The 69,012-nt window shown below is 60.1% G+C and overlaps 1 protein-coding gene across 5 annotated transcripts; it reads left to right on the top strand.

The window, feature by feature from the left end:
• Positions 1–26,252: 26,252 nt before the first annotated feature.
• Positions 26,253–60,116, top strand: EXOC3L2 (exocyst complex component 3 like 2). 5 transcript variants are annotated; one of them, XM_073322233.2, is made up of 12 exons: positions 26,253–26,323; positions 42,207–42,895; positions 45,878–46,511; positions 47,053–47,167; positions 47,576–47,686; positions 49,172–49,272; positions 50,546–50,656; positions 51,118–51,253; positions 52,393–52,515; positions 53,048–53,203; positions 53,851–53,972; positions 59,015–60,116. In XM_073322233.2, the coding sequence occupies exons 2-12, from the start codon at positions 42,226–42,228 to the stop codon at positions 59,316–59,318; spliced, it is 2,583 nt and encodes an 860-aa protein (XP_073178334.1). In that variant the 5' UTR covers positions 26,253–26,323; positions 42,207–42,225; the 3' UTR covers positions 59,319–60,116. The 5 variants fall into 5 exon arrangements, with proteins under 5 accessions (XP_073178334.1, XP_078706251.1, XP_073178333.1 ...); XM_078850125.1 differs by lacking the exon at positions 26,253–26,323 and adding an exon at positions 32,007–32,111 and having other exon boundaries at positions 53,854–53,972; XM_073322232.2 differs by lacking the exon at positions 26,253–26,323 and adding an exon at positions 32,007–32,111.
• The last annotated feature ends 8,896 nt before the right edge of the window (positions 60,117–69,012 follow it).

Below are 69,012 nucleotides of genomic sequence, written 5' to 3'. Positions count from 1 at the left end.
CACTCTATCCTGGGGACGCTTCGATGCTGAAAAAAGCTTGGGGCCCATGGTGGATAATTAACTGAACATGAACTCCCCCTGTAATGCTGTGGCCAAAGGGGCTAAAGCGATCCTGGGCTGCACAAACAGGGTGTGTCAAGTCGGAGCAGAGAGGTTATTTTACCTCTGTATTTGGCACTGGTGCAACCACTGCTGGGATCCTGGATCCAGCTCTGGTGCCCCCTATTCAAGAAGGATGTTGATACATTGGAGAGGGGTCAGGGAAGAGCCAGAAGAATGACTGAACAATCAGAAAACCTGCCTTATAGTGACAGACTGAAGGAACTCAATTTATCTTCTTAACAAAGAGCAGGTTTTGGGGAGATTTGATCACAGCCTATAGGGGGAACAAATGTTTGATAATGGGCTCTTCAGTCTAGCAGGCAACAGCCTAACTTGATCCGGTGGCTGGAAATTGAAGCCAGACGAATTCAGGTTGGAAATAACGTCTATGTTTTCATCAGGGAGGGGAATTAACCAAGGGGCACAATGGATTCTCTTTCCCTGACAAGTTTTAAATTGAGAGGGGTTATTCTCTAGTTCAAACAGGGATTCCTTCAGGGCAGGCCAATGGCCTGTGTCACGCAGGAGGGCGAATGATCAGATCATGGTGATCGCTTCTGACCTTAGACTCTGGATCTGTCCTTGTTTGCCTGCTAGAGGCTTCCCCTCAAAGAGAGAAGATGCTGGAGCTGGGGCTGTGCCATGGGCCTGGCAGCTGGACTGCATTCTGGGGCATGCCCTGGGGATTGTGGGGAAAAGAAAGTGATCTCAAGAGCGGCCTGCCAGCTGCTGCCATGTATGAGGGCTTGGAGCAAGCCCTGTGTGTAACTAGGGCTGGCCTGGCTTGCCCTCCCTCTTGGTGGCATGTTTGGGGGGCCAGGGCCTGAGTTCCAGTCCAGCTGGGAAACGAACTGGAGAAGGTGGGGGAGCACTCTCCTTATCTCCCTTCCCGGCAGGATGGAGCCCCACTGACCACACAGCGTGGGAGTGCAGTTTGCTGGATGGGACCAGGCCCGTTGGCCTGTCCTTAGTTCCCTGCGCTGGTTCAGGGGCAGTGACATCCACACAGCTGGCAGCATGATGCTGTGCTCCAGCCAGACGATTCTTCCTGATGCCTGAGCTCCAGCCTCCCTGCTCAACCGGCCATGGCCAGCTTGGCTATCAGAGCCTGTTGCCAGCTTCCTCGGTGCCATGGGCATAGGGTGAATGGGGAGGGCTCTGCTCCATGAGGTCTGGTTGCTGGCTAGCCTCCACCATGGTGCTGCCCTACATGTCCGTGTCCCATGCTGCGTGTCCCCCCTCCCTGCCCCATGACCTTGAGGATTCCAAGGAGGTAAGGGTGTGGTATAAATGCAGGGGGTGAGGGGCGCAGTGACAGGCGGCGGGGTATACAGGGAAACCAACTGAGAGAGGGAAGACGGGGGCCTTTTGGGGTCTGCTTTGCTCAGGCTGGGACCCTGAGGGTTGTCTCAGGGAGAGCAGTTTATATTGTTCTTTGCTCTTGGCTGAGCAAAACAGAGTGGGGACTTGTGCCTCTGTTGCAGGGGACAAGGCCATGCCTGCGTTGGGGGGGGGTGGTGCCTATGCAGGGCTGCTGGTGGGGAGGCGGTTGACTGCAGGGCTCCAGCCTGGGGGGAAGGGGCCATGCCTGTGTGGGGAAGGCAGCGGGGGGCGGGGGAGCGGCAGAGAACTGCTTGGCTGTGACGGGAGATCAGGCTGGAGAGTCACCTCTCTCTCAGGAAACGGGGGACCCAGGCCGGAGTGAGCTGGGTGGCTGGGTCCTGCTCTTTGGAACACTCCAAGGGCTGTGGTCCCCTCTCCCCCCAGCAGGGAGCAGGGTGGTATCAGACCCTGGGGGCGGGCAATGGGGCCTGCACTCCCCAGGCTGCACCCACCTGTGGTGGGGCTGCTCAGAGCGGGTCAGTGAGACCCTGCCCCATGTGGGGGGGCAGGGCATGGAGGAAGCCTGGGGCTGGAGCTCCCTCCAGGGGTAGGGAGCAGGGGGCCTGGCCTGAGGGACACAGATGAGGAGCTGGGGTGGGGGGCAGTGAGCTGGGGGCACAGAAGCATGCTGGGTGTGGGGGCTGCCGCCAGGGGTGAGGGACAGGGGCGGAGCTGGGAGCTAGGGGCGGGGCTCCTGTCCTGGTGGGCGGGGCTTGGGACGGGGCTCCCGCTGGGGGCGGGGCTCCCTGCAAGGGTGTGGGGCGGAGCTGGCGGCGGCAGTCCAGCGCGGCGGCGATTGGCTGTGGCGAAGCATAGAGACAAGGCCGGTCCATCAGCTCCGGGGCGGGGCTGTTCGCTCGCCATTGGCTGGCGCAGCGGCCAATCGCCAGCGCCGAGCCCATGGACCCGCAGGGCGTTAACCCTTCGCTGCCCGGGGCCCAGGGAGCAGCTCCTCTCCCGGCCGGCGAGGGGCCGCTCGGGGATAGGGCAGCGAGGGCTGAGAGCCCGGGGCCTTCTCGGGCTGCACCCGGCTGGCCGCGGGAGAACGGGGTCCTCTGCAGGCGTGTGGAGAGTCCTGCAGGCCGCGCCCTGCACACGCGTGCCCACACCCGCGTGTGACTGGCCGTGCGGCACGGGCACATGCGTGTAACTGGCCACACGGCGTAGGCACACGTGTGGGCAGAAGACACCGGCCCCACAGCGCTCTTTGACCCAGTCGAGGCAGGACAAGGGCCCAGGGCCAGGTGCTGCAGCCAGACACATTCCCACGGGGAATAAGGCCCATATGTTCACCAGGGAGGGGGATTAGCCCAGTGGAGGCTCCATCTCCAGATGCTGCCAGGTCACTTTGGCTCCTTTGGGGAAGACGCTTCAGCCAAGCCCCAGTGATCGAGCCCAACACAGAGGGGCCAGGTGAGATGTAATGCCGTGCGTTACGCAGGAGGCCAGGCTAGATGGTCTCATGGGCCCATCTAGCTTTAAATTCTGTGCAAACGTAACCCAGCAAACCCATGCTCCTCTGATACAAATGCACAATCACATGCAGACGTGCCCTCCCCCCAGGTGGACGGACTCACGCTCACGCACATGCTGACCCAAGCACAGCCATGCGCACGCACAGAGCGGTCCGTGCAAAGGAAATGCAACGTTTGCAAACCCCAGCAATTGGCACCGTGCTGATGAGAGGCCTGCTGCCCCTCCACTTGCTGAGTCGTGCTGGGGCTGGGGGATTCCTGGCATGTCTCTGTGTGGGAGGGGGGTACCCTGGGTTGCACACACACACCCTGAGCTGAGCAGAGCGGGGTGGGGTGGTGGGGGGACTGGGTGAGGCAAAACCTGCCTTCTCTTGGGAGTGTGTGTACATGTGTTGGCGGGTGTTGCGTCCCTCTAGCGGCTGGCTTGCAGTGACTGGTTCTGAGCGGGTTGGTGAGCGGAAGTGGCTGCAGGGGCGGTGTTTGTTTACGGGGTTCGGGTCTGCTCCCTGGGAGGTGCGTGGTACATGTCGTGGCAGACAGTGCATGTAGCAGACGTTGCAGTGGGGCCTCAGCAGGGACCAGCCAGGGCAGCTCTCTGCCTGCTAAACAGCCTCCTCCGCCCCGGGCTGCTCCGCGGCACCACAGGGGTCTCTCAGGAGAGACCACTGGGACTCCCCAGGCCAGAGCAACCCCCAGCGATCCTGCCTCCAGCGCCAGGGCTTGTGGTTGAGCTGCAGTCAGTCTCAGCCGGCCTGACTGCCTAGACAGAGCGTGTGGCCTTGTGATGGGGCATCTGCCCCACACTGGCCCATAAGGGGTTAATAGGCAGCCAATTAGAGATGGGCTGCAAGGAGCTGCCAATCATGGCCCGCAGGCTCATATAAGAAGGGCTGGGCAGAGCAGAAGTCAGTAGCTGATTGGAGTGCAAGGGGGAGGAGACTTGGCTCCTAGCAGCAGGAAGGAGTCTCAGGACCCTGGACAGAGCATGCTGCCAGCAGGGACCAGGGAAGCTAGAGTGAGCTCCTGGCTGACTGTTAAGACCAGCAGGCTGAAGCCCAGAGGTAAGGGCAAAGAAGGTGCTGGGGCCCATGAGGAAGTGGCCCAGGGAAAGGTGTGGAGAGGTTGGAGGGGAGACAGCACGTGGCTGCCATCTACAGGGTTCCTGGGCTGGGACCTGGAGTAGTGGGTGGGCCCAGGTCCTCCCCCCTCCCTGCCATTGAGGAAGTAGCCAGACAACTGGCTGTGGTTGCTGTCACAGAGTGTGGGGGAGTCAGGGCCCTACACCCCTCCCTGCTACCACTTCCTGTGATTCAATGTGATTCTCAGCTAGCCAGTAAAACAGAAGGTTTATTAGCTGACAGGAACACCGTCTAAAACAGCTTGTAGGTACAGAAAACAGGACTCTTCAGCCAGCTCCAAACTGAAACCCCTTCCAGTAGCCACACCCCTGGTCCCTCCTCTGGCCATTGTCCAGTTTCCTGGGCAGAAGGTGTCACCTGGCCCCAACCCTCTCCTGGGCTCAGGTTACGAAGGGCAGCCGCCATCCTTTATGTGCTGGCCGTCAAGTATCATCCCTCAGTGAAGTCACACCCTTATTTCCTATCATCATCTAGTATTGGGGCGGTACCCCAGGGAGACAGGCACGCCCTGTGTTAGCAGAAGATAGAAAAGTAGTAAAACTCCCATGCAACATTACTAGGTTAATACTCCCTACTCCGTCACAGTTGCCACTGAAGGAAGTGGCTGGACAGTGGACTGCAGTTCCCCTGGAACGGGGAGAACCAAGGGTGACACAGCTGAAGGGCTGCGTGCTGAAGAGCATGCTGCAGTCCTTGGGGTGACACAGTCCAGGAGCAGAGGTGATGGCAGGCGAGGCACCACCAGAAGAGGGCACAGAGCTAATTCCCAAGGTAGCCAGTAGGAGGTGCCGCAATGGGGAGTCCCACCCCATCACAGGACTCCCTTGCCAGGATGCCAGCTCCAGTCAGACCCCATTCTGATGGGCATGGATCCCCCAGGCCTCTGAAGGACCTACTAGGCCAGAGGGGCAGCTGTGTTGTGGGAGCTAGGATCCTCCAAGAGAGGTTTGGAGAGGACCGAGTCTGGTCTGCCAGCAACACCCTGGGAAGGAGGTTTTTGAGCTTAGTGGGCTCCATAATCCCACAGAGCCAGATCCCATGGCTGGAGCTGACATGAGAAAAGCTCAGGAGAGAAGCAAGGTGCAAATATTTTGCAGGGAGGGCAAGTGACCCTGAGAACAAGGTACCCAGGGCCGTGGGATTTGACATCACTTGGAGTCTGTACACTGAGGTGTTTGTAATGATCACAACAATAGCATACAGCTGAGTGGGGACCATGCTTGTTACTCTATGGCGTCTGTGCAGGTAACCCAGGTTTAGGAAAAAAGGTGTGAAAAAGGCTTGGGTTGTTTGCCATTGATTTCAGGGAGGGAGGTAAGTGCTTCATGGGAGGCTAATGCCATGTTCCCATAACCACCCAGGGAAATGTTTTGGTCCCATGAGGCATTGCAAGCCCAACCCAACATTCCACTCGGCTCCATGAACTGGGAGATAGCGACCCACAGTGCAGGGCTCCATGGGTCGATGCAAGCCCTGCTAGTGAGGATGCACTCCGCCGATACAATGTGTGCAGTGGGGACATGCAGAACCGACTTGCTTAAAGCGGGGGCTCAATGTTGACTTAAGTAAAACTGACCTAATTTTGCAGTGTAGACATCATCACCAAGTTTTGCTGTGATGAGGTTCCCTAACTGCGGTGGGGCGATAGACAGAACACACATCCCTATCTTGGCACCAGACCACCTTGCCAAAGAGTACATACATCGAAAAGGGGTACTTCTCAGTGGTATTGCAAGCACTAGTGGATCACAGGGTCTGGTTCACTGACATCAACATGGGATGGTCGGGAAAGGTGCATGATGCACGCATCTTTAGGAACTCTGGTCTGTTCAGAAAGCTGCAAGCAGAGACTTTCTTTCCAGACTGCAGAATAACTGTTGGTGATGTTGAAATGCCAATCATGATCCTGGGAGACCCAGCCTACCCCTTGTTTCCATGGCTCATGAAGCTGTACACAGGCAGCCTGGACAGCAGTAAAGAGTGGCTCAACCATAGGCTGAGCAAGTGCAGAATGGTGGTGAAATGTGCCTTTAGATATTTAAAAGCCTGCTGGCGTAGTTTGCTTACGAGGTTAGACCTCAGTGAAAGCAATATCTCCGTTGTTGCTGTGAGCTCCATAATATCTGTGAAACAAAGGGAGAAAAGTTTCCAGCGGGGGCGGGGTAAAGGCAGATCGCCTGGCAGCCAATTTCAAGCAGTCAGACACCAGGGCAATAAGAAGAGTATATCGAAGTGCGCGGCATCTCTGTGAGGCTTTGAAAACTAGTTTAATCAATGACTCACAGTAATGTGACACTTGTGTATTGTTCCTTACCTGGCTGCCTCCTTCATTGCATATACTCCCCTGTAAACTATACCCCCACTAACCACTGTGTGCTGAATGAATAAAGAGCCTTTTCTCCACAATCCATTACTTTTCTTTGCTGTCTGTCAGTGTTTGTGAGCATAATAAAAATTAAGATAACACTGCGGGAGGAGAAACAAGGACAGCATGCTTACAATTGCACTGCACTAACAATCAAAGGTGGGGGAACAGGCGCCTTCTGGTCCTTGTACCTGTCCCAGGAGTTGAGTGCAAGGGATACCAGACTCTTTCCCCATCCCGCCCCCTGCATCCTAGTACGTCTGGGAGAGGAGGATGTGGAACTTGGTGACAAGGGCCGCAGGTTCGGCATAGGCTGCAGCAGGACTCTAGAGTCCAGCTGCCTTTCTTGAGCCTCAGCCAGATGCCTCAACATGTCTGTTTGCTCCCTCATAATCCACAGCATCTCGTCCTGCAGGTCATGCTTGTGTTCATAGAATCATAGAATATCAGGGTTGGAAGGGACCCCAGAAGGTCATCTAGTCCAGCCCCCTGCTCAAAGCAGGACCAATTCCCAGTTAAATCATCCCAGCCAGGGCTTTGTCAAGCCTGACCTTAAAAACCTCTAAGGAAGGAGATTCTACCACCTCCCTAGGTAACGCATTCCAGTGTTTCACCACCCTCTTAGTGAAAAAGTTTTTCCTAATATCCAATCTAAACCTTCCCCACTGCAACTTGAAACTTGTTCCCTGTATTCTCTTCTGTGCTCACGGTCATTGTGCAGGCTCTCCGACAGCGCAGTCCTCCATGCGCTGAGCTCCATCTTGTCACCCTCGGAGGCACGCACTAACTCATTGAATGTGTCCTCCCACATCTTCTTTTCCTGCTTTCTAAACTGGGAAAGTCTCTGTCCTGGTGTGGAGGATGCGCCTATGGACAAGGTTTCAGCTGCAGAGAATACTAAGCACAAGGGTACCTGTGAGCTGTAGCTCACGAAAGCTTATGCTCAAATAAATTTGTTAGTTTCTAAGGTGCCACAAGTACTCCTTTTCTTAGTGCATACAATGTGTCTGGTGCAAGGTTAAATCTTGTTATAAAAGAAACTCCCCTCAATGCACTTCCGTGCAAGCTACAACTTAAGCAGAACCGCTGGCTACTGCAAGAATCGGTTTCCTGCTCCAGCCACAGTGAGTAAGGCCATGAGGCCGGGGTTGGGGGGGGAGGTCTTGTGCTGCAGACATCCTTGGGATCAATGGTTGCAACATCAGTACAACCCCCTTTCCCATAGCAACCGGGATGGTGCTTGAGGACAGGCACCAGTGTAAAGTCCCACAAATAGGTGGATTGTTACAAAAGTGGCACCATGTTGGGGTGGAAGGGAGATGAACAGGAAGTGTCGTCGCCCCTCCCCCCCCCTTTTAAATGCTGGCTGCAATACATGGTGATCCCTTTCAACCACAATCAGGGCATGCTCGGGAAAAGCATGGTTGTGTGACCCAGAATTCACCAAACAGGGGTGGATTATTTATTAAATTGCTTGCGGTTTAAGGGCTAGCATTTAAAGCTTCCCCTAGGTGACCCAATGCCAGGGGTGGGCAAACTACGGCCCGCGGGCCGGATGCAGCTCCTCAGGGCTTTGGCCCTGCACTGCTCTCAGAAGTGGCCAGCACCACGTCCCTGGGGTCCCGGGGGCAGAGGGCTCCGTGCATTGCCCTTGCCTCCAGGCACCGCCCCCCCCCCAAAAGCTCCCACTGGCTGTGAACGGAGAACCACAGCCAATGGGAGCTTTGGGGGAGGTACCTGGAGGCGTGGTAAGGGCAGCGCACAGAGCCCTGTGCCCCACCCCTCCCCAAGGGGCTGCACAGGGATGTGGTGCCAGCCGCTTCCCGGAGTGGTGCTGTGTGGGGGACAGGGCAGGCATGCAGGGAGCCTGCCCTGGCCCTAGTGCTTGCCGGCTGCCACCGGAGCCACTTTAGGTAAGCAGTGGCAGGCCGGAGCCCGAGCCCCTCCTGCACCCCACCCCTCAACTCCCTGCCCTAAGCCCCCTGCCTGCACCTCACACCCCTCCTGCACCTCAACTCCCTGCCCTGAGCCCCCTGTCACACCCTGCACCCCTCCTGCACCCCAATCCCCTTCCCTGAGCCCCATCCTATACCCCGCACCCCTCCCCTTCCCCAATCCCTTGCCCTGAGCCCGTTCCTGCACACCGCACCCCATCCCGCACCCCAACCCCCTGTCCCGGCCATGCATACAATTTCCCCATCCAGCTGTGGCCCTTGGCCCAAAAAGTTTGTCCACCCCTGCCCTATGCGATATCACTCTCCTGAGGGTAACAGAGGCGGAAAGGGAGCAGATGCTGGTGGTGTCTGGGCACAGACCTGGTCCTCATGCTGCAATGATGCCAGAAGAGTTCATACGGGAGCGGCGCAGGAAAGTGCCCTACCGTGGGGGATGAAATAAGGCAGCCCTTCCCAGAAACCTGCCGCAGAGACTGCACAGTACTCCATGAAAGCTGCTTAGAGAGTCCAAGGGAGGATTCCCGGGTCCATAGGCGCCGACTTCCCTTCTTTTCTGTGGGTCCTCGACTCCATCCCTTCTGTGAGGCCCCGCATAGATGCCAGCGTTTCTTCTGCTGGTTCGGAGCTCTGCCCGTACAGGATCTTCTCCCCACCCAGCGATAAGATCCAGCACCTCCTCTGCGCTCCATGCTGGGGCGCGTTTGCGGCCTTGAGCATCCATGGGCCGCTGTGCAGACGAGCTGCTCCCCCGGCCCCATCAAACAGGAATTTAAAGTCAGGGCTTTAACAGGGGGGTGGCTGTTTCCTGTGTACCTGGCTGAAGTGCAGTGGAATTGAAAGCGCTCTCCAGAGCGGACGCAGCAGAGCACTGTGGGACACCAATTCATTCGAATTGTACGACGCGGTGGCTACAGGCTCTACGCTAGCCCCATGTTGGCCCGTGGATGTCGACGGAAGTGCTACGCTGCTCGCGGAGGTGGAGTACGGAAGTCGACTTTACAAGCTCTTTAGGTTGGCGGAAGGGACGCGGTAGCGTAGACACAGATGTTATTAACTCAGCCTAACGCGGCATATGTCGACCTAACTTTGTAGTGTAGACCAGGCCTGAGGCATGACGGGGCAGTGGCTGAAGAGAGCGGAGTGGATTTGCAACGAGGGGCAGGCTGTATGGTGCAGGACACAGTGACTACAGGACCTGGAGCTGCGGGTCCCAGCTGCCTGGGTGCCGTCCCTGCGGGATTCCTCCCCCCAGCAGTGCCCGTCCCTGCAGGATCCCCCTGGCAGCGCCCATCCCTGCAGGATGTCCCTGGCACTGCCAAGGGGTGGCTTCGTTCCCCAGGGCCATGTCTCCCCCATCTCAGGCTGACACAAGTCCAGCTGTCTGGGAGCCAGGGCAGAGGACCAGGGAGCTGTTCTGGCCTCAGGCTGGCTATGCCCCACTGACTGGTGCCCTTGTTTGGGGCTGGCGAGCCAACAGCTGGGGCTATTGTCTGCCAAGTGCCTGAGCAGTAAATAAAGTCCCTCTGGCTAGTTTCCTCCTGCTGAGCAGCCTCGCGGAGATAATGGGCATCCATGACACACAGGCCCATTGTGTGCCCTGGTGCTTCCTTGGGCTGACACCCGCCACTGGCTGACTAACCTCAGGGCCGGCCAGCGGACCGAACAGAGCCAGCCTGGGTCCCACGCACCTGTGACGATGTGACTCAGCAGGGAGGGGGGAGTGTTGACCTGGGAATGTGCCCTGGGGATGGGAGACCGGAGAACCTGTCACCTGAGCCGGGAGGGGGAGGTGACACCTCTGCCCAGGAATGTGAACAGGGGCTGCAGCAGGGAACCTGCTGGGTGAGTTTAGTTTCAGTTTGGGGCTGGGTGGAGGAACACAGGGAACCCCAGGGCTGGGGTCTAAGCTCCCTGCTCCCCCAGAAGGACGTGATTGAGGGGTCCTGGTTGTACCCACAAGCTCTGTTTTTGGACTGTGTTCCTGTTGTCCAATAAACCTTCTGTTTTACTGGCTGGCTGAGAGTCTCAGTGGATCCCAGGAAGAGGGGTGCAGGGCCTGGACTCCCCCACACTCCGTGACAACTGGTGGCAGCGGTGGGATCTACTGCACCCCGTGAACGGCGCTTCCTGCAGTAAGTGACTGGGGAGCAGTAAAACGAAGGGGAATTGACGGGGACCAGGCATGCTGAAGATTCAGAGAGAGACGGTTTCGGGGGGCGGTTAACCCCTGGGAATGTGTGACCAGAGAGAAAGACTTTTGCAGTAACAGGGTCCCCCGGGGGATTGCAGCGAGCGGTCCCAGGGGCGGAGGAATCTGCAGCTCGACCCTGGCAAAGAGGTGGTGACCTCGAGAAGGACTGGCACACGAGGGGCTTTTCCTGGAAACCGTGGGAAGCTGCCCGGCCTGCGAGGGGCCAGCAGGGAGATGTACGCTAAACGCCTGAAGAGCGACCTGGTGGAGCTGTGCAGGCAGAGGGGGCTGCGCATCGGGAGGTCCACCAAGGAACAGCTGATTGCCCAGCTGGAGGAGAGGGATCGCTTGGATGACCCGATCCCTGTCCCTGAGGGAAGCCGCCCGGCAGACGCAGCGTGGGCCCTGGGGCCTGACCGGGCTGGGAGGGGTCAGACTGCTGCTGAGGACATCCCGAGACCCTTCCTACCTATGTCCGGGGGAGGGGTTGGGGGAAGCCCGGCGAATACCGAGGGCACCCTGACCCCGGCACCCAGCAGGGGATCCTCCCGGCGGAGCTCCCCATCCCTGGAGCGGATGCGGCTGGAATGGGAGAGGGAGATGAAAATGAGGGAGCTGGAGGATCATGAAAAACAACGTCAACATGAGCAGGAGGAGAAGGAGAAACAACGTCAACATGAGCGTCAGGAGAAGGAGAAACAAAGACAGCATGAACTGGAGCTGGCCAGGCTGAGGAGCAGTGGGGCCCCGGCTGCGGCTGCGGTGAGTGCGGGGGGACCCAAGACTGCAAGGAACTTTGATAAGTGCTTCCTGGCCCAGCGGAAGGAGGGGGAGGACATCGATAGCTTCCTGACGGCCTTTGAGAATGCCTGTGAGCTGCACAGGGTTGACCCTGCAGACAGGCTCCAGTTCCTCACCCCCTTACTGGACCCCAAAGCCGTGGAGGTGTACAGCCGAATGACAGGGGCGGAGGCAGGGGACTATGAACTGTTCAAACAGGCCCTGCTCCGTGAGTTTGGGCTGACCCCCGAGATGTACCGGAGAAGGTTCCGGAGTCAGCGTAAAACGCCTGAGGTCACCTACCTACAACTGGCCAACCGGATGCAGGGATATGCCCGCAAGTGGACAGCTGGGGCCCGAGCTAAAGAGGACCTGCTGGACCTAATCGTACTGGAGCAACTGTATGAACAGTGCCCGTCCGACCTGAGGCTGTGGCTGGTGGACAAAAAGCTCGAGAACCCCCAGCACGCAGGGCAGCTGGCCGACGAGTTTGTGAACAGTCGGTCAGGGGGTAGCCGGGAGGAGTCCCAAAAGAACAGGCCCCCACCGATGCAGAGAGAGAGTCACCAGGGGGCCTCCCAGCGGGGAAATAGGGAGAACCCCCTCCCACGGGGAACGCCTGGCGTCGGGCCCCTCCGACCCGCTCGAGGGGACCAACGTGACCTGAGCTGCTATCACTGTGGCCAGAGAGGCCACGTACGGTCCCAGTGCCCCGGGCTCAGGGACAAACTGAACAGACCCAACCTACCCAGGGTTAACTGGGTAGGGACCCAGCTGGACGAGGGGCAGACGACCCAGGAAAGGGGGCCTACCAGTTTACCACCTGCCCCGGAGGGAAGAGTACCCCAGGCCAGCTCCACCAGAGGGCTGGAGGCTCTGGACTCAGGGTGCTCAGTTTACAGGGTGGGCGCGGGGCTGTCCCTCCGGAGAGAGTGCCTTGTTCCCCTGGAGGTGGATGGGAGGAAGGTCAATGGATACTGGGATACGGGCGCGGAGGTGACGCTGGCCCGGCCCGAGGTGGTGGCCCCAGATCGGGTGGTGCCCAACACCTATCTGACCCTGACAGGGGTGGGCGGGACCCCATTTAAGGTGCCCGTGGCAAGGGTACACCTGAAATGGGGGGCCAAGGAGGGCCCCAAGGATGTGGGGGTACAACCAGGACCCCTCAATCACGTCCTTCTGGGGGAGCAGGGAGCTTAGACCCCAGCCCTGGGGTTCCCTGTGTTCCTCCACCCAGCCCCAAACTGAAACTAAACTCACCCAGCAGGTTCCCTGCTGCAGCCCCTGTTCACATTCCTGGGCAGAGGTGTCACCTCCCCCTCCCCCTCCTGGCTCAGGTGACAGGTTCTCCGGTCTCCCATCCCCAGGGCACATTCCCAGGTCAACACTCCCCCCTCCGTGCTGAGTCACATCGTCACATCTCTCGTCACACAGGCCCATTGTGTGCCCTGGTGCTTCCTTGGGCTGACACCCGCCACTGGCTGACTAACCTCAGGGCCGGCCAGCGGACCGAACAGAGCCAGCCTGGGTCCCACGCACCCACCCAGGAAAGCATTTGCACTCTGCAAAGCCAGGGTCACCCCCATGGATGGGCTCGAACCCTGACTCGGGGAAAGAGCAAAGCGTATCTGGGAGAGGACCGGCTCTAGGCACCAGCCAAGCAAGCACGTGCTTGGGGCGGTTCCAGGGGCCACCCCTTTTTTATTTATTTAGTTAGTTATTTATTTGGCTGGGGCAGTTGCGCTCTCAGAGCTTCAGGCGGCAAATTTTTTGCTTGGGGCAGCAAAAAACCTAGAGCCGGCCCTGATCTGGGAATGGGGAGCCGTCACCCCTGGGGCAAGTCTGGTGGGGTCCTGTGGGGCTCCGCTCCTGGCCTGACGCAGGTCAGGAGCTTTATCGACGATCGGGAAGAAAATATCTGATGGCTGCTGGCGAGGTTACAAAGGACACGCAGAGCGGTGCAGGGTGGTGTGGACAGCTCAGTCTCACGGTGTGATTGGGATCACCTGGGCTGTTGGTGCCCTGGGACCAAACAGGTTTAAAAGCCAACGGCAAAGTCATAATCAAAGGGAAAAGGGTGTTGGCCACTCATCCGGGGTGGAGGCGGTGTCCTGGGAAGCAGGGACTCTGCAAAAGACTTGGGGGGTCGTGGGTGGATGAGCCGGGGTGGATGAGCAGGAGCAGGGAGGATACAGCACTGGTGAGACCATCACTGGATCCTGCGTCCGGCTCTGGTGGTAACATGTCAGACAAAGCACTGATAAATCGAAGAAGAGCTATTGGAAGGATGCAAGGGCTGGATGAAGCTGAAGGGGCTGGATCTGGGTAGTTTGTCCCAGAGAAGAGTCAGAGGCACAAGGCTCCTGGCCTGCCAGCACCACCCTGGGGAGCAGGGTTCGGAGAGCAGAGAGCTCTGCAACCCAGCAGACAGCAGCAGACCCAGACCTGATGGTGCAAAACAAATCTAGGTTTGAAATAAGGTGTTGCTGTAAGGCGGATGGGAATGAGCTCCTGGAGCAGACCCCCGCAACCTGGGGCATATGCCAGCACCTGGGGCTTTGTACGGAGGCTGGGGGCTTCTTTGTGAAAGGCCCGCTGGGGAAGTGCTGGGTGGGATGCCGGACTCACTGTGACCAGTGCTGTGCCAGGGGCCAGACTAGAGCAGTGGTTCTCAACCAGGGGTATGCATAGCCCTGGGGGGTCTGCCGAGGTCTTCCAGGGGGTCCGTCAACTCATCCAGATATTTGCCTAGTTTTACAACAGGCTACAGAACAAGTACCAGCAAAGTCAGTACGGACTAAAATTTCATACAGACCATGACTTGTTTGTACTGCTCTATATACAGTACACTGAAACGTAAGGACAGTATTTATATTCCAATCCATTTATTTTATAATGATATGGTACAAATGAGAGAGTCAGCGATTGCTCAGTAACAGTGTGGTTGTGACACTTTGGTATTTTGATGTCTGATTTTGTAAGCAAGTTGTCTTGTATCCCCAAGTTTCACCACACTTGAAATCAGCCTCCTGAAAGGGGGACAGTAGGCTGCATAGCTGGAGCACCCACCCACCGCTCACCACCCATCAGCCACCCGTGGGTCAGCTGTTCGGTGGATCCTGCCGGTTACCGCCAATCAGATGCTCAGCGGCAGGCAGAGTTGGGGTGGGAATAGGAAGAGCAGGGGTGGGACCTTGGGGGAGGGGGTGGGAGTGGGGGTGGGGCCTCAGAGCAGGGGTAGAGCACCCACCTGGACAGAAGAAAGCTGTCACCTGAGGTAGGCTGGAAAGGTTGAGAGCCAGTGGCACTAGATCATCCTAATGAACCCTTCTGACCTTCACATTTTGGAGTTGGTGAAGCCTGGCAATGGGGCTGCTGGCCACACCGCCACCATGCCTCCCACAGTCCCCAGGAGAGAAAGTAAGTCACCCCCCAGGCATGGAGGCTGGGAATCCATCTGTCTTGGGATTAGACCCTTATGGTCCCTTCTAACTCTGTGGGTCTATGATTCTATAAGGACAGCCACAGCAGGTCAGACCAATGGTCCATCTGGCCAGTGTCCTGTCTTCTGACAGTGGCCAATGCCAAGTGCTTTGGAGGGAATGAATAGACCAGGGCAATTATCGAGTGATCTGTCCCCTGTCGTCCAGTCCCAGCTTCTGGCAGGCAGAGGCTAGGGATGCCCAGAGGATTGGGTTGCTTCCCTGAGCATCTTGGCTAACAGCCATTGATGGACCTATCCTCCATGACTGTCATGGATCTGCAGGTTCGGTGCTTTTGTCTAGGTCTGGAACCGTCCCTGGGAGGACCCGTTCAGTGTGTCAGTCCCCTTAGGGGTAAGCCCTGTGTCTTCACCGCCCCTTGGGACCAAGCCTCAGAGCCTTCAGCCCCCCGCTTCACTCCCTGAGCTCCCTGCGGTGAGTCCACCTGAGTTGGACACCTGGGGAGACTCACACACCCCAAGGGAGCAAAGCACCCCGACTCTCTGCCTTGGGAGTGACCCTCCACCAGTGCTGGAGAAGCAGGAGGGTTTATTGGATGTCTGGGGCACAGTGTAGAAAGTCCTTAGGGAACATGGAGAACAGAAAGTTACAGCAACGTCCATTTGGGTCAGCCCAGAGCCCTCCTCTGACCCCTCTATAGGCCCAGTCCAGAAGCTTTTCTTCCCTCCAGCAGCCCACACTTAATAACCTCACCTGGCCCCTCCCCCGTCCTTTGCTCTCCAGCTGGTCACACCCAGCTGGCTTCCTGCGGAGGGTGGGCCATCCATGGTCATTTGTTGCTAGGTGCCAAATGTCCTGGCAATTGGAATGGCCAGTGTCTTCGGAGACTCTCCATGGTCAGGGGGCCTAGGCCCCGAGCAGCTAGGCCTCAGTCACGCCTGTATTTCTGGGTCTCTGTAAAGAGTAAACCACTTCCTTCTCTGACCTAGTTCAGCATGCACCACATAGAGGAAACTGAGGTGCACTCAATAGTCATCCAAAATATTATGAAAATTCCCACTGTGTCACAATGACCTTGTCTTATTCTATAACCCAGTTATAGCTTTGGCCTTCACAACATCCCCTGGCAAGGAGTTCCACAGGGTGAATGTGTGTTGTGTGAAGAAATACTTCCCTTTGTTTGTTTTTTCAACCTGCTGCCTGCTAATTTTATCGGGTGACCCCTGGTTCTCGTGTGATGTGAAGGAGTGAATAACACATCCCTATTCACTTTCTCCACCCTAGTCATGATTTTATCGACTTTTATCACGTCCCCCTGTAGTCGTCTCTTTTTCCAAGCTGAACAGTTCCGGTCTTTGTAATCTCTCCTTATGTAGAAGCTGTTCCATTCCCCTGCTCATTTTTGTTGCCCTTTTCTGAACCTTTTCCAATTCCTTTCTAATATAGCTTGAGTTGGGGCGACCAGAACTGCCCGCAGGATTCAAGGTGTGGCCATACCATGGACTTATATAGAGGCATTATGATATTTTCTGTCGTATTTCCTCCTTTTCCTTCTGGTTCCTAACACTGCTCGTGGTTTTGACTGATGCTGCCCATCGAGCAGATGTGTTCAGGGAACTATGGCTCCAAGGTGTTAATGTTAACGAATCACAGAATATCAGAGTTGGAAGGGACCTCAGGAGGTCATCTAGTCCAACCCCCTGCTCAAAGCGGGACCAATCCCCAATTTTTGCCCCAGATCCCTAAATGGCCCCCTCAAGAATTGAGCTCACAACCTTGGGTTTAGTAGGCCAATGCTCAAACCACTGAGCTATCTCTTTCTTGAGTGGAAACAGATAATTTACACTCCATTGCTGTGTATGTAGAGTTGGGATTATGTTTTCCAGTGGGTATCACTTTGCACTTATTTGAGAGATCCTTTTGTAACCCTTCTCAGTCTGCCTGGGACTTACCTACCTGGAGTAATTCTGTAACATCGGCAAATTTTACCACATCACTGTTCACCCCTTTTCCCAGATCAATTATGAATACGTTGAATAGGACTGGACCTGGTACAGACCCCTGAGGGACACCACTATTTACCTCTCTCCATTCTGAAAAATTAGCCATTTATTCCTACCCTTTGTCTCCTATCTTTTCACCACTTACGGATCCATGAGAGGACCTTCCCTCTTATCCCATGTGCTTATGAGCCTTTTGTGAGGGACGTTGTCAAAGGCTTTCTGAAAGTCCAAGTAAATTCTAGCCACCGGATCACCCTTGTCCTCATATATGTTGACTCCCTCAGACCATTTGAATGGATGGGTGAGGCATGATTTCCCTTTACAAAAGTCGTGTTGACTCTTTCCCGGCACATCGTGTTTTTCTGTGTGTTCTTTACTGTAGTTTCAGGCAGTTTGCCCGGTACTGAAAGTTACGCTCACCGGCCTGTAATTGCCAGGATTGCCTCTAGAGCCTTTTAAAAAATTGTCAGTCCTCCAGTTCTGTGGTCCAGAGGCTGATTTAAGCAATAGGTTACACACCCCAGTTAGCAGGGGCTCTGACAGTGCAGATGGTGCTCAGGGTGGGGGGCGGGTCAGGAAGATGGTGCCAGGGAGGGCGCTGGCAGCGCTGGCTTGGGGCGGAAGGTGCAGGGGGCTGAGGCAGGGCAGGTGGTGCCCAGGGCTCCAGCATGGGTGCAGATGACCGTCAGGCTCCATGAACCACCTACAAACGTACAATTTCTATAAGGCTCAGGAAATGTGGCTGAGTGGGGCTCGAGAAGGGACATGCCCAGAACAGGGTCCTAGCCCAGTGCCCACCCCCCACTGCCTGGAGCAGGCCCCTGGGCCTAGCCCTCCTGCATCGCACAGGGGCAGAGCGAGGGGCCCATCCAGCCTGCCATACCCTGGCAGACTCTTGGTCCCCTCTAGCTAGGCCAGGCAGCAGCACACACAGAGGGGAGAGGGGACCCTGCCACTGCATGTGGCCCCACTGAGTGGGACCTGAGGGGGATCCTGGCCCACCCCAGTCTGCCAACTGCCCTGCCCGCAGCAGGTTCCCAGCCCCCCTGCTGCCCCCAGCCCCCTGCCTGCCCCACTCTGCCAGTCCCCCCACTCACTCCCCTCAGCCCCACCCCTCACCCACTTTGCTCCCCTGCCCCAAAGAAAGTGTCACACCCAGGGCACCCAGCTGCGCTGCCCGCGCTGGGGATGGCCACAGGGGGGCAGCAGAGGGCCAGGAACGAGGTGTGGACAGACACCTGCCACTTGGTCGCTACATTATTTCAATGAGCTAATTTGCACGTCAGTCGGCAGCGACCAGCAGGAGTTCGCCTGGGAGTTGGCCCGGGGAGAGCCCGCTGAGGCTGCCATCTGGCCGGCTTCTCTGAGTAGTCACTACAACTTCTGAGGAAGCTCGTAGAAGGAAGGTAACATGGAAGGGGGGTGTTCAGCTGTTGTGACCTGCACTGGATGTGCCAGGTTTGTGTTTCTCCCACAGGACAGAAGCGACTTTGTCTGTACCAAGTGCAAGCTGGTCTCCATACGGGAAGAGAAGGTTCAAGGTCTGGAGCAACAGGTATCGACCCTGCGGTGCATAAGAGAAACTGAAGATTTCCTGGACGGACGTCAGGATAGGCTTCTATGGGCACAAGGTTCTGAAGATTCAGAGCAGGCTGCGCAGCGGGGACAGGACGGTGAAGAAATTTGGCAGCATGTGACCTCCAGAAGAAGAAAGGGGAACGTCCATGTACCAGCAGGGCAGATACAGGTGAGCAACCGTTTTCATGTTCTCTCCACCGGTACTAAAGCGGAGAGTGGACCAGATGATACGTCTGAGGGAAGGGAGCAGAAGGAGACTGCTGATTGGAAGGCATGAGATGCACTGTCCTAGGGTTGGGCGTTCCACGACCACCGCTCCCAAGAGAAGGAGGCGGGTGGTGGTGGTTGGGGACTCTCTCCTCAGGGGGACTGAGTCATCTATTGGCCGCCCCGACCGGGGAAACCGAGAAGTCTGCTGCTTGCCAGGAGCTAAGATTCGCGATGTGACGGAGAGTCTGCCGAGACTCATCAAGCCCTCGGATCGCTACCCCTTCCTGCTTCTCCACGTGGGCACCAATGACACTGCCAAGAATGACCTTGAGCGGATCACTGCAGACTACGTGGCTCTGGGAAGAAGGATAAAGGAGTTTGAGGCGCAAGTGGTCTTCTCGTCCATCCCCCCCATGGAAGGAAAAGGCCTGGGTAGAGACCGTCGAATCGTGGAAGTCAACGAATGGCTACGCAGGTGGTGCCGGAGAGAAGGCTTTGGATTCTTTGACCATGGGATGGTGTTCCATGAAGGAGGAGTGCTGGGCAGAGACGGGCTCCACCTAACGAAGAGAGGGAAGAGCATCTTCACAAGCAGGCTGGCTAACCTAGTGAGGAGGGCTTTGAACTAGGTTCACCGGGGGAAGGAGACCAAAGCCCTGAGGTAAGTGGGGAAGTGGGATACCGGGAGGAGGCATGAGCAGGAGCGCGTGAGAGGGGAGGGCTCCTGCCTCATACTGAGAAAGAGGGGCAATCAGCAGGTTACCTCAAGTGCCTATATACAAATGCACGAAGCCTGGGAAACAAGCAGGGAGAACTGGAAGTCCTGGCAAAGACAAGGAATTATGATGTGATTGGAATAACAGAGACTTGGTGGGATAACTCACATGACTGGAGTACTGTCATGGATGAATATAAACTGTTCAGGAAGGGCAGAAAAGGTGGGGGAGTTGCACTGTATGTAAGGGAGCGGTATGACTGCTCAGAGCTCAAGTATGAAACTGCAGAAAAACCCTGAGAGTCTCTGGATTAAGTTTAGAAGTGTGAGCAACAAGGGTGATGTCATGGTGGGAATCTGCTATAGACCACCGGACCAGGGGGATGAGGTGGATGAGGCTTTCTTCCGGCAACTCACAGAAGTTACTAGATCGCAGGCCCTGGTTCTCATGGGAGACTTCAATCACCCTGATATCTGCTGGGAGAGCAATACAGCAGTGGACAGGCAATCCAGGAAGTTTTTGGAAAGGGTAGGGGACAATTTCCTGGTGCAAGTGCTGGAGGAACCAACTAGGGGCAGAGCTCTTCTTGACCTGCTGCTCACAAACCGGGAAGAATTAGTAGGGGAAGCTAAAGTGGATGGGAACCTGGGAGGCAGTGACCATGAGATAGGATCCTGAACTCGACCAACACAAGGAAGAAAGGAGAGCAGCAGAATACAGACCCTGGACTTCAGAAAAGCAGACTTTGACTCCCTCAGGGAACTGATGGGCAAGATCCCCTGGAAGAATAACATGAGGTGGAAAGGAGTCCAGGAGAGCTGGCTGTATTTTAAAGAATCCTTATTGAGGTTACAGGGACAAACCATCCCGATGTGTAGAAAGAATAGTAAATATGGCAGGCGACCAGCTTGGCTTAACAGTGAAATCCTTGCTGCTCTTAAATACAAAAAAGAAGCTTACAAGAAGTGGAAGATTGGACTAACGACCAAGGATGAGTATAAAAATATTGCTCGGGCTTGCAGGAGTGAAATCAGGAAGGCCAAATCACACCTGGAGTTGCAGCTAGCAAGAGATGTTAAGAGTAACCAGAAGGGTTTCTTCAGGTATGTTAGCAACAAGAAGAAAGTCAAGGAAAGTGTGGGCCCCTTACTGAATGAGGGAGGCAACCTAGTGACAGAGGATGTGGAAAAACCTAATGTACTCAATGCTTTTTTTGCCTCTGTCTTCACAAATAAGGTCAGCTCCCAGACTACTGCACTGGGCAGCACAGCATGGGTAGGAGGTGACCAGCCCTCTGTGGAGAAGGAAGTGGTTTGGGACTATTTAGAAAAGCTGGACGTGCACAAGTCCATGGGGCTGGATGTGCTGCATCCGAGAGTGCTAAAGGAGTTGGCGGATGTGATTGCAGAGCCATTGGCCATTATCTTTGAAAACTCATGGCAATCGGGGGAGGTCCCAGATGACTGGAAAAAGGCTAATGTAGTGCCCATCTTTAAAAAAGGGAAGAAGGAGGATCCTGGGAACTACAGGCCAGTCAGCCTCACCTCAGGCCCTAGAAAAATCGTGGAGCAGGTACTCAAGGAATCAATTCTGAAGCACTTAGAGGAGAGGAAAGTGATCAGGAACAGTCAGCATGGATTCACTAAGGGCAAGTAATGCCTGACTAATCTAATTGCCTTCTCTGACGAGATAACTGGCTCTGTGGATGAAGGGAAAGCAGTGGACATGTTGTTCCTTGACTTTAGCAAAGCTTTTGACACTGTCTTCCACAGTATTCTTGCCAGCAAGTTAAAGAAGTATGGGCTGGATGAATGGACTATAAGGTGGATGGAAAGCTGGCTAGATTGTCAGGCTCAACGGGCGTGATCAATGGCTCCATGTCTAGTTGGCAGCCGGTATCAAGCGGAGTGCCCCAGGGGTCAGTCCTGGGGCCGGTTTTGTTCAATATCTTCATAAATGATCTAGAGGATGGTGTGGATTGCACCCTCAGCAAGATTGTAGATGACACTAAACTGGGAGGAGAGGTAGATACGCTGGAGGGTAGGGATAGGATACAGAGGGACCTAGACAAATTGGAGGATTGGGCCAAAAGAAATCTGATGAGGTTCAACAAGGACAAGTGCAGAGTCCTGCAATTAGGACAGAAGAATCCCATGCACCGCTACAGACTAGGGACTGAATGGCTCGGCAGCAGTTCTGCAGAAAAGGACCTAGGGGTTACAGTGGACGAGAAGCTGGATATGAGTCAGCAGTGTGCCCTTGTTGCCAAGAAGGCCAATGGCATTTTGGGATGTATAAGTAGGGGCCTTGCCAGCAGATCGAGGGACGTGATCGTTCCCCTCTATTCGACATTGGTGAGACCTCATCTGGAGTACTGTGTCCAGTTTTGGGCCCCACACTACAAGAAGGATGTGGAAAAATTGGGAAGAGTCCAGCAGAGGGCAACAAAAATGATTAGGGGACTGAAACATATGACTTATGAGGAGAGGCTGAGGGAACTGGGATTGTTTAGTCTGCGGAAGAGAAGAATGAGGGGGGATTTGATAGCTGCTTTCAACTACCTGAAAGGGGGTTCCAAAGAGGATGGCTCTAGACTGTTCTCAGTGGTAGCAGATGACAGAACGAGGAGTAATGGTCTCAAGTTGCAGTGGGGGAGATTTAGGTTGGGTATTAGGAAAAACTTTTTCACTAGGAGGGTGGTGAAACACTGGAATGCGATACCTAGGGAGCTGGTGGAATCTCTTTCCCTAGAAGTTTTTAAGGTCAGGCTTGACAAAGCCCTGGCTGGGATGATTTAGTCGGGGATCGGTCCTGCTTTGAGCAGGAGGTTGGACTAGATACCTCCTCAGGTCCCCTCCAACCCTGATATTCTATGATTTGCATATGAGCAGGACTTCCCTCCAGGGTTCTGGGTCTCCTCATGGCCTGCCTGCCCAGAGGGAGAGTAAAGCCTTTCTGGGGTCCTGGGTCAGAGCAAGTGGGGGCCCCTCCCCACCCCTTCTGCCTGTAGTTCCCCCCCCCCCCCGCATGCTCCTGCTAGGGAAATGGAGTCGGGGCGGGGAGAACCCATTTTTGTGGGGTCCCCCAACTGGCCGTGGTCCCTGAGCAGCGCTAATCCGCCACTGACCCCCCACAACCCAGCCCTGCAGCTCCCTGCCCCCCGCCCGTCCCCCACAACCCAGCTCTGGAGCTTCCTGCCCCCCCCCACAAGCCAGCCTCAGAGCTCCCCCACCCCCTCCATGGCCCAGTCTTGGAGCTCCCTGTGCCCTCACCCCCCAACACCCCATGGCCCAGGTATGGAACTCCCTGTGCCCTGGCACCCCCACATAGCCCAGCCCTGGAGCTCCCCATGCCCCCCCTGCACGGCCCAGCCCTGGAGCTCCCTGTGCCCTGGCCCCACCCCACATGGCCCAGTCCAATCTGGGGGTGGCCCAGGATCGCTCCCAAGGGCCCAGCCGGTCTCTGCCTCACTGCTGGGCCTGGGACACATGGCCTGAGACCCTCATCCCCACGTGAGGCCCCCCGAGGTGGGCACGGTGTCTCTGCCCTTTGCCCATCGCCGTAGCTGGGAGGCGCCACACAGATCCCAAGCAACTGTGTTCACCAACTACGCAACACCGCAGGCCTGGCCGCTCACCCAGCGCGTGCCCCTACAGGCTTCACCAACTGGTCAAAGGGATCCCAGCCAATGCCTGCACGCTACCAATGGGGCCACCCTTCACTCCCTGCTGCACAGGCTGGACTCACGCTGGGCCCTCCAGCCCAAAGGCTCTGTAGCTCCCTGGCCCTGAGGCAGCCAGACCCCCAGCAAGGCACCCGAGAGAAGGAGGCTGGACAGCTCAGATCTGGTGAGCGGACACAGGCTGGGTCTCCCCCGAGCCCCACACCTGTCTGCTAGCCTCCACCAAATACCCCCTGCAAGCCAGTGCCCCGCCTGGCTCCCTTCACCAAAGTGCTGCCGAGCACAATACAACAAAGACCATCGCAGCGGGCGCTGCAAAACCAGCCTCGCACAAACCTACCGGCCGAGGGCCGGGGCTGGAGACCCAGAATCCAGGACACACTCAGCATTGCGCAGGCTCCCAGGTCGGTCCCACGCTCGGCACCAAAGCAGGCGGTCCCTCCCAGGCCTGTCACTTAATGACACTGCAGCGGAGGAGATGCAGGTTTCCTTGGAGTTCCCTGCCCAGCCAGGGAGCGCTGCCCGTTGGGGACGAGGCACCCAGAATGAAGAGCTGGCATCTCGGCTTTAAACGGGAAACCCTGACCCGGGGTGCCATGAGCACAACGTCCAACTCTGCTGGGTGGGTCTGTGTGTCATAGGCCCCATGTGCGATGGTGAGTCTCCTTCAAGGGTCCTGGGGTTTTGGAGCAGGTGCTCTGAGTTCCACCATCCCGATCCCCCCACCTTGGCAAAGCTGGGATAAGCTCGTGGCTGAGGCGTCTGTGTCCTGAGCCAAACTGTGGTGCCCCCAGGCATCGGACTACAGGCCCTGTGCTGGGCCAGTGCTCTAGCATGGAAGCTAGGCTGGGCCTAGGAGACGTGGCACCTCTGTGTTCCCAGCTTGGCCAGGCTCAGGGGGCCTGACTGTCTCTCGCCCCGGTGCCGCTCTGGCTGCTGCCCTGGCTTGGAGTCGCTATCTGAGGCCAGCAGCCGGTGGGCACCTTGCAGGGTGTGAGCCTGGCAATGCAGCCAAGGGGCCATGGTCACAGGGGCAGCTCCCCTGGTGCAGGACGGTGCGATAAGTGAAGGGGGAGGGGGGATCTCCCTTTTATGGACACCCAGTCAGCTAGTTAGCTACAAAATCCTTGTTAGTAGCTGTTCTCTATTTGCTTTACCTGTAAAGGGGTAAAAAAGCCCATTGATAAAGGAAGGGAGTGGGCACCTGACCAAAAGAGCCAATGGCAAGGCTGGAACTTCTTAAAATTGGGAAAAACCTTCCCCTTTGTCTGTCTGTTGTTCTCCGGAGAGAGGAGACCTGGAGCGGCAATGTAAGAAGCTTTAAACCAGGTATGACAAATCATCAAATCGTTCCTCAAACCTACTTATCTGAAACCTCAAATATGTAAGTAGATCAGGGAATGTCTAGGAAGACGCCATCAGGTTTCTCTCTTTTACTTCCTTATGGCATGTGGACTGCTCTGTGCTAACCCCAGGTGCTTTTGTTTTGCTTGTAACCTTTAAGCTGGGCCTCAAGAGAGATCTTGATGCTGAATTTTTGTAATTGTTTTTTTGAGAATTAAAAAAGCCTAAGTTTCCCGAGGTATTTTCTTTCTTGTTGGTTGTTAAGAACAGGGCTGGGAGTTTGTGTCCTAAGAGGTTGTGCGCATGTTGTTTCGTTATCTGGTGGCAACAGTTGATTTCCTTTGTTTTCCAGTCTCAGCTCTTCCCGGTGTGTGAGAGGGCTTGAGGGCACCCCACAGGAAGGAATTCCCAATGCGCCTTTCTGGGTTCTCTAAAAAGGGGTTTTTTTGCACTTGGGTGGTGGCAGCATCTCCCCATCCAAGGTCAGAGAGAAGCTGTAACCGTGGGAGTTTGATACCAGCCTGGAATGGCCAATATTAATTTTGTTTGAATCCTTGTGAGTCCCCACCTTCCGCACTCAAAGTGCCGGAGTGGGGAATCAGCCTTGATAGACGGGCACCTGCCCTTTATCCCAGCAGGGTGGAGCTCAGAGGGCTGGGGCAGTACCAGCCTGGGGAGGGGCACCAGGGGCTTCATGGGCTCTGCTCAGGGGGGTACCTCATGTACCACAACCCTGTGGGGGGCTCCAATGCTGGACACTGGCTGGGGCGATGGGGGTTCGCATGGTGTGTGTGGGGGAGCAGGTGGGAACCCTGGCCAGGGGACCTTGCTACCTGCAGTTGGGGAGAGCCCATCTCTGCCCCACACTGGGGCCTTCGCTGGGTGCCCTCTTCCCACCCAGGTCGCCCTTCCCTCTGCTGCCATTGCACAGGGCAGTGGTCACGCCCCTCTGGACCCCGTGTGCCCATCTGGCCACCCGTGTGCAAGGACGAGGAGTTCAGACCGGCGCAGATGCTGGGACGGGCTGCTGGGCTGTTCGGGCACCATGCATGCCTTGGTCCTGGGTTTGTACAGCACCGAGCACAGCGGGGTCCTGGGCCGGGCTCCTTGGCACTCGGCCATGACAATAATTAATATTGGAGAGCAGGAGACGGGCACAGCTGGGCTCTTTGGCTGGCAGTGCTGGCTGCCCGGAGCAGGGGCGAACGCCAGGGCGGGCGCAGAGTTAGTGAAGCGCAAGGACAGTGTTGGCACCAGTGCAGCTGGCCAGGGATCGATGTTTGTCACCCCATGGAGGGGGCAGGTCTGGACCAGCCTCCCAGCAGGAGCAGGGAGCATAGACTCGAACTGATCTGAGGATGGAGCTGGAGAGGTGGCTGTGGCGAGGGGAGCCGGAGAACCGGGGGGAGCTGCAGGTCTGTGTCTGGAAGCACCATAAAGAATGCCCTGGGGTTGCTCCAGCCCTCCCCTGGTGCCCAAGGCAGCTCCTTTGGGCCCCGTTCTCTGGCACCCAGGAGTGACGCACCCCAAGCCCGACGGCAGCTCTTTGGGCCCAGCCTGAGCCGGCACCGGTGGCTGCACTTGGGACCAGGCCCCTGGGAGCCCGACTGGCCTCTCCCCAGATCCACAGTCCCACGTTGATGCCAGCCCCCCAGCAGCGCCCCCTAGAGCTAACCCTGTGCTGATGCTCCCCTGGGGCATGGGGGGGGCAGCCGCTCTCCAGACAGACACCGGTGCAGTCTCCCGAGCCCAGAAAAACCGGTGATTACCCTGCTGCGGCGTGGGAGGCTTCCAGCCAGGGCCACAGGGAAGGGCTTCCTCTCAGGAAACCAGCCCCCCCGCTCCGACACCCTCCATCTCCTCCAGGCGTCCAGCTCACTGCGGAGCCACTGGCCAGTGCGGCTGTGTCCCGGCAAGCAGGAGATGGAGTGAGCCCCAGAGTCACCTTCAGAGCACGGTAAGGGGGGTGTGCGGGACTCCTGCTCCCATGAGCCGCCATCCCCATTCCCCCGACCCGCTGCCCCTGCCCAGCTCTCACTCCAGCCAGCCAAGGGGCCCAAAGCGCTTCACCAATATCCCCAGATGCCGGGCAGGACCAGTCCCACTGGAGGGAGGAAACTGAGGCACAGGGAGGGGAAGAGAGCTGTCCAGTGTCTCTCAGCAGGTCAGGGACTAAGCCAGGAATCAGAACCCTGGAGTCCTGCAGCTTAACTCCCTGCTTTAACCACTAGACCCCACTTCTCCCCCAGGATTCTGTGTGTCCGTGAGCCTCACATCAGGGTGCCACAGGGCTGGGGCAGGTTGTGTGGTATGTCAGGATCATTAAGCCACTGTCGGGGATGCAGCAGGGTGCAGAGCCGGTGCTGGGTACGTGCCCTGCTGGCTGAGAGAGCCGGAGCCGGTGCTGGGTACGTGTCCAGCTGATCGGAGTTGTTGGTGCCAGGTGAATGGGAATGAGCCAAGTCTCTGCCCAGCTGCTGCCTTCACCATCCTGGCAAGCCCAACGCAGCCTGGTCCTGGTATGGTCCAAGCAGGGCTCCCCTGACGAGGCAGATGGGCACAAGCCCCGGCAGCAGCCAGCCCTGTGGCGGGAGGTCCCTGATCTCAAGCCAGTCCCTGCGGGGTGGGGCTGGCTCCCCAGCCAGGCTGGACCTACTGGCCTCGTCTTGGTGCTGCATCCCTTGGGGGGGCCTAGTGGGACTGGGACCCTGGGAAGGGAAAACAGGTCCTCCCCCGTCCATGTGTCTGCTAGGCCATGTCCCTCTGTGCCTGCCCAGCCCCCCTTGCCCACCCCACATCCCCCGTTCCCCATGGCTGCCCCACCCCCACATCCCTCTTCTCCCTCCTCCCATCTGTCACCCATCCCCCCCATCCCTCTGGCTCTTGCCCCCCCACCAACTACCCCTCTCTTTTATCTCTCTGCTCCCCTTCCCCCTTCTCTCTCCCAACTTTGCCCATCCCCATCCAGCACCAAAGTACAGTTTGACCCCGGGGAGCCTGAGGCTCAGGGACTCACCCAGGACCCCACAGCAGGGCAGAGGCAGGAAACCTGGCACCTGCCAATCTCGTGGCCCTAGGAGGCCAGCCAGTGCCAGCGCCCCTTTGTCACAGGGGGAGAAAAGTCTACAGACGCTTTCTCTGCCGCAGAGCCAAGAATAGATCCCAGGAGTCCTTGCTTCCCACTCTAACCACTAGACCCCACTCCCCTCCCAGAGCCAGGGATAGGCTCCTGGACCCCCTGCTCTAACCACTAGAGCCTGCTCCCATCCCAGTGCTGGGTTAGAACCCAGGAGTCCCTGCTCCCAGCCCCCCTGCTCTAACCACTAGACCTCAGTCAATGTTCCTCACCATGCAATGTGGCCAGACTCTGCAGGAGTTTGATCCCTGGACCTTTGGACTTTTGCTCCCATGCTGTGCAGAGGGGAACCCCCGCTCGCCCTGCCTTGGGAGCAGAGCTTCCAGGCACATTGGCTTTGGCTGCTGGTAATTACTGTATTACCCTCCAGATGCACTGTCTGCCCCCCTCTCCCTGGGCACCCTGCAAGGTCTCTGTCCCTGGGCTTGTCCGGGGGCCATCCTGCAGCCCCTGCTTCTGTGCTGGCCTCAGGGGGGCGCCTCCTATCTGTCAGTCCAGAGCAGCCGCTCCTGACAGGGAGGGGTGCAAGGGCGACGGGGGCATGGGTGTGTGTGGGGGGATTGGGGATGGGGTGGGGGGAGCACATTTGTATTATGATCTGTGATGCCGTATCACCCAGAAGCCACAAATCAGCCCCCGCCCCCCTGGTGCTAGGTGCTGTACAAACACATGGCAGACAGTTCCTCTCCTGAGGGGCCTCCCCAGTCCTAGCCCACATCTAATCTGCCCCTGTCACTGTCCCCAGAGCCACTCCCATACCCTGTGCCCTGCCCCCGCCCCCGATTGTCGGCTCCGCAGGGCAGGGGTCTCCTTCGTCTCTTGTATGGCTGGAAAGGGGCATCTACTCGCCTGCCAGCCTGATGGCAGGAGCCGGTGCCTCTGCCCCACCGGTGCGGGGTGGCCCAGACTTGCACAGAAAGCTGCCAGCTGGCGTGGCAGTAAGAAGTGAGACAGCTGGGCTCCTTGCAGGCTCTAGGGCGAGGAATACCCCCTCGGCCCCCAGCCAGGGGCTCTCAGCCCCCAGCAGGCCCAACAACCCAAGCCCTGCCAGGCACTTTTCAGCAGAGGCGCCAGGGTGCCCCGAGGGAGCAGGTCTGGAGAATTAACTCCTGTCCCTGATGCAGAGAGGGGCAGGCAGAGGGTCACTGCAGATTGCAAAGCAAGGCAAATGGGGGGTGTGTGTGGGGGGAAGACCCAGGAGTCCTGTCCCTGTCCCCTGCTCTAAGCCACCATGATAGGTCTAAGTGGCAAAGAACAAACGCTGCAGCCGTGAGTCTCAGACCCCACTCTACAGACCCCGGCTCACGGGGCTCAGACTGTGAGGACAAGAACAGCAGTGTAGTCTGAATCCCAGCGAGATGGGTGGGGCTCAGAGTCTACACGACTATTTTTAGCCCCATAGCCCGAGTCAATTGACCTGGGCGCTGGGACTCATTGCTGCGAGGTTATTTTTGCAGCGTAGGCATACGCTAGACCCCACTCCTCTCCCAGAGCTGAGGGTAGAACCCAGGAGTCCTGGCTCCCACGCCCCTGCTCTGACCACTAGACCCCACTCCCCTCCCAGAGCTGAAGATGGAACCCAGGAGTCCTGGCTCCCCAGCTCTTTCTAGAGCTGCGAGACCCCAGTCCTTCCTCCTGCGGACTTGAGCCCTGTGTGCTGCGGTCCGCTGCCCCCTCCCCGGCTCCTGCCCGGGCTGCCAGCTCAGCGCAGAGGGAGCCAGCCCCGTTTCCTGCCGTCTGCAGCCCTCCGGCCTGGGGGTCATTTCCTGGTCTCAGTCGGCGCCTCCGGAGCTTGGGGATGTGACTCACGGGCTCCCTGCCCCCCAGGGTCCCAGTGCCATGCCAGCAGGGCTCCTGTCCTGCTGCTGGGGGACAGCCTCTGGGCAGGGCTCCTAGCCTCAGGACCTGTGTGGCACTGGGCACAACAGGTGCTCTGCCCATTGCTGGCCTGGGCACAGCTGGCGTCTGAGCCAGGCAGGAAGCTGCAGAGGGGCGACCTGGTTTCCCATTTGTCTAGAGGCCTCTATGGGGCACCCCAAGGTGTTGAGCCCCACGGGGCTGTGGTATGTGTGTGTGGGGGGGGCTGCAATTGTGCCTGTTAGACACAAACAGGGGGAGACATGGCAGAGTTTTCGCCGTTCGATCCCCGGGTGTGTGCTGGAAAACGGGTTCGCTCCGTGTCGTTCCCCCACCCCCCACACACACACACTTGGTGTTTCCCCGGAGAGCTTTGCTGGCCTCTGGGCGAGTCCGAACAAGGAGAGTTCCTGCCCCACAGGCTTGGCTGGGAGCTCTGGCAGGCCTTGGGGGGAAGCAGAGCCTGGAGTGCTGCCTGCCCCGATCGCAGGGCGCAGACGTGAGGCCTACGCTGCCTACGTTATGGTATGGCCGCGGCAGCGCTGTGATGTGGGCAGTGTCCTCACGCTCCATTGCTGGGGGCGAGCTCTCCCGGCGATCAAAAATAATCACCCCGAACGAGGGGGGGGGGGTCGCTGTATCGCCATAAAGCGCTGTCCATGTCGCATGCTTTTTCACACCCCCGAACGACTAAAGTTTTAGTGCCGAAAGTGGCTGTGTGGACACAGCCTTAGCTCCAGGGACGGGCAAGAAGGGGCTGGGAAGGGCTTGTCCTTCCCTAGGCTCCTCGCTGTTCACCAGCTGGGTTTTCTAAGTGCTCTAAAATCCACCGGCTGACTTGATGGCTGTGATCTATGGGTGCAGGCCGGTCCCTACCCAGCTCTGGCGGGGGAGTGGGGTCTAGTGGTTAGAGTTGGCAGAGACCTGGAGTCAGGACAACCGGGTTCCTTTCTTGGCTTAGGGAAGTGGGGGCAATTGGTTAAAGGAGGAGGGCTCAAAGCCAGGACTCCTGGGTTCTGGCCCCAGCTCTGAGAGCGGCGTGGGGTCTGGTGGTTAGAGTGGGGGGCTGGGAGCTCCAGCTCTGAGAGGGGAGTGGTCCCAATCTGGGGTTCTTGGAGCCAAGCGTTCCCAAGAGATGGCGCCTTGTGGCAAAACAGAAAGGACACCAGGGTTCTGCAGATCTTATCACGCCTGTGTGCACACCCAGGGCTCAGACTCTGGCTCCGACCCTCCCCTGTGAGGAATTCAGGCCTCGTCCAGACTGCCCCTGGGACGCTCTCCGGATATGGGCACCCGAATGTGCGGAGATGACCCTGCAGCGCGGCCCCACTGGAAATCAGCCAAGGTCCCAGTCACCTGCACCCCAAATTGAGGGCCCCTTTGGATCTGGGGGCAGCTGAGGCTGGCTCAGCTGGGGGCTGTGCTGGGGTCAGTGAGGCTTCTCCCCTCCAGGGCATGTAGGGAATTCCCATTTGTGGGGCTCAGGTACCAGTGATGGGCCCTACGCTCCCCGCCCCCCACCAACAAACACCCACACAAGGGGGAGGTGAGAGCAGCTGGAGACAGCTTGGCTGAGGGGTGGGGGATTGGGAGCACCCAGGGACTCGCAGCAACTGTAGCCGACCCCTGACGGGGGGGCGTGTCTGGGCGCAGATGTGCGTACATGAGCGTGTGGCATGTTTGTGCTTGTGCCCTGGGCATGTCCACATGAGCATAAACCACGCATCTCCGCACCCGTCCTGCCCCATAGCCCGGCATGGCTCAGTGCGGGAAGCTCCACACCCGTCCTGCCCCATAGCCCGGCATGGCTCAGTGCGGGCATCTCCGCACCCGTCCTGCCCCATAGCCCGGCATGGCTCAGTGCGGGCATCTCCGCACCCGTCCTGCCCCATAGCCCGGCATGGCTCAGTGCGGGCATCTCCGCACCCGTCCTGCCCCATAGCCCGGCATGGCTCAGTGCGGGCATCTCCGCACCCGTCCTGCCCCATAGCCCGGCATGGCTCAGTGCGGGCATCTCCGCACCCGTCCTGCCCCATAGCCCGGCATGGCTCAGTGCGGGAAGCTCCACACCCGTCCTGCCCCATAGCCCGGCATGGCTCAGTGTGGGCATCTCCGCACCCGTTCTGCCCCATAGACCGGCATGGCTCAGTGCGGGCATCTCCGCACCCGTCCTGCCCCATAGCCCGGCATGGCTCAGTGCGGGCATCTCCGCACCCGTCCTGCCCCATAGCCCGGCATGGCTCAGTGCGGGCAGCTCCACACCTGTCCTGCCCCATAGCCCGGCATGGCTCAGTGCGGGCATCTCCGCACCCGTCCTGCCCCATAGCCTGGCATGGCTCAGTGCGGGCTGCTACCTGCCCATAGCTCAGGTGGCTCAGTGCTGGCTGCTCTCTGCCCCTGTCCTGCCCCATAACCCAGGTGGCTTAGTGAGGGCTACTTCCCCCCCCATCCTGCCCCATAGCCCAGACAGCTCAGTGCCCACAGCACCCTGCCCCCTAGCCCCAGGCGGCTCCGTGGGGGTGGCTCCCTGCCCCATAACCCCAGGCGGCTCAGCGCTGGCTGCTCCCCGCCCCTGTCCTGCCCCAAGGGAGGGCGGGGCCGGCTCGCTGCCCAGGAGTTCCCGGAGCTGCTCGCCCAGCCCCAGCGGTCAAAGGGACGGTGGCGACCGGTGGCGCCGGGTGGCCACCTGCCGAGCCGGACGCGGGGGGCCCCGGCCGTAGGGGCCGCTCTCAGAGGCGCGATGCAGACCCAGGTACCGGCTCCACACTGCTCGGGGCGAGGGTTGGGGCAGCGGGGACCGTCGCAGGGCCACACCCGCGATGGGCTCCCGAGGGGCCGGGCCGGGCCGGGCTGGGGGGTTGCAGCCGCTCGGGGTGCCCGGGAGCTCCCCACCCCGTGCCGCTGCTTCAGCCTGGGGTCACGGTGTCAGGGGCTGGGGGCTCCCCGGGGGGCGCTGACGGCGGGGGCTCTGTGCCGGCTTGGGGGGGATCAGGGGGGCTCTGTGCAGGCCTGGACCTGTGTGTGTGGGCTCTGTTTTGGTCGGGGTTGAGAGGGGTTCAGGGGGGGCTGTGTTCTGGCTGGAGGGGGTGCGGGAGGGGGATTCGGGGGGGCTGTGTGCTGGCTGGAGGGGGTGCGGGAGGGGGATTCGGGGGGGCTGTGTGCTGGCTGGACGGGGTGCGGGAGGGGGATTCGGGGGGGCTGTGTGCTGGCTGGGGGTGCGGGAAGGGGGCTCAGGGGGGCTGTGTGCAGGACTAGGGGAGAGGAGGATGGGGCTCTGTGCTGGCCTGAGCTGTGGGGGGGCTCTGTTTTGGTCTGGGTTGAGAAGGGCTGTGTGCTGGCTGGGTGGTGCGGGAGGGAGTTCAGGGGGGCTGTGTGCTGGTCTGAGGGTGAGGGGGCGTTCAGGGGGCTGTGTGCTGGCTGGGGGGCAGGGGAGGGGTTCAGGGGCTCTGGGCTGGCCTGGCAGCCCCGGGGGCATAGGGGGCTGAGCTGTCGGAAGCTCCAGGTGTCTCCTCCTGAGTTCAGAGGTTTGTTGCTGACCCTGATGGGACCAGCTCCCGGGGGGAGGGGTTTGGGGGTGGGAAGTCCGGGATTAGCTGGATGCAGTTTTATCTCCATGCGGGCGCCCTCCACCCCCGGTGCAGGGCTTAGCAGGCCAGTGCCAAGCACAAGGAGTCGGGTCCATTGATGCCTTCCCCTCGCACGGCCACGTACACCAGTGCCCACTCTCCTGCCTGGGATTCTTCCTGGGGCAAGTGGCTTCAGAAGGTGAGGGCCAGGAGCGTGGCTGGGCTGATGCAGAGCCGTGGCCAGCTGGGCTGTGGCTTGGCATGCGGCCAGGCTGTGCCAGTTGGCAACACCATAAATTAGCCTGTGCTGGATCCTGTCGCAGTCAGTGCCCAGAAAAGCCTCCTCCTGCCACTCCTCCCCTGCAGGGCTGGGCTCTGCTCTCGGCCCGGGCAGAGGCAGGTGCCCAAGGCCACTGCGGAGCCTGCGGGCAGAGCAGGGCAAAGTCCTGTGCTCAGGCCTGGCGCTCGGGCATCAATCTGCTGTCTTCAGTATAGATGGGCACCGGCTCACAGAAGCCCTTTGTCCCCTGCGTGGCTGGGGCCCCCAGGGTGTTTGCTCTGCTCCCAGGGAGTGGCAGTTTCGCTTTTGTCTTGGCTGCCTATAGAGTGGGGAAGGGGGGCATTTCTCCCTTGGAAATGGAGGCAGAACTCAGCTCCCCCCAGCGTTCCCCGGCCCAGTCGCCCAGTGCTTGTCAGCCTCCCCCAGCAGGCCGAGCTCGCCAGGCACCGCCCTGGGCATGGCTGGCATCCCATCTGCCTCTCCCCAACAGCCCTGGCAGAACTGGGGGTAAGGGGGAGATCAGCCCCCATGGAATCTGGTTCTCTTTGCCACTGGGCCTTGCTCAGCCCCCCAACCCTGGGCAAGCAACTCCCCCTCTGGGCCTCCATCTGGCCCTGGGCGAAAGAGGGGCGCTCCTGCCCAGGCGAGGAGCTTGGAGATCGAGGGTTGAGAAGCCCCGTACTAGGGTTATTAGAACCGCTGTTGTCTGAAAGTTCACCCAGACCTTGGGGGTGGGGTTGGGGGGCTCAGCCTCCCGGTTGTGCATTTGAGGTGCACGGGGAGGCTGCAGCTGTGCTGGGTCCGGTGGTGATGAGCATCTGTGAAAGGGGTTGGAAGAATCCACGTTCCCGGTAGGGCAGCTCTAGCTCCCAATCTGAGTCCGGCCTGTGTATCTCTGCGGGCTGGAGGTGTGGGGGTGTGCGTGTGCAGAGAGAAGGGTGTGGAAAGGGGGCTGGCGGTGCAGAGAGGTGTGTGGGGCGGGGCAGTGTCAGAGACAGACTTAGTTTGTCTCTCGCACTCCAGTACAAAGAATTCTTGTGACCTGCTCTCCCCCCCGCCAGTGTTTGCAGCAGATCTTTGCTGTTCAGCTGAATGGACCCCTTGGGCCTTTGCTTTGTCTCCCAGAAATTCCCTTCCCATGTGGCTGATCCTTGTCTACATGGGAGAGTCTGACCAGTTCTACAGGTGTAACTAGGCCCTGCCTAGCCAGGGAAATGACCTAGAATGGCCCTTGCGGAGTCCGTCCCCTCCTCCCTGCCCCCCACCCCCGCCCCACACAGGAGCACCTGGGTTTGGTTTATCTCAACCTCCTTCCCCAGGGATATGAGCTCAGGGCTTGTCTACACCAGAAACTCGTCCCAGTGTAGTGAAAGCCGTCCAGCCCTGTGAGGATGAGGGCAGTTATACTGGGATAATGTGTTGGGCCTGGCAGAGTTGTTGCCATGCTGGATGGGGAGGGAGTTCTCCCTTTGTCCCAGTGTCGGGATGTGCCCGACTAAGTTGGTGAAAATCAGCCCTGAACCCATGTGGTTGCACTGGGACAGACACTGCATGTGGAGCAGGGATACACTGAGACGGTGTCCTCAGTGTAGCCTCATCGATAGACTCATTCCTGTTCCTGGCTCTGCCACTGGCCTGCTGTGTTACCCAGGGCAAGTCACTTTGCCCCTCGGTGCCTCAGTTTCCCCACCTGGGGATAATGACACCGACCTACTTTGGGTAGCACGTTGAAACCAACTGTTGACGAGCTGTATGGGTGCGAAGAGCATCCCCAGGGATGGCACCGTCTGAGTGGGTCACTTTAAATTCACACCTGCAGCAAACACTTCCCACGTAGCCCAGGCTTGAGCTACAGGGTGGGGGCTCCTGAAATGTGGGCAGTTCCCAGGCTGGGCTCACACCACCACCGGACACTGCACTGGGAACCCCTGGGCCCAGGCTTACCCCTCTGCCAGCGTCTCATCTCCCCTGGGAGCACCACACAGGGCAGGAGCCCCCTCCTTGGGGGTGAGGAAGAGAGACAGCTGGGTTGGGTGCCCTGGCCCGCCTATGTACCCAGCACTTCTCCCCTCAGAGATAACAGCTAGTCCTGACATGCCAGTGCCCGCAGTCTGGGTGATGGTGCTGAGGGGCCAGGGTTCAAACCCAACCACAAGACGGGGGCGGGGGACAGATGCACATACAGGATTTTGTTTTTACCTCTGTCTTTTCAAAGCCAAACCCAGTCCTCGGAAATGGAAGGGAGGGGACCAGGAGGCTGATGCCAGGAGGAGACCCAGAGGCTGGTGGGGGTAGGGAGTGGAACAGGACGATGAGGTTGATGGTGGGGGGCGGAATGGGATCATGAGGCTGAGGGGAGGGGACAAAGAGGTGGAAGCGAGGGGAGGGGAACCATGAGGCGGGTGGGGGGCGGGGACCAGGAGATTGATGCGGGAGGGGACCAGGAGGCTGATGGTGGCTGAAGGGACTAGGAGGCTGATGGGGGGCGGGCGGGGGGAGGAGGAGACCATGAGGCAGCCTGCAATGGCATGTGGCCCAGCCTTGTCTGCTCTTAGGTAATATCCCCAATGGCTGGACATGGGGCGCTAGACGGGGAGGGCTCTGAGCTACTACAGAGAATCCTTTCCCAGCTGTCCAGCTGGTGGGTCTGAGTGCCAGAGGTGGGGTCAGGAAGGAATTCCCCCCCCCTCCCCAGGTCAGATGGGCAGAGGCCCTGGGGGGGGTTTCCTCTTCTCCTGCAGCCTGGGACATGGGTCACTTGCAGGTTTGAACTCGTGCCAATGGTGGATCTGCTGAGACGTGATTCATTTTGGGAGCCAAGGACATCAGTGACTCCACCTGAGGTTCTGGGGTACCGTGGGCGGGGGGGGGGGGGGGGGAGAGGATCTGTGGCCGGATAGACGAGAAGCTCTGGCTGTGGAGGAGGCAAAGTCAACTTAGGGAAGCCTGACTGACAGTTTCCTGGGCAATCCCCCCGCCATTGTGCATACAGAGAGCGCGGTCTTTTAAGAAAAAGGCCCCAGAGCAGGAACTGAAAAATCGGTTAATTGCCAGTAGGGTGACCAGATAGCGAGTGTGAAAAATCAGGACAGGGTGGGGGGTAATAGGCCTCTATATAAGAAAAAGCCCCAAATATCGGGACGGTGCCTGTAAAATCGAGACATCTGGTCACCCTGATTGCCAATGATAAGGAAGCAGACCCAGCGAAAATGCTTGCAGTGAACTTGAACAAAAGAACTTGAACAAAAGCAAAAAATAGCTGATATGGAAGGAGAAGCTGCTGAAAGAGAACGCCGGTGTTTTGAACGTGAACAAAGAATGGCATATATTCGACTGCAGGAACTAGAAGCTAAGGCAGAAATGGACAGACTTAAGCTCCAAATCAAAAGAATAAAGGACCAACAGGAACCGACTGTATCATCCTGGAAAGCCAGCTCCTCTCAACAACAGAGATGGGGATAGAATCTATCCAGTTGGTACATTGTTTGACTCTAAGCAGTGGTCTGGGTGTAACCCAATTTACCCCAACACTGCCACCTTTTATGTAAATGCTTTTACTGTGAGCTCAGGTGAAGGTAACCCCATAACTTGTGCAGAGAATGTAAAAGTCAATGGTAAAGCTGTTTAGGGCAAATTACAGCTTCTAACGTCACTCTTGTTAAAGCGGATCTTGTCAAAGAGGAGGATTATTTACCAAATCAGAGTGTGAATAGTGTAATCCCCTATGAGTTTGCTGTAAGTGTGCCTTTAGCCAGAATCTATCTTGAATGGAATGGCATTACACATGAAGTGTAAGGAAGTTATTGCCTAAGGATCGGGGATGATATTAAAGCTTTGTTCAGTCAAGTTGACATAAATCAGTCACAGCAAAGAAATAATCCTGAACCTGTCTACACTACGGGCAAGGATTTGCCTACAGAGGGTTTCTCCAAATGTTTTGTCTGAGGAAGATGGCTGTTTGTCTGTGCAAAGAAGCAGTGTATATGTGGAAAACATTTCTGAGTGTCTGTCTGGTATCTCAGAAGTGAATCTGGCATTAGATAAGGCTCAGGGAAATGTTTCTCTAGAGCAAATTAAAGCTGGTGATCAGGTTAAAGCCCAAACTGAGGAAGGAAGGGGGACAGTCTTGGTGAGTGATACACTGTTGGCTAGCAAAGCTTGGGAAAGTAAGCCTGGCCCAGGTAAAAGTGATGTGCTTAAAGTAGCTCCGTGTAGTAAGACAGTAGTTGTGAAAACAGCAGCTCATCTGTTAAAGGAGGGGACGGCAAAGAGAGTTTAGATGAGCCTAGGCAGCCTTCTGAGCTGGTGGCTTTGTCTAGCTAGTCAGGTGAGGTTAGTGGAATATGAGCATCCCTACACCTTACCTGTTACCTGGGTGGAGAATTGTGACAGTGAAGGAAACGTTCCTGTGTCTGTCAGGGGTATTGACTTGCCTATGGAGGGAGCTACCCTGGTCTCCAAGCAGTTGTCTGTGAACAGCCCTGTGTGCTGGGACAAGGGAATCATAGAATATCAGGGTTGGAAGGGACCTCAGGAGGTCATCTAGTCCAACCCCCTGCTCAAAGCAGGACCGATCCCCAATTAAATCATCCCAGCCAGGGCTTTGTCAAGCCTGAAATGAGATCCCAAGCTGTTTGGCTGTTAAAGGGGAATGTTTCTCCAGCTCTTTTCTGTTTGTAGAGCAGACAGAAAAAGCCTGTCAGCCTATGATGGTTGAAAATGTATCCGTTGACCCAGAGTTGATTCTGGATACAACTGAAGCCCAGGAAGGAAGTGGTCCTGAATTTGTGTAGGTACTGTGCACAGCAGGGTGTATTGGTGAGGGGGGCTGCCTAGAGTGGGACAGGAGTGTGGCATGGCATGGGGTGGGGGCACATGGGATGGGTGTGCATGGAGGATCATATGGGGTACACAGTGTGATCGATATGGCAGGCGTGGGATGGGCGTACATGGTGTGTGATGCGGCATATCGTGTGGGTTGAGGGTATGCTGGGTGATTGGGGGTACAGGGCAAGTGCAGTGGGGTACAGGGCATGTGTGGTATAGGGTGTGCAATGGGGTACAAGGCATGTGTGATACAGGGTACAAGGTGTGCGATGGGGTATAGCGTTTGTGGGGTACAGGACGTGTGACGGTACAGGGTATGTGAGATACAGGGTACAGGACGTGCGATGGAGTACAGGGTACAAGGCATGTGCGATACCGGGTACAGAGCGTGCGATGGGGTACAGGGTACGTACAGGCTAATGCGAGGGGGAAAGGAGTCCAGGGGAGCTGGCTGTATTTTAAAGAAGCCTGATTGATGGCACAGGAACAAACCATTCTGAAGTGCAGAAAGAATAGCAAATATGGCAGGCGACCAGCTTGGCTTAACAGAGAAATCTTCGGTGAGCTTAAACACAAAAAGGAAGCTTACAAGAAGTGGAAACTTGGACAGATGACGAGGGAGGAGTATAAAAATATTGCTCAAGCGTGCAGGAGTGAAATCAGGAAGGCCAAAGTACAATTGGAGCTGCAGCTAGCAAGGGATGTGAAGGGTAACAAGAAGGGTTTCTACAGGTATGTTCGCAACAAGAAGGTGGTCAGGGAAAGTGTGGGACCCTTACTGAATGGGGGAGGCAACCTAGTGACACATGATGTGGAAAAAGCTGAAGTACTTAAAAATATATATATGTAATTTGGAATGCCAAAAAAGAATTGGAAGAACAGCTAGCCAAAGACAAAAAAAAATTTTGCTATTACTTTTTGAAACTACATCAGAAGCAGGAAGTCTGCTAAACAACCAGTGAGGCCACTGGACGATCGAGATGCTAAAGGAGCACTCAAGGATGATAAAGCCATTGCAGAGAAACTAAATGAATTCTTTGCATCCGTCTTTATGGCTGAGGATGTGAGGGAGATTCCCAAATCTGAGCCATTCTTTTTAGGTGACAAATCTGAGGAACTGTCCCAGATTGAGGTGTCACTAGAGGAGGTTTTGGAACAAATTGATAAACTAAACAGTAATAAGTCACCAGGGCCAGATGGTATCACCCAAGAGTTCTGATGGAACTCAAATGTGAAATTGCAGGACTACTAACTGTCATCTGTAACTTATCATTTAAATCAGCTTCTGTACCTAATGACTGGAGGATAGTTAATGTGACACCAATTTTTAAAAAGGGCTCCAGAGATAACCCCAGCAATTACAGGCCAGTAAGCCTCATTTCAGTATCGGGCAAACTGGTTGAAACTATAGTAAAGAACAAAATTGTCAGACATATAGATGAACATAATTTGTTGGGGAAGAGTCAGCATGGTTTTTATAAAAGTAAATCATGCCTCACCAATCTCCTAGAATTCTTTGGTCAACAACCATGTGGACAAGGGGGATACAGTGGATATAGTGGATTTAGATGTTCTCTGAAAACATCCACTCAGCGTGCAGCGGCAGTCAAAAAAGCCAACAGAATGTTGGGAATCATTAAGAAAGGGATAGATAATAAGACAGAAAATATCATATTGCCTCTATATAAATCCATGGTACGCCCACATCTTGAATACTGCATACAGATGTGGTTGCCCCATCTCACAAAAGATATATTAGAATTGGAAAAGGTTCAGAAAAGGGCAACAAAAATGATTAGGGGTATGGAACAGCTGTTGTATAAGGAGAGATTAATAAGACTGGGACTTTTCAGTTTGGAAAAGAGACAACTAAGGCGGGATATGATAGAGGTCTATAAAATCATGACTGGTGTAGAGAAAGTAAATAAGGAAGTTTTGTTTACTCTGTCTCATAACACAAAAGCTAGGGGCCACCAAACGAAATTAATAGGCAGCAGGTTTTAAAACAAACAAAAGGAAATATTTTTTCACATAACGCACAGTCAACTTGTGGAACTCCTTGCCAAAGGATGTTGTGAAGGCCAAGACTATAATAGGGTTAAAAAAAGATCTAGATAAATTCATGGAGGATAGGTCCATCAATGGCTATTAGCCAGGATGGGCAGGGATGGTGTCCCTAGCCTCTGTTTGCCAGAAGCTGGGAATGGGTGATGGGATGTATCACTTGATTATTACCTGTCCTGTTCATTCCCTCAGGGGCACGTGGCATTGACCATTGTTGGAAGACAGGATGCTGGGCGAGATGGACCTTTGGTCTGACCCAGTGTGGCCATTCTTATGTTCTTACTCAATGCTTTTTTTGCCTCCATCTTTACAGACAAGGTCAGCTCCCAGACAGCTGCCCTAGGCAGCACAGTATGGGGAGGAGGTGAGGAGCCCTCAGTGGTGAAAGAACAGGTTAAGGACTATCTAGAAAAGCTGGATATGCACAAGTCCATGGGGCCGGACGCAATGCATCCGAGGGTGCTGAGGGAGTTGGCTGATGTGATTGCAGAGAAACACCTGGCGATCGGGGGAGGTCCTGGACGATTGGAAAAAGGCAAATATAGTGCCCATCTTTAAAAAAGGGAAGAACGAGAATCAGTCACTGGAAAAATCATGGAGCAGGTTCTCAAGGAATCCATTTTGAACCACTTGGAGGAGAGGAAGGTGTTGACTGTTCCTGATCGTGGATTCACTAAGGGCAAGTCATGCCTGACCAACCTGATTGCCTTCTATGATGAGATAACTGGCTCTGGATATGGGAAAAGTGGTGGTCGTGATATATCTTGACTTTGGCAAAGCTTTTGATACGGTCTCCCAGAGTATTCTTGCCAGCAAGTTAAAGAAGTATGGGCTGGATGAATGGACTAAAGGTGGCTAGAAAGCTGGCTAGATCGTCAGGCTCAACAGGTAGTGATGAATGACTCCATGTCTAGTTGGCAGCCGGTATCAAGCGGAGTGCCCCAGGGATCGGTCCTGGGGCCGGTTTTGTTCAACATCTTCATTAATTATATGGATGATGGGATGGATTGCTTCCTCAGCAAGTTCGCAGATGACACTAAGCTGGGGGGAGAGGTGGATATGCTGGAGGGTAGGGATAAGGTCCAGAGTGACCTAGACAAATTGGAGGATTGGTGCAAAAGAACTCTGCTGAGGTTCAACAAGGACAAGTGCAGAGTCCTGCACTTAGGATGGAAGAATCCCAGGCACTGCTACAGGCTGGGGACCGATTGGCTAAGCGGCAGTTCTGCAGAAAAGGACTTGGGGATTACAGTGGACGAGAAGCTGGATATGAGTCAGTAGTGTGCCCTTGTTGCCAAGAAGGCTAACGGCATATTGGGCTGCATTAGTAGGAGCATTGCCAGCAGATCGAGGGAAGTGATTATTCCCCTCTATTCGGCACTGGTGAGGCCTCATCTGGAGTACTGTGTCCAGTTTTGGGCCCCCCACTACAGAAAAGATGTGGACAAATTGGAGAGAGTCAAGTGCAGGGCAACAAAAATGATCAGGGGGCTGGAGCACATGACTTACGAGGAGAGGCTGAGGGAACTGGGCTTGTTTAGTCTGCAGAAGAGAAGAGTGAGGGGGGATTTGATAGCAGCCTTCAACTACCTGAAGGTGGGTTCCAAAGAGGATGGAGCTTGGCTGTTCTCAGTGGTGGCAGGTGACAGAACAAGGAGCAATGGTCTCAAGTTGCAGTGAGGGAGATGTAGATTGGATATGAGGAAACACTATTTCACTAGGAGGGTGGTGAAGCACTGGAATGGGTTACCTCAGGAGGTGGTGGAATCTCCATCCTTCGAGGTTTTTAAGGTCAGACTTGACAAAGCCCTGGCTGGGATGATTTAGTTGGAGTTGGTCCTGCTTCGAGCAGAGGGTTGGACTAGATGACCTCCTGAGGTCCCTTCCAACCTGATCTTCTCTGTTTCTATGATATGGGATACAGGGTGTGCAATGGAGTACAGGGCATGGGGTACAGGGTATGTGCGATACAGGGGACAGGGCATGCCATGGTGGTATATGTCGCTAGGCAGTGGTTGGGTGTTCCGTGTCCCCAGCTGCTTCTCCTCCCGTGGCACTGGGATCCCCGCGTCCCGCACTCGGGGCCTGACCCTGTCTCCTGTGTTGCCAGGTCCCAGGCAGTGGCGGCCATGCCGGTCCTTAAGAACCCCTACAAATTGAAGATGGCCAAGACCAACAGGGCGCCAGGCGGCACTGGGGAGCTGATCCTGGCCCAGGAGAGCAGCACCAACCCCTTCGAGGAGGACTTGGAGGAGAACTCGGGGGACTCCATCCTGGGGGACCAGAACCCCTTCCTGGAGGAGGCAGAGGAGCAGAGCGGTGGCTTTGAACGCAACCTCTTCAATGGCAGCCTGGACCGGCGCCGGGCAACACTAGAGAGGCTGGTGGGCCTTTCCCCCTTCCGGCTGGGCAAAGGCAAGAAAGGGGCGGGCAAGGAGAAGGCTCCCGCCGGGGACAAGGGGCCTGACCGGCGCTCCTTCCTGGGCCGCCTGCTGGAGGGGGAGCTGGGCCCCGGGGCCCCGGAGAAGCGGAAGGCGCGGCGCAGCTCCGAGGACTTCAGCCTCCTGCAGCGCTTGAACGGGCGACGCAAGGACAGCCCGGGCGGGCCGGAGAGCTGCCCGGCCGAGCGCGAGGGCGCCCCTGATGCCGGGAAGCGCATGACCTTCCTCAAGCTGGGCCTGGGGGGCCGGGCGCACCGGGCCTCGCTGGTGGACAAGACCAGCCCCCCCGAGGCCCCGGAGCCGGCGCGCGCCGCCCAGGAGGTGGAGACCGCCGCCAAGGCCCAGGAGCCTCTGTCAGGTGAGCCGGCGCGCGGCCGGGGGAACCGGGCCCTCCGTGCCGGGTGGGGAGCTGCAGCTGGGGGGCCCTGCCGCGAGGGGGGATGTGGGGAAGCGTGTGCCCAGGTACGTCCCGGGGAGGCAGCCTGCCCGACGGAGCTGCTGAAGGGCCGAGTCATGTCCCCAGGGCACCCCCTCCCCTGGACTGTGAGGAGCTGGGGGGGGGAGCCATAGATCTGCCCCCTGTCTGCCCCCCTGCTTCTCGCAGGCACTCCCCTGAGCCCCTGCAGCTACCCCCTCCCAAGAGCCTCAGCCCACGGGGGAGCTCCCTCCGGAGCTCCTCCCCCCCCAGCCTTGCTTCTTTCTGTCGTCGTCGTCCCCCCCCCCCCCCCGCAATGCGCCCTGCCCGTGGGTGACAGGTCGGTCCCACTTCCCGGCTGGCCCCGGTGCTGAGAGGAGCTGCCGTGGTGAGGGCCCGTCGCAGGGCATCCTGTGCGCAGAGTGGGACCCTGGTGCCGGCCGTGACATACTCCCAGCTGAGATGTGTGTGGGTTCTAGTCCTGGCTCTGGGAGGGAGTCTAGTGGTTAGAGCAGGGGGCTAGGAGCCAGGACCCTGGGTTCTGTCCCTGGCTCTTGTGGCCTTGTGTATGTCCATTTGCCTCTCTGCCTCGGTTTCCCTATCTGCACAGTGGGCTCTTCCCAGGGCCCGGCTCGCTGTAGGGCATCGCTCTGCATGGGGTAAGTCTCGTCCCTGGGAGTGGGGTTCCCAGACGGGGCAGCCATGCTGTGACTAATGGTCCTTGGCAAAGCCTCTAAAACCACAGAGGTGCTGTGAGTGACACAGGACACAGCTGCATGGGATGGGCCCGGCAATGCCCTGGCTGGTGCCTGACCTGGGGCTCTGCCTGGGGGGAGCCCAGCCCCACTCCCAGGGTTGTGGGGAATGAGGCCCAGTGGGGAACTGGAAGATAACACGGCACCAGGGCCTGGAACAGCCAGTTCTGAGCAGATCCCTTATCACCCCATGGAGCCACCCTGTCTGCCCCCGGCTCCAGAGAGGCCCCATTGTCCCACCCTAGGGCACCAAACCTAGTGGATAGAGAGCAAACACCTACCAATTAGGGATCCTTTGAGATGCAAATCCCCCCTCCTCCACCCCCCCCCACCCCCGCCCGCCCTCTTGCATGTCTCTGCTTTAAAGCCAGCCGGTTCCTGGTTGCGGTCCCTGGGGGGATCCTTTGGCCATGAGACCCCGGTGCGACCCAGCACCCGGGGTGGAGGTGCTGGGACGCTGGTCTGAGGGGGGGGGGGGTAGGGACCGATACAGATGCAGGGGGTTAGATCTCTACCTGTGGGTGGGGGGCTGCGGGAACAATTCTGAGGCTCCCCCTCCAAAAACCCTTGGAAAATTCAGAGTCAGGTGCTATGGATAATCTGAGATGGGCCGAGGAACCCTGCCCTTGGTGGCCATGCTGAGGGCCGCTTTGCCCCCTGGCGTCTGCGTCTCTCGGTCTCCCTGGGCCACGTTCCCAGCTGCCCTCTGCAGGGCTGGGTGTGGGATGTTTCTGTCCGAATGCCAGTGGAGCTTCCCCTGGCACGGTGCCGGGAGGGGTGTGGAATGAAGTCCTGCTGTGCCCCCGGGGCGGGCATCCCACAGAGCTCAGCGTGTGCCGCCCCATGGGAGGATCTGTCCCGCTGGGGGCGAGGTTTGGTGGGTGCAGGAGCTAGACCGGTGGGGAGCCAGTGAATCGGACGTGTTCTCGGAGCAGGCGGGCTGGGGGGGAAGCAGGAGATGACCCTGGTGTTCTGCTTTGCCAGGGCCTCATGGCGCTCGGTGTCCCTTTCCCTGCTGCAGGGCAAGGGCAGGTGGGGGGGGTCACTTACAGGTCACAGAAGGGGGTCAGAGGTCACCGGAGAGCACCCCCTACCCCCCCCCCATGACTCTCCCATCCCTGTTCTCTGCTGCTGGCCGAGCGCCCCTTCCTGGCAGGGGAGGAGAAGCGAGGGTGCTGTCTGCTCCCCCGGCAGGCCCAGCACCCCATGTCACCAGCCCACCTGGGCTGGCTGTGGGTCCCAAGGGCTGGGCAGAGCTGTGCCCCCCAGGTGTTGGGCCGTGTGCTGTGTCCCTCACCCCAGCCAGGGGCCTTGCCTGCCCCCAACACTGTGTGGGTGCTCTGCCCCAGAGCCAGGTGGCTGGACACCATGAGGGCACAGTGGCCAGCCCCTGGCTGGGTTGGGGCTCGGCGTGGGGCGGCTCATGGCCACGTTTGTGGTCGTCCCCTGTCCAGCCCAGCCCAGCCAAGCTGTTGTTTGACTTATTGTTTCTGCTCCTGGCCTTCCCGGACACTGATCCAGCAGCCAGTGGGCCCCGGCAGATGGAGTGTCCTGCCCCACTGGGCCCATGGGACACAGAGGTGGGCAGTTCCCAGCCAGCGTGTGGGGCAGGGACCCATATGGGGGACGGAGTGTCTCTGCCAGCTGGGCACAGGGCCTGCCCTTCCTGCCTGTTCTACCCACCCCACTGGGCTGGGGTTGCTGGCTGCTGGCTCTTCAGCTGACCTCGAGGGCAGAGGGGCAGCCCTAGCAGGGGGAGGGGGGCAGCAAGGGGCACGTCTGGCTCCTACCCAGAGTCCAGGTTCTCCAGAAGGGCTGGGGCCAACGTAGAGCCAAGCTGGGGTTCTGCCTCCCGGCTCCGCTTCCCCCGCCGGGCGGAGTTTGCTCTGGGCAGATGGCCAGAGCTGGAGTGTGTGTGGGATTAGCGCTCCTGACCCACACCTCTTCTGTGTCCCCCCTACCACAGCTCTGCCAGTGCCCCTCACTCCTGACCCACAGCTCCCTGCTGTGCCAGCCCGGGGCCGACGCCCCTCACTCCCAACCCCGCCTGCCCCAGCCCTGGGCTTTCTGCCGGTGCCCCTCTCTCCTGACCCGCAGTCCCCGGCTGTGCCCGCCCGGGGCTCCCCTTCCCCCGGGGTCCGGGCTGACCTCTCTGCTCCGCTGCCCGCAGTGCTGGAGATCCTGAACCTGATCCAGCAGCGGGACCTGCTGGCAGCAGACCAGCACATCATCGAGCTGGAGGCGGAGTGCGGGCGGGAGGGCCCCCCGAGCGGCGAGGCCGGGGAGGGGGCCAAGGCCGGCAGCCGCAAGGCCAAGGACGTGGCGCTGCTCTACGAGGCCCTGCTGCAGCAGCTGTGGGCCGTGCTGGCCGAGGCCCTGGCGGCCCGGGGCACCTACCCGTCCCTGGAGCTGGTGGTGTGCGTGATCGAGCAGGAGGAGGCCGCGGACCGGCGGTGTCCGGAGGCGCAGGGGGGCGGCCCCGGGCCCCGGCCCCGGGCCATGCGCCGCAGGTGGGCCGAGGCGGTGAAGCGGGCGGTGGGCGAGCGGCTGGGCCAGTGCGCCGAGGACAGTGGCGGCCCCCTGGCGGGGCACGTGGAGCGCCTGACCCGCTGCCTGGTGGAGGACCTGAGCGCCTTCAGGAGCCACCTGCTGCCGGCGTATCCCCCCGAGTACCAGGCCCTGGGCGTCTACGCCCGCAGCTACCATGAGGGGCTGGCCCAGCTGCTGGGCAGCATCGCCCAGAGGAGCCTGTCCATCGCCGAGCTCTACTTCCTCTTGGACTGGCACAGCAACACCTACCCCAGGTGAGGGGGCGGGGCTGGCTCCCGGGGCGGGGTGGGGGGACGGGACGGCTCTGGGGTCAGTACCTGGCCTGGGGTGGGCCGGTACCTGGCACTGGGGGGTGGGGGGTAGGGGCGGGGCTGGTACCTGGCACTGGGGGCGAGGGGGGGGTGGGGGGTGGGGGCGAGGGGGGGTGGGGGGGTAGGGGCGGGGCTGGTACCTGGCACTGGGGGCGGGGGGGCTGTACCTGGCACTGGGGGGTGGGGGGTAGGGGCGGGGCTGGTACCTGGCACTGGGGGCGGGGGGGGCTGTACCTGGCGGGGGGGGGGTAGGGGGTAGGGGCGGGGCTGGTACCTGGTACTGGGGGGGGCCAGTACCTGGCGGGGGGGGGGTGGGGGCGGGGCTGGTACCTGGCATGGAGGGGGGGCTGTACCTGGCACGGGGGGGTGGGGGGAGGAGAGGGGCCAGTACCTGGCCCTGGCGCCCTGTGAGCTGTCACTGGGAAGGGGGCCACGCAGGGAGGCTGCGGGGGGGCCCTGCCCTCATGGCTGTCTCTGCCCCCAGGGCGGTGCTGGGGCGGCTGGACATTGCCCCGCTGCTCAGCGCCCACGAGCAAGAGCCCCTGCTGCCCCCCGAGACCCAGCGCCGCTTGGAGGAGGCCTGCGCCACAGCAGTGAAGGTAACGGTGGGGCCTGGTGCCCACCCCCCAAGGCACACCCCTCTCCCCCCCCCGCCCTGCCTCCCCGCAGCAGCCCCAGGGCCTTCCCCTCCCCTCTGGCGCCTCCCCGCATCTGCCCCACCCTCTCCCCATGGCACCTACCCACCCCCTTCCCCTTCCCCTTCCCGTGGTGCCTCTGAGCTGGGAGTGGGTGATTTCCTCCCCCCCCAAATAGTCCAGGGGGTTGGGGGTGTCAGTCCTTTAATGAGCTGGTCGTGGGGGGAGGAGTTTACATTCCTGCCGAGCTGCAGGGCCTGTCTGGGAGCCGGCTGGCTGGATGCCAGGCCATAGGGCAGGTGGTGCTGGGGCAGCCCATGCACCCCCCCACGGAGCTCCCCCCCACCTGTGACAGCTTCTATTCCCACCTAGACCAAGATTGCGGCGGACATGAGCCGGGAGCTGCGAGAGGAGGAGCAGCGCTGGGCACAGGAGCCTGGACGGGACCACGGCCACCTGGAGCTGTCCAGCCGGGTGATCTCGGTGCGTCCAGGGCAGGGCCGTTTGCCGCTACCCGGCTCCACCTGGGCACGCTCCTTCCCCGCCGTGCCTGGCCCCTGGACCACCCACAACCCTCCTGCTGTGCCTGGCCCCCTACACCCCCTCCTGCTGTGCCTTGGCCCCCCCAGGCCCCTTCCCCGCCGTGCCTGGCCCCCCTGGGCCTCCCAATCCCCCTCCCGCCATGCCTGGCCCCCGAGCCCTGCCCCCGCCGTGCCTGGCCCTCGGGGCCTCCATGCCCCTTTCCCACCGTGCCTGGACCCCCACCCCATGAAGTGTCTGGCCCTCTAGCCACCCACACCCCTTCCCCACTGTGCCTGGCCCCCGGAGCCTCCCATGGTCATTCCCCATCGAATCTGGAACCCCTTGTGCCTGGCCTCTGGGCCTCCCTGGCTCCCTTCTCCCCGGCCTTCCCTGCCACACACATACCCTCCCCACCGCCCATGCAATCAGCTGTTCACCCTCCGGGTGCTGGTGGTCTCAGGCCTGTCATGCTGGCTGAGTGGGGCCAGAAGTTGCCCCATTGGGCCCAGGAGTGTCTGGTATGGCCAGGGCAGCCCATGGCCCAGCCGAAGGAGGGAGTCCGTGGGAGCCTCTGAGCTGGTCTGGGGCCTGATCCGGGCTCCCCCACCCTCCCCCAGGTGGCCAGGTCCAGCCTTCCCCTCCTCCGGAGCCAGCTCCCTTTGGACCCTGGGTGTGGAGTGGGCCCATGTGCCCATCCCCCTAGAGCCAGGGCAAGGCTTACCCCCAGGCTCACCCATCCTGGACCCCAATCCCTGTCAAGACACGGCTGTCCCGGGGGGACGCTGGCCCCCCACTGGCTGCCCCCAGAGCTCTTCACTTGCTGGCCCCTGTGCGGGCGCCCGGCCCTGGGGGTGCTGTCTGGGGCTCGTGCTGATCAGCTCCGGCTCCAGCTTCCAGCTGGCAGAGGGCACAGGTGGGCTCTACCAGTCTTGCCTCCCTCCCGCCCCCTCCCCCAGGCTGTAGGGGCCACAGGGGAAAGCTGCCAACAGCAGATGGCAGCTCCGACCCCAGTACCCCCGGGGCAGGTCCCCTGGGCCAGAGAGTTAGTCCTCTGCTCCCCGTGAGCTCTGCAATGGGCCCCATGCGGGGCTCCCCTCTGCCAGGCAGCCAGCGCCACCCCCCAGGCTGCCCACTGGCCAGCCCCCTGAGCGCCGTGCCCCATGGGAGCAGACAGCTGCTGAGCCAGGCCTGGGCTGTGCTGGGTGCCTGGGGCCTGGCTGGACCTGCCTTGGGCTGGCAGCTCGCAGCCCCTCCCCAGGCGGTGCTGGGTGCAGCTGATGGTGCCTGGGGCTCGGCCAGGGCCTGCTGGGGTCTCCCCTTTGTTGCAGTTGGGGTGAGTCAGTCGTGCCCGCTGGAGGTTTGGGGCCAGTCCGTGCGCCCGGCGGCAGGGGGAGAGGAGGCTCCCCACTCCCCCAGCAGTTCAGTGGCCTGCTCCTCTCCCTGCAGGTACTGAAGGCCCATGTGGACAGAGCCCCCCAGATCACACCGGAGTTTGGGGAGCAGATAGTGCTCTGCTGCCTGGCTGGTCTGGCCGAGTTCCTGCAGAGGTACAGGGGAGAGGGAGAGGCTACACCAGGGGCCTGCTTTGGGGTGACCGTGCAGAACTCATGGGGAGGACAGCAGATGGGGGCGGGGGGGCTTCCCTGTGGGGGGAATCGCGGAGGGCTCCCAGCCACACACCCCCACCCAGCGCGGCCAGCCCCCCTGGGCTGGGAGACCCATGGGCTGCGTGGAGAGATCGGCCCTGTTAATAATATTGTGTTACTTGCCAGTCGGTCAGAGGGTTCCTAGGCTCTGGCTCCAGCATCAGGCTCTGCCGGGCTCAAACCCAGGAGCTGTCTCTTGGCGAGAGCCTGGGGTGCGGGACCAGGGCGCTCACGCTGAGCACGCAGCAAAGCCCGGGGGACTTTCACTGGGCTCGGCGAAGAAGCCAGGAGGGCTCCAAGCCATGTGACCCGGTCGGAGCCCCCAGCCCAGCCCTCAGCACCAGCTGGGGTGTTGCCCTGGGCCAAAGCGCTTCCTGGGCGGCCTGGCGGTGAGAGGCAGCAGCCGGCCCCATCTTGGGCCTGCCAATGGCTCTGATGGGCCCAGCGGGTTGCAGGGTCAGATGGGGGACGCCCAGCTAATCACTGAAGACCCTGCTCCGCATGGTGGTTTCCCTGTTAGTGATAGTCAGGCTAGTGCCCAAATCCAGCCGTTTCCCCGGCATAGGAGGGAGGTGCCCTTTTCCTGCAGGGTAACAGATTCATCCCTGTCCTCATCCCTGTCCAGGCCCGTTCAGCTCAGCCCTGGCACGTCTTGCTCGGCCGATGGACAGTCGTTACTCCCCTGTCCCTGCGGTGGCATCTCCCACTGAGCAGGCTCCTCCGCCGCGTTCCCCAAACCTTGGGGCAGCCGTCAGGCCGTCTGTCCAGCCTCCCTGGCCTGAGCTGTGCTCAGGCTGCCTGCCTAGGCTAGCATCTCCCAGGCCTCCAGATTTCCTGCCTTACGGCTGAAGACAAGGAAGGCCAAGCCAGCCCTGTGGGCTACAGCCCTTGGCTCGGGTTTCTCTCCCCTCCCCATGCTGGGTGAGGTTTGGTCTGGGGGAGGAAGGGGTCTGGAAGGTAGCAGCTGAGCGGGGTGGAGGGTGCAGGTCCCTCCCCTGGGGTCCGTCAGAGAGGATCACTGTGGGACGTGTGCCTGGTGGTACAAGGATGCCCTTCCTGGGCAGGGAGGGGCAGGGATCCCCCCCGCCAGGGCTGTCCCTGGTATGGGGGGGTGGGGATCCCCCTGGAGCCTCAGGACACCCCTTCAGCATGGGCCATCTCTCCCCTTTTGCAGCTTTCAGAGCAAGGTGGAGCAGTTTCACCAGAGGCCAGGCGAGAGCGGCCCCCCAACCGACAGCTATGTGGGCAGGACCATCACACTCGTCAACTGCTGCCCCCCCTTCAGGTGAGGGGCCCCCATACCTTTTGCCTGCCCAGGGCTGGGGTGAGCCAGCCCATTCCCCCCACCCAGGTCCAGGGGCCTACGGAGCCTGTAGCAGGCACCCTGCGTCCCCCCATTAGGTCCCTTGTGGCCAACCCCCCTCCTTTCCCCCCCCCCGCACCTCCTGCTGGTTACCCTCCATGGCTGTGCTGTGCCCTCCCCAGGCTCCCCACTGGGCTCCCTCCCTAGTCAGGCCACCAAGGACCCCTGCTGGACTCCCACCCAGCTGGACTCCCCTGAGGTCCCCTCTTCCCCTCAGCCATATCCAAGGTCCCCTGGGTGAAGAGCATGGCACGATCTGTCCCCTGGGCCCCTGCCAGGGTGCCGGGGGCAGGGTTGGATTTCGGGGCCTGGGGCCCATGCCTGGAGGGGGCGTTGCTGCAGTGCATTGTGGGCTGGCTTGCTGACAGGCACCGTTTCCCCAGGGAGTACGTGGAGAAGCTGGTGCAGTTTGGCCACCCGGAGAGCAATGTCCCCCAGCGCCAGGCCAACGCCGCCCTGGACAAAGTGACCCGTCTCTGCAACCGTGTCCTGGCCCAGCAGCTCTTCGAGGAGCTCCGGGTATGTGGGGGGCAGGCCGGGGCACTTGCGGGACCTGGCCTGGGTCTGTCTGTGGGGGTAAGGTGGATCTGTCAGATAATGAGAGAGTCAATATACTGCCCCTCTATCAGTCCATGTACGCCCACACCTGGCAGACTGTGCACGGGGCTGGTCGCCCCAGCTCAAATCTGAGAGGTTAGAATTGGGAAAGGTGCAGAGAAGAGGGTGGAACCGCTTCAGCGAGTGAAGAGATTAGAAAGACGGGGACTGCTCAGTTTGGAAAAGAGACGACTAAGGGGGATATGACGGAGGTCTATAAAATCATGCCTGGTCTAGAGAAAGTGACTAGGGAAGTGTTATTTACCCCTTCACATCACACAAGAACCAGGAAATTAATAGGTAGCAACAAACAGAAGGAAGGAAGTCTTCGCACAACAGAGTGAACCTGTGGAACTCACTGCCAGGGGATGTTGTGAAGGCCAAAACTGTAGCTGGGTTTAAAAATGCTCCTGGAGGACAGGTCCATCAGTGGTTATTAGCCAACAGGGCAGGGACTCAGCCCCATGCTCTGGGTGTCCCTAGCCTCTGCTTGCCAGAAGCTGGGACTGGACGACAGCCTGGGGGTGGATCACTCGAAAATAGCCCTGCTCTGTTCGTTCCCTCTGAAGCACCTGGCACCAGCAACGGTCAGAGACAGGATACTGGGCTAGCGGGGCCATTGGTCTGACCCAGCCTGGCCGCTCTTATGTTCCTAGCTGGGGGACAGGTAGGCCTGTCTGTGCCGGGGGCAGGGCGAGGTGGCAGAGGCCCCCATTCATCCCAGCAGATGTCAGTGCTGCCAGCATAGGAAGGGGGCAGAGGGCCGGGCGCTGTGGGGGGTCATGGCAGCTTGCCCCTTTCCTGCACGGAGACCTGGGGCTTGTCCTCCTTTGCCCCCCACTGTCCAGCCCTCTGGATCCAAACAGAGGGGAGCTGTGAGCGGGGTGAGGCCAGCAGCCTGGCCAAGGCACTGTCCAGCCCGTCAGAGGGGGCGCTGCTGAGATCTGGCCCACTCCTGGCCTGCCTGCAGCAGCAGACGGGAGGGGACCTGGCCTGGTCCCCATGTGCCCCCTGGGGGTGCCCGTCTCTGCTCTGGTGCTGAGGCTGGCCTCTCCTTTCAGCCCTACTTCCACAAGCTGATGAAGAGGAAGTGGCTGACCAGTTCGGAGAGCTTCGACGCCATCGTTGTGCTGCTCACGGACTACGCCCAGAAGCTGCGGACGATGCAGCCGGAGCCATACAAGGTGGGTGCTGCTGAGGGTGTGGGGAGAAGCCACATGGGACGGGGCCTGGGCAGAAGGGAGAGCAGCCATTGCTTTCCGGACGCCCCCACTGCCTCCTGCCCCGCCACGGCCCTGTTGCCTCTCATCAGGCTCTGCCCCTCTATCCAGCCCCCCACCACCACAGCCCTCGTGCCTCTCCAGGCCACGCCCCTCTGCCATGGCCCTGGACCCAGCCCCGACCCCCTGCCATGGTGCTGGCGTCTCTTCCCAGGGACCTCCCAGTTGCTGAGCTGGACGCCGTGGGACAACTTCCAGGGGAGGTTTCTCCCTGAGATTCTGCATCTGAAGGCACTGGGGGGCAGGGAATAACCACAGTGCAATGCGCTCTGCCCAGGCCCCTGATCCGCCCTCCATGGGCCCTGGGGGCAGGGAATAGCCACAGTGCAGTGTGTGGCAGCATCCCTGGGGGCTCCCCCCACCGCGGTGGGCTAGCTGGGGGGAGTCTGCCCCTCCCCTACAGGCTGCGTGGCTGAGCCTGTCGTGTGCCCCACAGGCGCTGGTGAACGAGGTGCACCGGCGGGTGCTGGTCGAGTATGTCCGGCCCCTACTGCAGGTCCGGCTCGTCTGCAGCTCGAACAAGATGAGAGGCAAGGTGGCGGCCCGGCTGGAGGACGAAGGCCGCCAGCTGCAGGAGCTCTTCGGCCAGCTGGTGAGCCGGGAGGAGGCTGGGAGGTGTGGGGGGCCACGCTGTAGCTGCACTGTGGGGCAGGGTGGGCTGCCCTGTGAGGACCCCCCCATGGGGCTGAATCTCCAAGATTGCTAAACTGGGGTGGTGGATCGGGAGAGGGGAGGGCGTCTGAGCTGCAGGCTGCCCAGAGGGGGGTTTCTGGGCAGCGCCAGACACAGAGGAAAGGGCAGGTGCAGCCCTCCTGGCGGAGGGGAGAGCCTGGGAGAGCCAGCTGGGCCCGGCTTAGGGTAAAACAGTGAAGGTGGAGCGGGGGTGCCCCGCACATCCTGTTGCCATGTGTCAGGGTTGTGCCGAGATCGGGACACGGAGCCCTGCCCACTGGAGTTCCCACGTCTGCTCACACAGGGGTGGAAGAGGAAACTGAGGCACGGCGCAGGGCAGCGATGGGCCTAGCCTCCCACAGCGGGGCGGTGAAGGAGCCAGGATTAGCACCAGCCTCCAGCCCTGCCTGCTGGGCCATGCTGCCCTGGGTGCTGGGGGTTCTCCTGGAGGACTGGGGGGAGCTGAGCTCCAGTTTGTCCCCTCAGTCTCACTGGTGGCATGGCTGGGCGGGGCTGGGGGGGAATCTCCTTAGCCCCTGCCCTGTCCTGACTGGCCCCTCCCCACAGAAGTCGACCTCATCTTGGCTGAATGCAGCGGTGCCTCACCTGGCCGAGATCCTGCGGCTGGAGGACACGCCCTCTATCCAGATGGAGGTGGGGGTGCTGGTGCGGGACTTCCCTGACGTCCGGTGAGTGGGGGGCACTGCAGGGGGCACCATGGGACCTGTGCACAGCCTCCAACCTGCACCTCCCCCGGCAAGGTTCCCCCAAATCCTCCCTCTGGGGGATCCCCCAGTGTCGCTCCATCCTCGGCCCACAGGGGGCTGCTGTGGGGCTGGAGGGAACAGGTTCATCCCTTGAAGCGTCAGTGAGGGGGCCAGCACCTTGGCACCCCCCCTGGACTCCTGCTCCCAGCGCATTGGGGGCCATGCTGCTGTCTGGCCTCCCCACGTCAGCAGGGGTGCAGTGGGTGGTTGGATGGGAGATCTGGGTGCCCCTGTGCTCTTGAGGCTGTTAAAAGTCTCGGCTGAGCTGGAGCTCAGCTAATGAATCCCCCCCCCACCCCCCCCAGTCCTGCCCTATCCCTGGGGCGTGTTAAACAGCTGCCCTGGCTGCACTGCAGTGCTGGGGAGACCCTTCTGGGGTTGCAACTGGGCTGCCCTCTCCGCTCCCCCTCTCGCTCCTTGTGCCCCGGCTGAGTGTCACAGAGCCAGGCGGGCTGAGGGCCGGGCAGAGCCCTGAGCTCCGTGGCACAGGGCCGTGGCTGCTGTCTGGGTCCATAACAGAAGAACAAACACCCCAGTGCTCAGAGCTTGTCACGGGAGGGCCCCGGGCTGGCTTGAGCAGTGGCCACTGCATGGCCCCAGGCAAAGCCCCGGGGGAGCCAGACGAGCGCTGCCACTGAAGGGGGGCCACCCATCACTTGACTGCACTTTGCCCTGAGGCAGCACGGGTGGCTCCCAGCTCCCCTGGGTCCGCACAGACCCCAAGCCCCCCGCACTGGGACCTCTCCTGTAGGGGGCGCTGGGCCATGCTCTGCCAGACAGCCGGCAAGCTCCGAGCAGCGCGCGAGCCCAGTATATGGTGCTCTTAGGGACGGTGAGCTCCCATAATGCACCTGGCCAGGGGTGCGATGCAGGTCCACGGTCCTTCCCCCTCCCCCACTGGGGGTTGGCTCCTGGCCCTGAAATCAGCCAGCTCTTGGGAAGGCCGGGCCTAGCATGTGCCCACACGCCTCCTGTGGCAGAGAGTACCACAGGTCACCCCGGCTGAGACAGAAGATTGACCAGGGTCAGATGGCTCCAGAGCGGACGCAAGCGTGAACTTGCTGCTCTGACCAGGTGGGAAAAGGGCAAATGGCTTTGCCAGCACCACTGCTTGGGACAGGGGCGAACGCTCCACATGCAGCCCCGGGAGATGCCCTCTGGGGCGACACCCCCCAGCTGCTTCCCGTGCGCCAGCAGAGCTGAATGCTGGCAGCCCCCCGCAGGGATCCCCCAGCTGCTTGGCCCCACAGGGGTCGGATTCCAGTCCCGATTCTGCAGTGGCTGTTGCATTTGATCCTGACACACCTGCCCTCTCCAGCAGGGGGCACCAGTGACACACACTGGCTGCCCGGTGGGTGCAGGTGGTGCTGACGTGCCCGTGCCCATGCCCTGCTCAGCCAGCCCTCCCCCTGGCACCAGGCGCAGGCAGGCCAGGCCTTTGGCAATGTGCTTTCCAGGGGCCCCAGCTGGCCTCCCTCTGCTTCCCCCCCCATCCCTGCCATGCTCCAGGGACTCTGCCTGCTGCCCTCGGTCGCTGTTCCCACCACGTAGGGAAGGCTAGGGGCTGCCCCCACGTGGCACACGCTGGTGCCAAGGAGCAGGATACCAGTGAATTGGCCTTGGTGTGCTCTGCTGGGGTGGGGGCGAGACCCTGTCTGGCACATAGGGACAGCATGGACCTGCACGGGCCCCAGCCTGACAGGCGCCGCATGGGTGCATAACCAGGGACAGTCCCAGCCGCAGAGCGCTCGCCAGCCGGGAGCCAGGCCCTGATCCGGGGCAACGGCACCCGCAGCGCGTCCTTGCCAGCTCACAGGCTGATCCCAGCAGCGGTCAGAATGCGCCCCCACCCCCAGCTTGGCCCCCGGCGCTGCGGCCGGCATTAGAAGGTTGATCGAGCTAAGCAGGCCATTGGGCGTGGGACCCTGTAATGATGCTGGTTCTGGCGGGACCCAACGGAGAGTGCCAATACAGGACACATTGCTTCAAGCAGGGCAGTTACAGCCCCAGCCTGGGGTTTCTATGCACACCGAGGCAAACCAAACCAGCCAGCCAGCGAGGACTTTGGTCTCACCCCACTGGCTCACCACAAGTCACACAAGTAATTCCCTGAGACGCTCCAGTTTCCCAGGATCCCCAACAGTACCACTTGTTATGGGGAAAAATGGTTATGAAAACCAAGACCCCAGTAAAAGAAAAAAGGTTCTCTCGATCCCACAGCACCAAGCCCCAGACCCAGGTCAATATGCAAATCAGATCTTACCCACAAATCATGCTGTTGCCAATCCTTTAGAATCCAAAATCTAAAGGTTTGTTCATAAAAGGAAAAAGCTATAGATGAGAGCTAGAATTGGTGAAATGGAATCAATGACATACAGTCATGGCCAAGTTCTTGGTTCAGGCTTGCGGCAGCGATCGAATATACTGCAGGTTCAAATCAAGTCTCTGGAGAACATCCCCAGCTGGGATGGGTCATTCAGTCCTTGGTTCAAAGCTTCAGTGTAGCAAAGTCCCTCCAGAGGGAGGAAGCAGGACTGAAGACCAGATGGAGGAGCTGCAGCAGCTTTTAATATTCTCTTGTCATGTGGTCTTTCTTTCTTTGTCCCAAAGACAAGCTGTGGCCTGGAAAAACCTCCGAGTTCTGTCCATAGGCAGGTCCCTGCACACCTTGCTGAGTCCTAAGGCGTCTGCCTTCTCTCAATGGGTTGATTGTTTTCAGAGTAACTGCTGTGTTAGTCTGTATTCGCAAAAAGAAAAGGAGGACTTGTGGCACCTTAGAGACGAACCAATTTATTTGAGCATAAGCTTTTGTGAGCTACAGCTCACTCCATCATTGATTGTGTAGCTGATGGTCCTTAATGGGCCATCAAGCAGGCTAGGCAGAGCTGACACCAGCTTGTCTGGAGTGCTCCCCAGAAGCATAGCACAAGTTTGAAATACAGACAGTATAGAGCCAATATTCATAACTTTAACTACAAAAATGATACACACATATAGACAGCATAATCATAATCAGCAAACCATAACCTTGTCTTAGACACCTCATTTGACCCCCTTTATACAAGATTTGGTGCCACTACAGGACTTTGATTGCAACAATGATCTATACGGTCCCAGCATATGTTGATAACGTCACAAGACACCTCCCCTTCCTCCATGCTCCCAGCAGCACTTTCCTGAACCCGGAGTCACAACCCGCTTCCCAGGATGGGGATGGGGGGAGATAGAAATGCCCACGTCCGTAGCTCTGCCTGGCGCTGGACTTTGCCACGGCCGCCTGCATCACTCTTGAGGCGAAGGGGGGTTATCACGCTCCTGGCGCGGCTCTTCTTTCCATCTTCCGCTGATGGCATCCGGGCTCAGGGCTGGGAGGCGACGGATCGCCTGTGAAGTGTGGCTGCGAGCTGTTTCCTGCAGCCGGCCAGGGCGGGGCAGCCAGCAGGAGTGGCTGAAGACAGGGCTGGAGGAGAAAAACAAGCGGCTCAGACAGGAAGGGGCCCGGGAGTGACTTCCCCTGGCTGCCACCATGGAGCAATTTGTGGTTGTGGCCACCAGGGAAGTGGAGACCTGTGGAAAAGGGGCTAGGGGTGGAAGGCTGCTCCGCAAGAGACCTTCGGTGGAGGGCGACGGGGTGTCAGACATATATAACCCCGCCACCCTCCACCACATCCCCTCCCAGCATCACACAACACACCCACCTGCTGGCCTGGCATTGCCAGGGGCTGGACTGCTCTGCCCCTGTCGGGACTGGCCTGGCGCTGCCCTGGGAATGGATCTGGGACACCTGCCTCTGGAAAGATCCCCCTAAGCCAGCCCCCGTCAGCTGGCTGCATTTTCCCAGCAGTGGGATTCACAGGTCCCGGCCCCCAGGCTCAGCGCCGTGGCAGGAGCCTCCAAGGAAGGAAGTGTTGCAATTGTGCCGGGCGCATCTTCCCGCCTGGAGCTGGGCCGTGCTCTGGGACAGCTGCCAGCTCACGGCAGGGCCCCGGAGCAGTTGTGGGGCCCAGAGCTGACACCAGCGGTGCTGTTCCCCAGAACCAACTCCGGGTCGGGCACCAGCAGAAGCACCAGGCTGCCCCCCACCTCCCTCTCCGCTGCAGGAGCTGCCCGGGAGCAGCGTGTGCCTGGAGCGGGGGCCGGGGCTGTGCTGATTACATGGGCGCTTAGCCAACATCCTGAAAATGCCGGCAGGAGCTTTAAATAAACTCCTGCCCTGCAGTGCAGCCAGCCGCCCTCACACAGCGTGTGTGTGTGTCCCAGCGGGCACTGGGCTGGAACTGTTAGGGGGAGTTGATGGCGGGGGTCTGCCAGGCACCATGCTGACCGTCAGGGGGTGCTGATGGAAGGGACCCGGCGGGCACTAGGCTGACACCGCTGGGGTGTGCTGAGGTGGGGGTCCTGCTAGGCACCAGGCTGATCGCCAGGGGCTGCTGACGGGGCAGCTCCCAGTGGGCACAGGCTGACACTGCCAGGGGGGGTGAGTCCACTTATCTATGGTGAATGCCCCCCCCACTTGCTCTGCGGCTCCCCTCAGTAAGTGCCTCTGCCCAGGTGGGGCACAGCTGCCAAGGGAGGGGTGCTCCCTTCATTGCCCCATGGCAGGAGGCAGCTGCATCCCCAGCCCCACTCACATTGGGTCCTTCCCCGTGACCTTGGCTGGGCTAGGGAGAGATTGCGCCCCCTCGAGGCCAGTCTGAGGAGTTGCCCCCTCTCTGGGCTGCGTCAAGAGCTTGTTCCCGGGTTTCTGCAAGGAGCTGGCCTGGCCTCTCCCGTCTCCGGCTCTCTGGGTGGTGCCCTGGCTGCTGGCTCTGGGCACAGCTTTGCCCCTGTGGGCATGTGCCCAGTGGCATGGGTGGGCATGGCAATGGCCCCAGCAATGGCATGGCTCTGCTCCGTGGGCATGTGCCCAATACCATGGGGGGCTGTTCTGAGCAGCACCCCTCACCCTCTCCTTGTCTCTGCAGGAGGAAGCATGTGGCGGCCCTGCTGGACGTGCGGGGCCTGCGGGGCCAGGCGCAGCGCCAGGAGATCTTGGCTGTGGTGAAGGACCTGGAGCTGAGCGAGGGCGAGGTTCCGCTGTGCCGGGAGCGGGCCTTCTTCTCGGACATCCCTGCCACCCGTGAGGTGCGCTGCTTCGCCAGGGCCCTGCCACGCCTGTCGCCCGCACACCTGCCCTGCCTGGGCCGGCTGCCCTGGGGGTGCCTGGGCCCTGAGCCTGACGCGTGCCAGCCACAGACCAGTGAGCACAAGACAGAGACCCAGGTGTGAGCTGAGCCCCTCCAGCAGAACCCAGCCCCCGAGCTGCACCAGGCCAGGTGCCTTGAGCCAGCGAGCAGGTCCCTGCATCCTGCTGGCCCAAGGCCATGCCACCCAGCCTGCACCCAAAGACACCGGACCTCAGTCCCAGCAGCCTGGTGGGTGAGGCCAGGACACAGGCATCCAGCCCTGCTGCCTGTGAGCCCCCCTCAGGCCCCAATGCTTCAGTCCTGAACTCACCCTGGTGCCCAGCTTGGTGCCCAGCGCTGCCCTGAGCAAGGAGTTTGGGATGTTCATTTATGGCAGCCCTCCCCAGATATGCACCCTGGCCCCACGCATGGCGCTGCAGCTGGTGGGGCAAGGCCAGACCTGTGGGTGGGACATGCTGGGGGGGTGTTTGACCCTTTGTGCCCCTTGGCCACCTTCCTCTGGGGCTGGCAGCCCGCTGCCCCTCAAGCTGCCCTGCTCCCCTTCGGCTGCCTACCTCCCAGTGCCCACCAGCAGGGTAATGCCATACCCCCCAGGCTCCTCCTGGCTGTGACTTGCCAGCCCCCCCAAGGAGCCAGCCAGCCACCTCTGACCCCCTGAGCGCTGGGCAGCAGTTGCAACTGGGTCTATGCCAGAGCCCTGGGCGCTGGAGCCAGTTGCGGTGCCCACCCCTATGCCCCCCAGCAGAGTCCCAAGGCAGGAAGGGTGCTCATTTCACCTGGGGGGCCCTCCCCCCCCCCAGGCTGCCCAGTCATGCGGTCTGGCTCGCCTGGGGTTCGAGTTCAGTCTGTAACTGTATGATAAGGAATAAACATTAATTTAAAGGCCGCTCTCAGGTGTGTGGGTCCATCTGCACCGATTGGGGCCTTGCCCAGCCAGGCTCCCTAGGGGCTGCAGGGGGGAAGGCTGGGCTGAGTGGGGTGGGAGGGCTCTTTCCCTCCCCACTTCCCAAGCACTGACCCCTTTGCCTCATCTCTCGGGCTGTTGTCGCTTCGAGGCAGCTCATTCTCCAGGCCAGAGACAGGCACAAAAGTTGGCCCCGAGGGACACGGAGCCAAGGCTGGTGCCAGGGCAGCGGGTTTCCTGGCGGTGCCTGGGGCAGCGCCTGGCACTGCTGGGTTTGTCTCCCCCCCACTGTCCCTGCCCAGCTCCGGCTCACACGCACTGTGTGACCCTTTGTCCCAGCCCTGCCCCGCCGGAACCCCTCCACCATGCGGCGCATCCTGGCCAAGCTGGCTGTGTTTTCCAGGAACAACCCGTCCCTGGCCACACCGATGTACACCGTGGCAGCAGGGAAAGCGGCTCGGCTCTTCCCACTGCCCGGGGGCAACATGGATCCCCCCCCCCACCAAGGCGCCTCCTCCTCCACCCTGCAGGGCCCCCCTGCCCCAGCCCCCTCACCCCTGGCTCACTCCAGGGAAGCCGGCAGGGGGCTTGGAGGAAGGAAATTCCTGCGTGTGAGGGGAGTGAAGCTGGGAAAGTCATCAGGATGCTGCTGCCAGCCCTGCCTGGGGGGGCCGGCAGCGGGACTTGGGGGGCTGGGGCCAATCTGGGGTGGAAGTGGGGAAGGGGACAACAGTACTCTTACCACCTGGCCTTTGCCAGTGTCCAGGGGGGGCAGGGCTCTGGGGAGCCCCAGTAGGAGGGGGCAGCAGTGGGGCCCTAGGGCAGGCCCAGGCATGGGGAGCCCGAGGCAGGAGTGGGGGCCGCAGGGGGCAGGACCCAGGAGAGGGGGCCCCTGAGGTCCAGGTGTGGGGGAGGGGTGGCAGGCCAGGGCTTGTTATTCTCAGTCACCCCCCAGGCCCCTCCCATCGCCCCACTGCCAGGACCTCAGACCAACCCCGTGGCCTCTTCTGAGCTCCCCAGGCCCTGCTGCTCCCAGCCCCCCAGTTCTGCCGGTGCCCCTCAATCCTGACCCACAGCCCCCTGCTTCCCCCAGCGCCCCCAGCTCTGCTGGTGCCCCTCAATCCTGACCCACAGCCCCCCGCTGCTCCCAGCCTCCCCTCCCCCAGCTCTGCTGGTGCCCCTTATTCCAGACCTGCAGTCTGCTGCTAGTCCAGCCCTAGGCTCCCCCACACAGTGCCCCTCAATCCCATAAGGCAGCCCCCTGGCCTCCCAGGAATCCCAAACCAGGTGTGTCCCTGTCCAGGCCGCTGGCTGCCCTCTGCCCTTGTGCCCTGGCAACAGTTCACCATGGGGGCGGCGCTGGCCTGACGTATGCAGCTGCTGAGATCCAGCCAGAAACACAAACATCCATCCCAGCCGCCAGCCCCTGGCCGCCCCAACCCCATGGAAACAGGGCGAGGGCAGGAGGCCATTTATCTTGCCAGATGTAAACTGTGCTGATGGCAGAAGAATAGCAAGGGAGCAAGCCAGGTTCCCCCCCCACCTACACACACACACTGCTCCTGGCCAGGTCTCTCCCCCCGGCCGCTCCTGGCCAGGTCCCCCAACACACACACACACTGCTCCTGGCCGGTTCCTCCCCCCCGCCACACACACACACTCTGCTCCCGGCCGGTTCCTCCCCCCCGCCACACACACACACTCTGCTCCTGGCCAGGTTCCTCCCCCACCCCCCCACACTCTGCTCCCGGCCAGGTCCCCCCCCCAACACTCTGCTCCCAGCCAGGTTCCTGTTCCCCCCCCCCCAACACACACACACACTGCTCCTGGCCGGTTCCTCCCCCCCGCCACACACACACACTCTGCTCCCGGCCAGGTCCCCCCACCAACACTCTGCTCCCAGCCAGGTTCCTGTTCCCCCCCCCACACACACACACACACTGCTCCTGGCCAGGTCTCTCCCCCCGGCCGCTCCCAGCCAGGTCCCCCAACACACACACACACTGCTCCTGGCCGGTTCCTCCCCCCCGCCACACACACACACTCTGCTCCCAGCCAGGTCCCCCCCCCCCCCCCCCACACACACACATTGCTCCTGGCCAGGTTCCTCCCCCACCCCCCCACACTCTGCTCCCGGCCAGGTCCCCCCCCCAACACTCTGCTCCCAGCCAGGTTCCTGTTCCCCCCCCCCCACACACACACACACTGCTCCTGGCCAGGTCATCCCCACAACCAACATACACTGCTCCCAGCCAGGTTCCTGTTCCCCCCCACACACACTCTGCTCCCGGCCAGGTCCCCCAATGCACACACACACTGCTCCCGGCCAGCGCCCCCGCCCCCACTCTGCTCCTGGCCAGGTCTCCCCGCCACACACACACTGATCCTGGCCAGGTTCCTCCCCCCCCACACACTCTGCTCCCGGCAAGGTCCCCCAGTGCACACCCTCACTGTTCCTGGCCAGCGCCCCCCGTCCCCCTGCTCCCAGGCAGGTTCCCCCCCCCACATACACACACTCTGCTCCGGGCCAGCGCCCCCCCACCCCCACTGCTCCCAGCCAGGTTCCCCTTCCCCACCTCCTCCTGGCCAGGTCCCCTCCCACCAGCTGCCAGTGGCAGGTCGGGGGCCCTGACCCTGCACCGTATTTCCTAGAACCTAGCCCGGGGCTGAGCCCCACAGAGCCCGAGCCCCGACACGTGCCCAGCGGTGTGCCCAGGGGGCTGCGCGGCATCAGGCTGGCCAGCAGCAGCTCAGAAGCGCAGGTCCCAACCTCAGGCCAGCTGGGCATTAGCCTCACGCTGGCTGTAAGCGCCATGCTTCGTTTGCGCCAATGGTTTATGAAGTGTGAACTCCCCAGGCAGGCCCTGTAACAGCCAACGGACAGCATCAGAGCCAGGCCCCTTGGCTGGCCCCGTACACCGAGAATCGCAGTGGCAATCAGGGGCCTCCCTGTTCCACAGGGCCAGTCCCGGGCCCCTGAGCACTCACCCCAAAGCCCCCGCTGGCCCAGCCTAGCTGTTGTGTGTTAACTCGGGAAAGGAACCGAGCGCAAGGGACAGGTTAAAGCAGGGACCGGCCCCACCCTACGGCTGCAAAGGCAGATGCTGCTATAACTAGCAAGCTCTGGCTGGCCTTTGGGGCTGGCCCAGGCCAGGCACCTCCTTGTTCAGGCACTTTCCTCCTTCTCCCTTTTGCTTTGAGTTGCAACCTCCACTGGTGGGAGGAATCCAGCTGCCCCCTCCTCTTCACGGGAGTGGGGCGCAAGCCGTGAAGGCTTTGCTCCTCCCATGGGCACAGCGGCTACTCTGGGATCTCCTGGCGGAAACGTGGGTGCAGCTGTGAGCCTTGAGCGCACTGACTCACAAGTCTAATCCCGCAGCCCGGGAGCCCAGAGCTACCAGCCCGGTGAGCTGGGTCTGTCGGAGCTTCCCTGCGGCGCGGGGACCTTTGCAGGAGACGGCACCTGCCTGGCAGCGACACAGGAGGGCTGGCTGGGTGGGGGTGGAGGATCAGAGGCTCAGGCGGGGCGGGGTGGGGGAAATGAATGGCCCAAGCAGCCCCTGGCTGGAAGATTCTGTGGCGAGTGGGGCCTGAGGTGCTAATGGGGCCGTGGGGCGCCCCTTTCCTGGTGGGACCATCCACAGGTGTGGCTGGCCTGTTCAGTTCTCTGGGGTTCATCTCCCCCATTTGACTCTGACACCTAATAAATGATCTGGAGAGGGTCCCCAAACCATCACTTGTGGGCAGGGCTGGCAGTGGCCGACCCAGAGCCCCCCCAGCCCAGGAAGGTGCAGGGAGACATCACTGAGCCCCCAACCCTTCCTGGCCCCAGATGTCCAGGCTGCCCCAGCGTCCTTCAAGCCCAGGGGCGGACGTGGGTTCCAGGGAGAGGGGGCTGTAGCTGGTGACCTGCACCTCGGCTGGGCCCCCCGGCTCCCCCACACACAGTGCTGGGTCCACCCCAGCCCCAGAGGCCTCCCTGAACCCCTCCTCCCTGTGTGGGATCAGAACCCCCGCCTCACACTGGGCCAGACCGTCCCTCCAGAACCGCCCCCCGCAATGGCCCAGACCGTCCCTCCAGAAGCCCCCGCCCCCCCCCGAACATCCCTTCAGAAACCCCACACACACACTGGGCGAGGCTGTTCCTCCAGAACCCCCCCCCCCCTGCAATGGCCCAGACCATCCCTCCAGAACCCCCCCTGCACCGGGCCAGACCGTCCCCCTGCAATGAAGCATTGTGCCTGGGCTCGCTGCACAGGCTGCCCCGCTGTGCAGGGCCAGGGCTGGGGAGGGGCTGGGCATCTCGGTCCGAAAGGGCGGGCGGGCGATCAGCCGCGGGACGCCCCGGGCGGAAGGAGCGGGTGGCGGGCGCTATAAATACCTGCCCCCTGCGCGGCCCAGTTGGGGCAGCTCCCCTGGGGCCTGGGGCTGGAGCTCGGGGTCACGGGGGGTCCCCTTTCGCGGAGCGGAAATGCGGAGCCTTCCCGCGCCTGCCCTCCCCCCCCAGGTCAGGGAATGTTTGTCCTCGGGGCAGCGCAGGAAAAGCTGCTTCTCCGGCCGCGTTTCCTCCCAAACAACTCAGCGGCGTGGGAGGGGCCCAGCCCGGCCCAGCTCCGCCAGCCCTTGCCTCTGCCAGCAGGGAGCGCTGTGGGGCGCAGGGCAGAGGGTACTGGCTGGTGCCGGGAGCATGGGGCAGTGAGTGCTGGCTGGGGACAGGGGATGCTGTGGGGCACAGGGCAGGGGGCGCTGTGGGGCACAGGGCAGGGGGCACTGTGGGGTAGGGGGTACTGGCTGGGGGCAGGGGACACCGTGGGGAACAAGGCAGGGGGCATGGGGCAGGGGCAGGGGATGCTGTGGGGCATGGGGTAGGGGGTACTGGCTGTGGGTGGGGGGCTCTGTGCGGCATGGGGCAGGGGGCGGGGGTTGCTGTGGGACACAGGGCAGGTGGGCTGGGGCCAGGGGGTTAGGGGCAGTGGATGCTGTGGGGCATGGGGTGGGGGGTACTGGCTGGGGATGGGGGGCGCTGTGGGGCACAGGGCAGTGGGCGCTGGCTGGGGGCTCGGGCGAGGGGGCATGGGGCAGGGGGTACTGGCTGGGGGCGCTGTGGGGCAGGGGACATGGGGCAGGGGCAGTGGATGCTCTGGGGCATGGGGTAGGGGGTACTGGCTGGGGTGGGGGGGCACTGTGGGGCACAGGGCAGTGGGCGCTGGCTGGGGGCGCTGTGGGGTGCAGGGCACTGAACTGACGCGCTGGGTGTTGAGGGGGTGAGGCTGCAATGAGCCCCCACTGGAGCTGCACAGTATGACAGTGCTCGGCGAGCCGGGCTCCTTTGGGGGGACTGAGGGCTGTTGTGACCTCTCCCTCCAGCTCCCCTTCCCACTCTGAACACCCCTTCCCCAGGCTCCCTCCTCCGCTCCCCGGGGACTCCGGCCACAGGGAATGCAGTTTGAGAGAGAGACCCCCCTCACCAAGCCATGCTTCCTGAGCCTGCAGAGAGCCTGAGCCAATTGCTCTGTGCGGGAGGGGGTAGCTGCCCCAGTCATCACAGGTGGGTGTTGACTCTGGAACCTAACAACAACCCCAGCATCAGCATCGTTAACTATTTCCTTACTGACCATTTAGCAGCAACATCCAGGGAACAAGCTTCTCCCACAGTCTTGGCACCCCCCCGCCTAGTCCCCCGTCAGTACCTGCAGCTAACCCGGTGCGGTCCTGTGGCATCTGCACAGCCCACCGTGAGGTGAGAGGCGACCCCGTGGGGACAGCACAGTCCTCGTCGTGAAAGCCATGTCCCAGCAGTGCCCCCAGGGCCGCAGTGCTGAGGGGCTCATTCGGGCAGCACTCATCCCCGTTCTGCGCAGGGGATGCTCCCCATGGCAGGCAGCGTCTGGGCAAAGAGACAGTGACAAAAGCACCCGGCTCTGCTGGGCCGATCGCTTGTTCTTGGTCTTCCTCACGGGGATGAAAAGCATCACCTGGTCCCCGGTAGCATAGGAGCCGGCACGTGCTGAGCGGTTGTACCAGACCTTCTGCTTCCTCTGTGCCCTGACCAGGTTTCCCCTGGCCAAGCCCATGAGCTCTGCGAGCTTTTCCCGGAAGGTCAGGACATACTCCACCACTGATTCTCCATCGGGAGAGGCCTTCCCCTCCCATTCGTCCCTCATCAAGTCCAGGGGTCCCCTCGCTCTCTCCCACACAGCAACTCGAATGGGGAATACCCTGTGGATTCCTGGGGCACTTCCCTGTATGTGAACAGCAGGTGGGTAAATACTTGTCCCAGTCCTGGGGTGCTGGTCCATAAATGTTTTCAGCATCATCTTTAGGGTCCCATTGAACCTCTCCACCAGCCCGTTGGACTGAGGGTGATACACCGAGGCCCAGGTGTGCCAGACCCCACACGTCTTCCACAAGCACTGGAGCAGGACCAACATGAAGGTGGACCCCTGGTCTGTAAGGACCTCCTTGGGGACCCCACTCTGCTGAAAATGGTCAGCGCCACGTCATCCAGGGTGTCTGCCTCAATAGAGGACAAGGCCACCGCCTTGGGGTAGCGCGTAGTGAAATTACCACCAGGATGTATTTCTTCCCCGACTGGGTCGCCCTGCTGAGGGGCCCCACTATGTCCATAGCCACCTTCTGGAAAGGCTCCTCTATGATGGACATAGGCCTCAGAGCTGCTTTACACTTATCCCGGGCCTTCCCCCCCATCTGGCAGGAGTCACAGGACCTGCAATGCTGCTGGACGGCGTCAAAGACCCCGGGCCAGGAAAAGATCTGCAGCAGCCTCTGCCTGGTGCCGGGTGCCCGGATGCCCGGAAAGGGGGATATCATGGGCCAAATACAACAGTCTGTGGCGGTACCTCAGGGGGACCAACTGCCTCCTGGCCTTCCAAGGTTCAGTTTGCCCCAAAGCAGCCCATTCTCGGTACAGGAATTCCTTCTCCCACAGGAATCTCTCCTGGTGGTCCTCCCCCTGGGATCCTGCACTGCTGTGGCCAGCAAGGGCTCTCAGCTTCTCCAAGGAAGGATCCTCCTGCAGCTCTGTCAGGAATTCAGCTGCTGGGTTTGAGGATACAGCCCTGGTTGGCGGTGCCTCAGTTTCCCCACCTTGGGACGGAGGCTCCGGTCCAGCCAGGTCAAGCCCTACCCTCGGTGCTTCGGTTCCTCCCTTCAGGAGGTCCCGCGTCCCCCACTGGCTCCGGCTCCGGGTAAGGACCAGGGCGCTCTGAGTGCCATCTGGGCAGTCCTCCAAGTCATTACCCATTAGCACCTCAGTAGGCAGGTGATCATGCCCCCCGACCTCTTTGGGTCCCTCCTTAGCCCTCCCATCTGTTGTCCACAAACTCATCTGGTGCACTGGTGCAGACCTTTCAGCTTCCAGTCCATTAACCACATGTTAAGGTCTGGAGGGCAGATGTCAAACAGCTGCTCCAACCCCATCAGCTTATACATGTCCTCGAGGTAGTGGTCCCTGTGCCCTTCCCCCACTTGTGGAGATATTCCCCCAGCAGGTTGGTGACCTCCTTGTAAGTGACACCTGAGGTCTTGCGTACACCTCAGAATTGTTTCCTGTTCGCCTCAGGGGTCAGTTCAAACTTCAGCAGCAAAGCCTGTTTGAAAAGGTCATAGTCCCCCATTTCAATACCATCCGTTTGGCTGACCACCTCAATGGCCCTGGGACCCAGCAGGGGGGTCAGACAGCGGAGCCTGTCTGCTGGGTCAATCTGGTTCAGCTCACAAGCCCTCTCAAAGGCTGTGAGATAGTCATCAATACCCCCCCGCCCCGTCCTTAAACTGGGGCAGCAGTTTGGTGTCTAGATTCCCCTCAGAACCGGCTTCTGCCCTCTTGGCCCGCTGCTCCTCCAACTCCAACTTGTGTTTTCGATGTTCTGCACCATCTGCCAGCCTCCGCTCCTCCGGTTCCAGCTCCAGGTCCTTCACTTTCAGCTCCAGTCTCTGCAGCTCCTCCAGGGAGTTGGGTCAGCTCTCTGGGCATCCCGGGAGCCCCCCTAGGATCTGGAGCCTGTTCCTCAGACCAGTCCTTCTCTACCAGCCGGGCAATCAGCTGCTCCTGGGTGAGCCTCCCCACACTCAGCCCTCTCTCCTTGCACAGACATACCAGGTCCTTCTTACGGAGCTGGTTCTAGGCCATTTCCACGCTGGTTCCCTCAATTCCCTCGTTTTATCGCTGGCAGCCACTCCCTGCGCTCACAGCCAACTATCTACAGGGTGCATCCGCCAACCATTCTCTGCTACCATGTTGTCACGGACTCACAGGTCGTGCCCACTCTTGGCCCCGTGCAGTCCTTGGAGGGAACCCCCTTCAGTGTGACAGCCCTTCTTGCGGGTCCACTCTCTCTCAGGGGTAAAGCCCCTTTGCCTCCTGGAACCGCACCTCTCTGAGCCTTAGCACGCCTGTCTCTCGCCGTGGGCCCCCTCAGGGAGTCCACTCGCTCTGGACCGCCGGGACCCCCACGCCCAGAGGGAATAATGCCACTCTGTTCTCTAGACCGGAGCGACTCTCAGCCAGCGTAAAACAGGAGGGTTTATTGAGCGTCTGAATCCAGCACAGGAAACTCTCAGGGCCTCAGGCCTGGCCTCCCACAGCCCAGCACATCCAAGTCTCCCCTGCATCCAAGTGGGCTCTGCCTGCTCTCTCCCTCCAGCCCCAAGCCTTGCCTCTGTCTTTTGTCTCTGTCCAGGTAAACAGGGTCACCTGAGCCTCCTCTCCTCTCAGCTGTCCTTTGTTCCCCACTGGCTGAACCTGGCTGGGCAGGACACCGGGGGTCCTCTCTCCGCAGCCCATTGTCCTCCCACTGGCCAGAACTGGCTGTGGTGTCTGTGCCGGGCCACCTGGTCAGTGGGGTCTCCA

Source organism: Lepidochelys kempii, chromosome 23 (genome assembly GCF_965140285.1).
Source record: "Lepidochelys kempii isolate rLepKem1 chromosome 23, rLepKem1.hap1, whole genome shotgun sequence".
In the NCBI taxonomy this organism is placed as follows: Eukaryota; Metazoa; Chordata; order Testudines; family Cheloniidae; genus Lepidochelys; species Lepidochelys kempii.
Note: the sequence above shows the minus strand (reverse complement) of the source record. Positions and strands in the feature narration are given on the sequence as shown.

Bases quoted from the DNA above. Each gene is read 5' to 3' on its own strand.
- EXOC3L2 (XM_073322233.2), top strand. From the start codon at position 42,226: ATGCCGGTCCTTAAGAACCCCTACAAATTGAAGATGGCCAAGACCAAC. The intron at 50,657-51,117 runs GTGAGGGGCCCC...CCGTTTCCCCAG, and splicing joins AACTGCTGCCCCCCCTTCAG to GGAGTACGTGGAGAAGCTGG. The intron at 51,254-52,392 runs GTATGTGGGGGG...CTCTCCTTTCAG, and splicing joins AGCTCTTCGAGGAGCTCCGG to CCCTACTTCCACAAGCTGAT.